At 33.6% G+C, this 72,089-nt stretch overlaps 1 protein-coding gene across 2 annotated transcripts; it reads right to left on the bottom strand.

Moving 5' to 3' along the window:
• Positions 1 to 25,749: 25,749 nt before the first annotated feature.
• LOC149424132 (uncharacterized) lies at positions 25,750 to 62,574 on the bottom strand. Of its 2 annotated transcripts, none has more exons than XM_089631173.1 (6): positions 61,871 to 62,574; positions 55,172 to 55,398; positions 54,076 to 54,204; positions 49,690 to 50,060; positions 36,671 to 36,821; positions 25,750 to 29,741 (listed from the first exon to the last, which is right to left on the bottom strand). In XM_089631173.1, the coding sequence occupies exons 2-6, from the start codon at positions 55,386 to 55,388 to the stop codon at positions 29,443 to 29,445; spliced, it is 1,167 nt and encodes a 388-aa protein (XP_089487299.1). In that variant the 5' UTR covers positions 55,389 to 55,398; positions 61,871 to 62,574; the 3' UTR covers positions 25,750 to 29,442. The 2 variants fall into 2 exon arrangements, with proteins under 2 accessions (XP_089487299.1, XP_089487301.1); XM_089631175.1 differs by having other exon boundaries at positions 54,076 to 54,201.
• Between the last annotated feature and the right edge of the window lie 9,515 nt (positions 62,575 to 72,089).

The following is a 72,089-nucleotide window of genomic DNA, read 5'->3' as shown; positions in this document are numbered from 1 at the left end:
GACTGATTGTCTTGGTTCACGTAAAATAGACAAATCTTTGCGACCCTGGTAGTGGGTATAGTTTGGCCTATAATTTGGAGCAGCAAAAATATAAGTTTAAATTTAGACATAAAAAGAATTTCAACAGCAACAAAAATATACATTTGGATTATGATAAAGATAATTTTTATAATATCATACTATCTAATTCAGTAAAAAAATATTTTATTTTTATGATTAGTTAATGTTAATTTTTGGATATTAAAAAGCCTTTTTGAAAAACAGTATTGAAAAAAAAGTTACTGAGTTTAAATTAATCTAAACGTCATTAAAATTTCATCTATTTCAAAAGTTTTAGCTTTATTTCCGCCTTTCCACACTGGAGGTAACACTGTGCGCTTTCGCTGCCGCTCGAACCGAAACAAAGCCAAGAACAATTAAATATGAAATCACCCACAGACATAGGAATTAATAGACGAGAAGATAATGGCGAGGGGTAAAATCAACTGTTGAAGAACGAAGGGAGTAAGGCTGACTGTGATTCGTCAATAAATCAATCTGATAGTAAATAGGCATCTCGCATTATAATATCACCATTTACTTCTTAAAAATAAAACCTGCTTTTGAATGAATAGACATTTTTACATGGGAGCGCAAATTACTCGCCACGTTATGAACAAATTTGCGAAGTCCAAATTCGGCAAAAAAATTCGGTTGTATTTTCAGAGTCGAATATTTCGTTTAAGTATTTAGTTAAGACACTTTTATAAATGTTCATAATTTACTTCCCAGCAACCAACCAGCTTTGTGTTTCGCGTCCAGACGTTTCTCGATGTGATAGTATATGTTTCTAAAACTGATCTATATTATACGATGTGAATATGCTTAAAATAAAGTAAAATAATGCTTATATATGGAATGTAATACGACAATTGGGTTTATTCTCTTTTTCACATCTATTTTTACAAGTTTTCATAGTACAAGTCAACATTTTGCCGTGTTATTTCGTAAAATGAACCGATGATGCCTCGACCATAGTTCGCACAAGAATGATGACGTCACGTTTTCAAATTTCACTTGAGGCCATACGCGAGCACAGCCGGCTCCAATGGAACCGGTATGGGGAGTGGGGATAATACGCTTTTAATCACTTAGGGCAGGTCTACTAATATTCATATGTCTATGAAATCACCTCAGTCGAAAGTGACAACTTGCGAAAGAGGTGCATAGAAAACGAGTAAAATCTTTCGTCTACATTCATATGAACTATGCTTAACCAGATGCATATTTTTGTGATCAACATTTTTATGCCAGTTTTCCAGTTGGTAGGTATGTAAATTAAAACCATTTCTTAAGAATGTGAAGAACCGAAATCGGTGCAAGGTTTACTGAATAAGATTAAGAGAGGGACACATATGTTGGATGGACATGTAAAGCAAGACAATAGACACAGCATTCAGGTTTTTTTCATTTATTAATCTATCAAGAATAGTAATAGTTTCATGCCGAAAACGTCTCGACGGGGAGAGTTAATCACCCATTCCTCAAAACGCTCGTTGTTTCAATATATTATAAAAAGTATGAAAAGCTGATAAAAATTATGACAAAAAAATATATAAAATTACATTCATTTTTTTAACCTAGAAAGTGTTCTGAGAGAAGTAAGGCTCTCGACTAGCAAGAAAAAATTATTCGATTAATAATCAAGCATTTCAAAATTTACTCTTTTCAAATAATAAAAATGGTACATTTGCAGCATGTTCCAGATTGGGAGGTATTATCAGAATCTCCTTGGTGTAACACCCACATTCAGTATTAAAAAGTTGCTTTAAATGGCTTTTGCCGTGTTAGGTGACCAGATCTGAATGGTCTGGTACTTATCCACCTTCCTCTTACCAATCTTTTTCCCCTCCCCACTACCTTCAGTCTCACATCATACTCAGATGATTGGGAGAAGTTTCACAAAAAAGAGTTTTTTATCTTTTTGTGTGGTGGCCTGTTGTTAATTGCAGGGCGTTGTGTCCGCGACGGAACCAAAAGTAAAAAAAAAATAATGTTAAAGCTCTTGTGTTTGAAGTGAGTAAATCAGTTCAGCAGTTCACCAGCCGGCCGACAGGTGCTCCCGCAGCCGACACCCCACAGGGTGACCGCAAACCAACTGCATAGCCAATTACTAAATTTCACAATTAAAAGTTATTACCAATCATAAATTTAATTATATTCAAACACTTAAGTGTGTCAACTGGACATAGAACATTGATTGTTTGAGAGAAAATACAATCAGTAAGAAGCAATAATAATATGTTTTATTCTGATTTTCTCAAATCTCTTTTATTCTTTATTCATTTTTTTAAATTATTTACAACCGTTCACAATCATCACGTATTTTTTCCGGCGATTTGAATGTATTGTTTTCACTCATGTTTTATAATGCCACAATTAAAATTAAAAAGTTAAAAGTAAAATAAAGATCTCCTTGGCAGATTGTTGTTAACTTTCTTTGGGATAAAAAATATTTATTGTTTATTCCATCCGGTTTAAAAATCATTGGCCTAGCTAGTATGTACCTAGCCATTGTTTTACGTCGATGCTAGACCCCAGTTTGTTTCGCAGAAATTCCTAATAATAATAATATTGGACAATTTGTATAGCGCCGCTTTTGTAAGATATCATCTCCGGGGCGCTTTACAGTTGATGCAGGTATTACAAAATAAATAAATATTACAAAAATAAAGTGAAGTAAAGTTAAGTAAAATGAAGAACAGGAACAGGTGACGTGAAGATAGAAGATGGAGACTCTGCAGCAAGAATCCTAGGTGGTGAAGAAACTGGACCAGCTGCTGCAGTGAAAGAGTCCACCGCGTCCACCAACAATGCCAACACGAGGTTCGTCATCCGTCCAGGTATGTGTCTGCTGCTAATAAAGCGCTGACACAATATCCTCACATAGATAACAGACCTCGGAAACACCGCTGTGACGTTCGACTAAGATAGAAAATGGACACTCTGCAGCAAGAATCCTAGGTGGTGAATAAACTGGACCAGCTGCTGCAGTGAAAGAGTCCACCTCGTCCACCAACAGTACCAGCACGAGGTTTGTCATCCGTCCAGGTATGTGTCTGCTGCTAATAAAACGCTGACACAATATCCTTACATAGATAACAAACCTTGGCAGCACCGCTGTGACGTTCGACGAAGATAGAAAATGAAGACTCGTGTGGCAAAGTCATCAAATAGTCACTCAGCGCCATTTTTTTTACAGTTGTGAGGATCAGCAGAAGAGGACAACTATAATATTGTAAAGCTTACAATTTAATGAAAAAAACGCACCTAGTACGGTTCAAATGTCAAGAAATGAAATGGCGGCGAGAATGCTACATTTAAATTTCTGCGTAACAACTGAGCGTTTGTCAAACGGTACTAAAAATGTGAGTAGTAATAATTATGTTAGCATTATTGTACCGAATGTATTATTTTCGATGCATTTCAGTTTCTGATGTATAGTTCAGATTTAAGAGTTTTGTGTGTAATAATTTGAATCGATCCATGTATCTGCTCGACCCTCTAACTTTTGAAGGAAAATAGCTTTAATTTTTTGTACTGAGTGTGGTGAATTTATGTTTTGACTCGATAATAATAATAATAATAATAACATGGAATTTATATAGCGCAGTTTAGTGTCATTTCACTTCAAGTGCGCTTAACTACTCGTATAACATCGATTGACATTCCATTTGTCTGTAAATTTATTTGTGTGTTTAATTTCCGGTTCAAGGTGGTGACCGTGTTGGACCATTTTATACCGATAATGTTCGCATGAGCGTGGATTCTACTACGAACAACAAATCGGAATAGTCAACATTTAGGTACCTACCTACCCGCCTGAAGAAAGTTTGAAAAAAGAATTGTAATTTAGAAAGTTACGTTTGTATAATTCCTTATTTAAAATTTTAAACGTTACCTAAAATATTTATGGTTTATAATTAAGGACCGGTTGTTTCGGAGAATTTGAACAATTCATCAAATTTCAACGTTAATTTGCTAGTTCTGTGAAAGTCCTATTCAAGTTTTGATATTATATCACTATAGGCTAGTTACTTGACAAAACTGAAATAATAACAGAACTAGAAAATATCTTTCACAGAACTCGCAAATTAACGTTGAAATTTGAAGAATTGTTCAAATTTTCCGAAACAACCCGTCCTTAGTGTACAGGTAATTAAGTCCCTACTTAATAATCTTATGCTTTCAGATGAATGTTTAGTTTTGATTTATTAAGAGATAATGAGAAATATATCATTTTTTGAACGCGAGGTCTACTGTCCACAAAACTAATAGTGTGTAGCCATTGGATTTTGCAAACCCCCTGTATGGAATTCCTGGCAGGACACGGGTCCCGAAGGATTCGCCGTTATAACTATTAAATGTTCCCGCTATAAAAACGGCCGATCTGTTGTCCCTCTCGCTAGAGACGAGATTGTTTTTTTTTCATTGTCGTTTGTTAAAATATATGTATTCAAGGTGTTTTCGATCAATTATATTATCCACCTGTTGGGATCTGTTTTTTTACCTCCGGAGAGCGGCTCGGTCAGAAATACACATGATTTATTTATGACCATCTAAATATTTCTTTGCAACCAATCAGATCATATTTTACATTCAGTTTTACTATTTTGTTCAATAAATTTCTATAGTTAAACAATACTATATCAGAAGTACGCTGGCTTTGAGGTATTATATTTTTTAAAGTAATTTTCACAAAATATATTTTTCTGTGATTAACAAAAATAATTGTAATTCGTATAAATATTACACTTACATTCTCATAGAATAATTTTTTTTTAAAACAATGTATTTTTATTGTAAATAAGGCGGTTTAAAACGGTGACCGGATAAATCATCACAATGATAATTTATCACATCTTTAAATAATGGAATAAATATTAAATTTAATAAATATTTTAAGTCATGGAACGTGATGAAACAAAAACTTTATTAACTGGGTTAAGTAGGTTAGGTTAGGCTAGGTTTAAATTATTTTTTTTCATCTTTCGAATTACTTTATATCACTTTTTAAAGGTGTGTTGAATTGTCACTGTGATGAGTGTCATTGTCACTGTGATATGGAACCGTTTAAAACATATGTATGTGTTTATATAGTTAAGGTTTATAAACTGGTATCTACCTATTTAATTTTTTTATCGCGTGTTTACAGTAGGTACTTTCCTACACATGATTTTAATAAAAAAAATGTTATATTTGTTGAAATTACACATATTTTTATTTGCGATATCATTTCCACAAAATCATACCTTAAAGAAACACAAAGCGGTCGATACACGGAGAAAACTTACTGATATGAAATAATGATAATTTATTAAAAATCTTGACTAATTATTTGTTTTACTGTTAAAAAGGGACTGCAGACCTATAACGAATGGATTAACAGAGCTCCTAACAAAGTATCGGGACGGCGGAACACGTGTTCATACAAATATTGATATTGACATACTTATATTGTGGCATTAATAATAATAATATTTGGCTAATATATATAGCGCCGTTTTCGTGAGAAATCACCTCATGGGCGCTGTACAAATTTATTTCTTAAATAGTTAATACTAGAACTACTGACTTATCTCTAAGACTTATATCTAGTGACTTACGACTAAGGCCTATAACTACTATCTTAATGACATATATACGAGTATTTACATATTTAGCAACTTACAACTAAAATTAATATTAAAAATCTAATCTTACTAACGCCAGAAGAAGAAAGAAGTTCTATTATATTAGGGTGTTTTTATTGTTAGCTGGATATATATGTTAAATGAATGAAATTAATGAATAAAATCAATCGTCAATCTTAAACGCATTTAGATGATTCATCTGCCAACAATTAAACCGATTGACTTGTTATGTTCCCGCTGATATTGTCCATTGTCCATTGGTAGGCAAGTCAATAGCAACATTGAATGAACGGAATCGCTAGATAATGGAACAATTACGATATAAGAAATGAAAAAAAATAAACCGTTATGATAATTATTATTTGGCAAAGAACACATATTCTCTATATATTCTGAACGACAAATATGTTCTCTGCTGTCACTTTTTTAACAGGACCATTTTTCTCCGTGTACTTTCAATATCGCCTTGGTGAGAGAACACAATTTAGATTCTTATTTTTTAAAGTTATTTCTTTATATACTCAATAATACTATTTTTCAATTTAAAAAGAGATAAATTTAAAAGTTAATTTACCAACATGTTCTGCTCTGCGTAGCAGCTGTTTCGCTTCTGAAGGCATTATCAAACTGTTTGAATTTGAGAAGGCGAAATAGCTGTAACCGTCAATTATAATTACATTAATTATAATAAACATATATTATAGTTTATTATAATATAAACTGTAATGTATGTTTATAATTCGTTTGTTTATAATAAATTCCAAACAAAAAAAAGTTTATTATAATAAACTGTAATATTATAAACACATATTACAGTTTATTATAATAAACTTTTTTTGTAATTGGAATAGGTTAAACGCAGCGTAAGTTATAATACCATTCTACGAAATACCAGATTATGAATTCTTTTAAGTTTATCCTTCAAGTCAAACATGTTTGTCGGTTGTCTCTATGAGTGCGTTAGTAAGTTCTTTATGAAATCTGGTTTACATATTTGTTTTGAGTTGAAGTTAAATTATATCAAAATTGGGATCAGTTGTGCGAAGAATTCAGGCAAGCGATCTACCTTTAACATGATATTTTATTATTTAAAATATTGGAATTTTGTAAAGGCTGTTGACGTTTATTTGCACATGCTTTTGATTACCACGGACTTATATAAACGATTTCAATTGATTCAATATACTCAATTCCGTGATTGATAAAAATATCACATCATATGTGTTGTCTCAGATGGTCACGTCTATATTTTATTTTTGAATACCAACGTCAAACAACGCTATGTTCCGTGATGCTACGACGTAATGCACCGTTGCAACGTAGATTATTAACATGTGTAGGTACTTACTTATTATTTGCAAGAAAAAAACCGTTTCCAAATCCCAGAAAAATCTATTTCGCTTAATTTCGTATATTAGTGAAAAAATAATTTATAAAAAAATGCAAAAATATTATTTGAGGTTATTTTTATTGCGTATAAACATATTTTAACATAAATTAAAAATTGAATTATAGACTGCCCTGATTTACTCAGCATAATTCATTACTTTTTATATACCAATAAGAACTAGTCGATCGAAAATTTTATTATTTCAATAACAATATGAGGACTTAATTTTTATATTCGCTTATACTCGAAAATAGAAGGTGTGTTCAATTGCATGGAATATAGTTACAAGAAGGCTATAATAAAATGCCTACCTATGTAGTAATATACAATAATCATAATTAATATTAGCGTAATACTATTCTTCTGCGTGGGTTCTATATAACATAATTTAAAGGGCAAATTTTACTTAAATTTAATTATTATGTTAGTTTAATCATAAATAAATCTCCTTTGGAACACCAGACTCTTTTTAAGAAAATCAAAAATGTTTCAATTGCAAGCGGTTACTTTTTCATGGCATACAGGTTTAAATCACATATAACAAAAATCCAGCTAGGGCGAAATTTTAATGCCAGTAGCGCATGAACGGTTCGTCGGCGGGAAAAAATTCTTGTCACTGGTGCATAAACGGTTTTCCAGAAGTTAAGGCTACGTAGTAAGCGTTCAAAGATGGTTTGAAAGGGAGATATGTAAATACGAGTGTTATCTCTCGACAAATGCTTAAGTTGTATTTACACTGTGAATGTTTCCGTACCTATAAATAACAGAATAAAATGTGTTTTTAATAATGTTCGTTGCTTACTTTGTGATTTTTTTCTATCTAGGGAATTTCATATAATTACAGTTTCGGCTTTACAAATGTATTGAAATTATCTTAAAAAATAACACATATTTTTTTAGAAACTAAAAAACTTAAAGTGTTAAAAAGAATTATGTTATAAATCGATATAAATTCGGAATGCGGGGGGGTTAATCCTGTGAAATTTTACAATTTTTCAGGGAAACTATTCCTTTTCTAACTATCATAGATTCAACATTTTAATAATTCAATTCTATCTGTGGTCTAAATGTTTGGTTTCCTGCGGTGTTTTCAATTCGGTTACCTCATTAGAACAACTTGGCAAATAAACTCAAGGTATAGTAAATTATTGCAGAATATTGCTTAAAATACATTGTTGGAAAAAATGATGTAAATAATTTGAAATATGTTTTTACGGATTAGAATTTTTTGATATTTTTTTAGCGTTTGACGAAATAATTGTAAAAGATGGCGCACAAAACTGGTCCATCTAAGTTAGGCACACAGTGATGAAATTCCTACTGAAGTAGGTACCTGACGCAGGTGAGTAGAGAAAACAAATCAATGTGTGTTCATCAATATCCAAATCATTGAAACACCTTCGATATTCCCACCTGTTCAATTAATTAAACAACGCTTGAAAATCAAACAGGCAAGATTTTTCGTGATTTAAAAAAAGAGAACAAGCGATTATTATTTCAGGTTGTACCGTTTTTGACTTTCTTGTTGATTCAAGATAATGAATTGATAATACATTTTTTGAAGAGGCACCCACAAAATATATTACAATATTCATGTACAAGCAAATTTGTTGAACTATAACACCAACCTATGCAAAAGGCTAAATGTGAATGACAAGTTTACGATAATCTTGAAAAAAAACAGGAGTATTTCAAAAACAATAAACAACAATCAAGAAACTAGAAACCTTATAACGATTTGCACTAGATGTCATTTTATTATGAGAAGTTTCGCAATTAACCTAATACACCAAACGAATGACCTCGAGGTGACCTTCACAATGACAGCACTTTAAAAAGGAATGAATATGTTTTTAAATATTATGAAGCAATATAAAATGTAAAGGTCATGACGACAAAAAATATCCAGACAAGAAGATTTCATGTATTATTTCGGCTGCACGAGTGCTAAAGAGCAACTCGCGGTGGTTATTTCATTAGCACGTTATTACGGCTGCACGAGTGCTTGTAAAGAGCCAATCGCGGTGGTTATTTCATTAGAACCTACATAATTTCGGCTGCACAAGTGCTTGTAAAGAGCCACTCGCGGTGGTCATTTCATCAGCCCATTATTTCGGCTGCACGAGTGCTTGTAAATAGCCACTCGCGATGGTTATTTCATTAGAACATTACTCGAAGAATTACTGAAATGTTCACATGCATAATATTTTTAAAAATATAAATATTTTATTAATTACCAATAATAATAATAATAATACTTGGATGACTACTCTGTTCTTTTGGAAATTATTTTACTCTTATACTGTTTTTGAGCAAGGATCCACTCGTCTCTTGTAGTTACAGAAGAGTTTTTCCTATATGTCCTCTCTAATTTCCGCATAAGTCTCTTCTGGTTTCGACATTCATCGTCAAACCAGCCGTCAGACTTTCGAACTTTCCGTGTTTTTGATGATGTCGGGGCATATTTATTTAACAGACATGAAAGTGTCTCATTATATGTCTTGACAAGTTCGGTAGGGGTCTTTGTTTCCCAAACATTGGGTGTACATAAGAGAGAGGTCTGTAACTCTTCCAGAAAATCACTAAAGCTAAATTTACGCCATTCCCTTGATACAATTGTTGTATATGGTACTTTAGGTGGGTTAAAATCAATATCAGTGCAAACAAGCCGATGGTCTGACAGTCCTATATCACGAATATCTGCTGAAAGCGGTGGATCACTGTTCTTTGAAATTAGTACATCTAATGTACCACCAGCATCATGAGTTGGGACGTCGACCCATTGGCGGCATCCAAAGCTGGCTAATAGATCTAAGAATTTAACAGTGTTTGGTGATGTCGCGCGCTCGTGACGAATATTAATGTCGCCTGTAATAATGAGTGTGTCGGAGAGTCCGACCGAAACTTCCAAAAACTGTGAAAACTCATTATAAAATTCGACAGAGATTGGTTTCGATCCGGTCCTATAAAGGGTGCACAACATGAACGACGTTCCTGAAGAAGAAACCCTGCATCCAATATACTCAAACGTGTTGAATGTACCGAGAGCTACTTTGTTTAGCCGTGATCCTGGTCGGGCTATTATCGCGACACCCCCGTGATTCACGTGTGAGATATTGTTTGATGGTAGGTCCCTACTAGGTCGGACTTCTTCAAGAACCACATACCCTAAAGTTCGAAGTCTCTTAATTGAGTACGAATCACTGTTCTCGTGCCAAGTTTCTGTGACAGTAAGGATATGGAGTTTTTGGTCTCTGAAAATATCGTCCACCTCTAGTTTGTTGTTAAGGGATCGAGCATTCCAGGAACCAATCGCAAGCTGTCTGCTCCTATAGTTGGCATGTCGTTCTATTTTACATAATTTCATTTAAGTTGTTGTGGAATTTATCAGAATCGCGGAGGGCTTTAGACGGTAGGTAATTCTGTTTGTCGATCGGTTCGACTACTTGAAAATCCTGTACTGACGGAGACTTATTATTATTTTCATTACCATTGTTATTATTAATAATTTTTGGAACGTATTGTTCCTACCTGCATAAATATTTTGTTTTTTGTCCACCGCGACACCCCCTGTATCTAAATTTCACATTCGGATCACGGACTGGATTGTATATGGTTGCTTTTGCAGTCACTGAAGGGTTCAACACACTATCACTTTTAAAACTTAGGAGTGTAGCCCGATCACTTACAGCAGGAGTGTTTTCGGCCTGTGCTGCATCACAAAGTATTATGTCATATTGTTCCTTTCTGATGCACAGTGTATGTTTTTTATGATAGCGTCCAGCACGGCAACCACGAAATCTAATTTTACGAGTAGTATTATTATCGCGTCCAAGGTCATATAATGATATTTTTGCGGCTAATTTAGGGTCCGAAAAAACGCTTTCACTTTTGAGATCTAGTAGTGTCGCCCTGTCGTATCGGATATTGTTTACAGTCACCATAGTTCAAAGAATACCCATTATAAATCACTTGACACGGCTGCTCGCTTGTCTTTCACACTGCACATTTGGCCAATTCTTTTGACCGATTTTAACGATGCTGCAGCGTTATTATTCACTTCTAGAACAACGTGGCAGATTTGAACTTAAAATATTTGAAATTTTGTATTAAAACTTGAATTAATCTCGAATCAGCGACACTAAAATTATTTTATTTTTATACATCTAACTTAAAAATTATTGCGGCTTTAGTTCATAGATTATCTCGAATTGGAGACAACATACGTTGAAATGGAAATTCGCGGCAATGCAAGTTTTTTTTAACTCTAATAAATCAATTTTCGAATGTCTTTTAAAATTAAAAAAAAAAGGTTTTACTGAGGATTGAACCCTCCTACCCAGGACGTACTACTACTATGACAAGACTACTCCTACTCCTGTAGTCGACAACTCTACTAACCGATTAAAATCCCGATTGGATAAGCGGAAATTTATTGCGTAAATGTCATCGAATTTCAGAGAAATGCATATTTGTCTCGTGTGTGTGTGTGTGTGGTTTGCACCAAAAGTTTACAGATTGCTTCAACGTCGACAAGAGTCTATATGCCGATTTTCAGCTCGACCATCCGAGCATTAATTCAAATAGATGTATCGCTGGAGTGTAGCATTCTTTGTGAATAACTAATACTCGCTATGAACCATGTTGCTTATTGTAATTATATCAATGTACTGCCGCCATTGTGTTTGGTACGGTTCAAACAATCTCGAGTGTACGATAACATTCTCCGTGACTAAAATCGGAGACCGTCCATATCGAAGGTATCGAATTACTTTGTTATTTAGTTTAGCCGTCTTCAATCACGGCGAATATGGCTCGGCCGTGCAGAATATCATAACAAAGCTCGGCTCGCCTTTATTACTAAACTAAAACAAAACATAGCTCTTTCTGCGGTGAGGCAGGCAATAACATTGAAAATCCTTTGCGGAAACCGCCGGCGTCTGACATAACAATCGCACTGCCCTAGAAGAAATATTCCGCTACCAGCAGCCAGTAGCCAACAATCTCTCATTCTTGGCTCGCCCTACCAAATCGTCTTTGAAGTCGAATTTGCCAAGCTTCCAGCAAGCCGTATGCAAAGGAGCGGGTGGCTTTGAGCTCCTTCAGTTGGAAGTACTGCTTGGTAGTTGAATGCGGAGAATTAAAAGTTTAGATAATGGGACGGCGCCATGATTTCTTATAAATATTTATAAATGTAGATGTGAATACAGATTAGAATTGCATAATGCAACCACACACCTAGATATCAACGACCCTATGTTGTTATTCAAGTTTTTGTGAGACAAATTTTAGTCATTTGGACTGGACCTGCACTTGCAGACATTACGTGTTGGTATTTTAATGAATTGATCAGAATGGGTCTACTATAAAATCAACAGATTCGAGCTACGCCTCTTTATTGAAAGAAGTGCAACGAATTGTTTTGTCAGATAACGCTGTCCGCTACTTATATCACTGTTATATCACCAGGCAAGAATTCTTTCCAGCATATCGGACAGATAAGGTTATCGGCGTGCAGAACGAAGTTACCTCTATAGACAACCTTATCTGGGTATAATACCTATCTATCTTAGACATTCGTGACATAACAAGATTGCGTGTACCATCTTCACTAACTGTTTGCATTGCAAATACTGAAACAAGATAGCCCTAATAAAGCACACAATCAATTAATAATTTTAAAACCTACAATACATTAATTTTTATCTGATAACTTGGGTGGTCACTCTTTTTCTCTTCAAATTTCAAATAAATTAAAATTATGACCGACTCACAAGAGAACTCAAAAAAATATCAGTGCATACCCTTTACCACAGCCTTGAATGTAAAAATGAATAATTTCATGCCCTGCAGATGAACTACGGCAGTCACCATTGTTTTGTATGTTGTGTATTCGAAATCTTACGAAAAGTCTTTGTTTATTTGAAAAATGGAACAATTTAACAAAATAAAATTACGATCAACTTCGGAGATTCTAATTTATTCTTGATGAAATGAATTCCTCTAGAATTTGTATCGCATAAATTTATGGAAGCTTCTGTTGCTGTTTTAACATATCCTGAGTATGACAATTGACATGAAAATCTCAAAAATGTATTCCGTTATCGCGTCCTGCTTCCACTAGCAGGTTTTTTTTATTGCATTCTTTATTGTCATTATATTTTTATTATATGAATACCGCACAAGAGTCCCATCTGCTCCCAACCGTTTGAAGTTGAGATTATGGCATCCCTAATAATTGGGGTATGTCGTGAGGCTGAAGGAGATAGGGAAGATGGAGGTGGGGGAGTACCTGGCTATTCAGATCTGATCATCAAGCACGGTTAAAGTCATTTCAAACAACGTTTCACTTCTGAATGTTGGTCTTTCACCAGGGCGACACGGAGAGTATCTTCCACACTGGAACGTGCCGCATGTATACTATAGATTATTTTAAATGAATATAATGTGAAACGACACAAATCAATTGAACAAATTTTACTTGCGCACGCCGGGCAAGCTGTTTGCATGTCTTCAACCGCGACGCCGACTCTCCAAGGACAGGAGATTGAAAATAGTATTGTCACCAATCTATGAAAAAAATTAGGTATGTTTCCAATATCTCCCCCCCCCCCGTCAGAAAATCTTCCGTTGTTAGTATAGGTAACGTAGCAAGTAGCAAGTGTATCAATATAAATAAAAAAGCTTGTTTTAGAAATAATTGCTTTAACAAAACTATGAACAGTAGGATATTTTTAATATTTTAAAAGATTTTCGAAGTCTTTGACCATAACACAATGAAAGCATTTTATGTTCATTCAATTAGGTACAGTAGGAATTCTTGCAAGTAAAATAGCTTTGGAGTAGAGGGAAATACCTGACACTAATTTGAGCAGCAATTCACCCGTCAGTTAAACTCCCTCTACTGAAAATAAAATGAACGTGGGAGACAACGCGCCGTGCGAATAGTTCCATCGATCTGGCATGGCGGAAATAATTCATCTGTTTGGGACACTTTACAAATAATATAGGTCATGATTCATGGAGTCATGAATCACGGAGTCATGGGTCATGGAGTCATGAGTCGTGTGCTTCATTTCTAACTTGTAACTTGTGAAATTAAGCTGAATCGTGTTGAGTTATTCAATTTTTTTGTATGTATTCAACTTTATTAAAGGCTTTATTAATTATTTTGTATGACCGTGGCGTAGTGTGTTCATTCCTCGGCTGGCTAAGTCCTCCATCACAAACACAAGCAACATTTTCCGCCTACTGTGGTGGTAGTAGGAGATTTTAAAATATTGTCAAGTTATTCGTAACCCGGGAGTTATTCGTGTCTTTCCTTTAAAAAAATAAAAAAGAAAATTAAAATGGTACATTGGTAATATATTGTGCCGTCTCACTAGGAAATCCTGTGTTGAGTCCACGTGTAGTTTATAACACAAGCAGTTTGTAATAAAAATAGTAACTCATTATTACATCTTAAATGTATTACATTAATAAAAAAAGTTAGTTTGTTCAAAATCTTAAATCTCTAAAAGTTTGAAATTTTTGACTAGACGTTGCATTTTATATACCTTCATAATATAGATGAAACACGTGACAGGTAAAACATGCATTTTCCAACCTTCCGATTGAAATAAAGAAATTAAAGGATATTAACATACTTAAACTAAAACTGAAGTTACTCTTTCAGAAATAATTAACTTAATAATTGCCTGTTTTTCCCTTCATTGATATTTATTATCAGTCTATACTCATCTCCACTGTATTTAGATTTTGTCTCTTTATATATTGTTCCTATCATATATATACTTACTTATAGCATAATGATTCTATTTTTCTTATAATTAGTGTAACTCTCTCACCAAGCACAAGAACCAGTTTCTTCATTGGTGAGATTGCGAACATAAATATATTTTGTAATGTAAATATATTTTTTATGTACCCCACAGACATAGGAATTAATAGACGAGAAGATAAAGGCGAGGGGTAAAATCAACTGTTGAAGAACGAAGGGAGTGAAGATGACTGTGATTCGTCAATAAATCAATCTGACAGTAAATAGGCATCTCGCATTATAATATCACCATTTACTTCTTAAAAGTAAAATCTGCTTTGAATGAATAGACATTTTTACATGGGAGCGCAAATTACTCGCCACGTTATGAACAAATTTGCGAAGTCCAAATTCGGCAAAGTAAGGCAGCTTCTATATTCAGAGTCGTAGTTAGTTTCAGAGTATTTAGTTAAGACACTTTTATAAATGTTCATAATTTACTTCCCAGCAACCAACCAGCTTTGTGTTTCGCGTCCAGACGTTTCTCGATGTGATAGTAACAACTGATTCATATTATACGATGTGAATATGCTTAAAATAAAATAAAATAATGCTTATATATGGAATGTAATACGACAATTGGGTTTATTCTCTTTTTTCGCATCTATTTTTACCAGTTTTCATAGTACAAGTAAACATTTTGCCGTGTTATTTCGTAAAATGAACCGATGATGCCTCGACCATAGTTCGCACAAGAATGATGACGTCACGTTTTCAAATATCACTTGAGGCCGTACGCGAGCCCAGCCGGCTCAATGGAACCGGTATGGGGAGTGGGGATAATACGCTTTTAAGGCAGGTCTACTAATATTCATATGTCTGTGATGTACCCATATTATATCCTGTACCCACTTATATATATTAAATAAAAAAAATAAAAAATAAACATGTCAAGTGTGAGAAGGTAAAAAGGTAAGGTTTCTCTATTTTCACAGACAGACTGAGCCACAGCAACGCATGGCCGGGTAGGTCTAATTAAAAATAAAATAAAATCAGTTTCGTATCATTGGAAATACACACTTATAAACAGGTTTTAATAAAATCGTTGTTCTTTGATCAGTATTGGCTTATGATCCTAGATTTCGTGTCTAATTTACATATAGAATAATTTGTGTACTGTCTAATGGCTAGTAGAAGCGCATTGTATTTGTTGGGTACTCTCTAATGACAAGTAGAAGCGCATTGTATTCGTTGTGTACTTGTCTAATGGCCAGTAGAAGCGCATTGTATTTGTTGGGTACTCTTTAATGACCAGTAGAAGCGCATTGTATTCGTTGTGTACTCTTTAATGACCAGTAGAAGCGCATTGTATTTGTTGGGTACTCTCTAATGACAAGTAGAAGCGCATTGTATTCGTTGTGTACTTGTCTAATGGCCAGTAGAAGCGCATTGTATTTGTTGGGTACTCTCTAATGACCAGTAGAAGCGCATTGTATTTGTTGGGTACTCTTTAATGACCAGTATCATCATATTTAATGACCAGCGCATTGTATTTGTTGAAAAGCATCTAAATTTTATTTATCAAAAAGTATATGTATTTTTGTTTCTAGCACCATGAACGGTTTGGTCAAAAACAGTTCTGTGTTTGAAGAGGTATGATAGTATGTTTTTTGAAAAAAGTTGCCTCGCGTTCAAATGCATTCAGGCTATTCATTGAAAAGCAAAATGTAATAGGAATCTATAATGTCGCAAAGAAGAAGTTGCGCAGAACAATGACGATGGTGTAAATATCAGCTTTCTTATTGTTTGTGGGCGGAAAAAGTTTGAGGATACCAACGTTCCTGTGCGATCGTACCAATGAAACAGGAATGGGATTTTTATCTTTGTTATCGTAGTTTGTTAATAAATGCATGACACAAACTCCGTGGTAAAGTTGTCACGACCCTTGACTACCAATCGCGGGTTCACATCCAGGCGTGCACATGTATATTTAGTGTTATTACACTATTTATTAATTAAAAACAATATTTGCTTATAGCACGTTTCAAAGTAGTAGATACTTTCAGTATCACCCTCGTGTAAGACCGATATTCTGAATCGAAACATTCCCAACTACTTTCCTCATATGATGTTTGATATATTCCATTCCGCCATAGTCTCACTGGCTCGAAATGGTTGGGAGAAGTTGGGACTCTGTACCGCATCTACTCACATAAAATATAAAGGTATATAAATAATAAAATATATGTAAGTATTATTTTGTCCCGTTCCGAAACGTTCCCGCGCTTTGAAACCGTAAAAAAGCTCATAAGCACACAACACGGCTATTATTATAAACGGGAAAAAACAATCAAAGTACCGATCGGCGAGCGAAAGTGATCGTTTCCAATTAAATAATTAGCGGTTTGCTTTACGCTAACAAGAAAAATCCTGTTTATTGAATGTTTGGGTCGTTAATTTGGAACAACCGGTTCTCCCTAAACCATAACTACTTCAGTCCACAGTGTCCACACCATCGCTGTGGTACCATCTGCCAATATTATATCGCACTACATACATATAAATTTTCATTACTATGAATGCTTCTGAATTTGTCTGTATTGTCGATAACAAAAGTATTAATTTACAGTAAGAAACTATTTTTTTAAGAAACTATTTATTTGAAGCAAAAATTATTCGCCTGTAATATCCATACAAATTGAAAATATCTTACGGGAATCGAATCCGCACCTTCTGATTTCCGATCAGGTGCTCTGAACCATTAAGCTTCGTTGGCTTATTCCCAGCCCGTTAAATAATTCAATATGTACAAGTATTTAATTCGACAATTATTCAACCTATTATATTTATTCACCTGTAAACAATCAACTTTATTTTTGTAGGAAAGGCTTTGTTAGTGCTGAATTTCCCACTACATGGCGTTGAGACATATCATATCTACATTTTTTGGTGAAATATTTTGACTTGTCAAATATTATATATTTTTTTAATGACAAACCAATGTTTATAAGACAAGATTTATGATGCATGGCACAACGGATCATTATATTTTTTATCCGTTGTGCCATAAACCAAAAAACCTTGTCTTATATACATTACTTTGTCATTTAAATTTTTTTAATATTTATTTATAAACCCCTTAAAAATAAACTTAAATTTTACACAGCTGATAAACTACCATTGACCATACCTTAATGATTGTTTATTAGTGGTATAAAATTTTAAACTTGTAAGCTTTTTGCAGTTGCTTAGAAGGTACATAGTTCCCAAGAGCCATTTATCTCATTGCTTATATATTACTCACAAGACAATTGAATGTGTGTTTAGTGGATATCAAGGTTCCAGGATAAAAATATCTATCTAACACACGGTGTCCGGAAACTCGTAATACAAGTGGGAAACTGGTTGCACGTACATCACACAGTTGGTAGATCGAAAAAAACTATTTTTTTCGATCTACCAACGTCTAATTAAATAGGATCAAAAAACTGGAGCTGTGTCTACGCTTAGATACATTTTAAAAGACATTAAACAGCTAAAAATTTCAACTTTAAGTTTTGTTCTCTTATAAAACATTTTTATTTTTTTTTTGTTTAATTAAAACATAAAAGATCTTTAGGTATTTTTGAAAGCTATGTCGGGATGTGGGGTTGGACGGTTGCTCGGCATTTGAAAGAATTTTTTTTTTTTTTTGAAAGGTTAAATAAGTCTCCGGACACGTTTTTACCCCAAATAATGTAAGTAACCAATGGTTAAAGTAAGTCAAGTAAGTCACTTGACACTTTGTATGAAGAAGAGTGTATGTGGGTTTGTTTTTTTATACAATTTTATTCGGAGATTAATGAAATTTTACACATTTGTCCATAAAAATAAGAGGAAGGTTACTGTTCGATCATGAAATTTAGAAAAATCATTTCCATCCTACTGTTACAATCTTTACAGCAGAATAATGGCCGTTTTACACAATTTTTTTTTTCATCCAGTTTAAGAAGTTCTAAGAATTCGGAATGAAAAAAGGACGTATTCTATTTTGGTACCGATTTTCGTACAGTTTTGGTATATCTATGGTTTAAGACGTTGGCCATTATTATTTGACATTATCTGTGCTATCATTGTTTTACGTAACTATATGAGGAGGAAATATTGCATGTTTATTACGTATTATATTTTTAAAAAAAGACTACAATATTAGTGAACGTGAATCTGAAATATTATCTCGCAAATGACAGTGACAGATGCTTTAATGATTGTGATTTATAGTTGTCATTTTTTGACGATGTAGTAATAATAATATTTGGCTAATTTATATAACGCCGTTTTCGTGAGAAATCACCTCAAGTCCGTCGTAGTACCGTCCTAAAATATTATTTCTTGTCTAATGGTAACTATCTATATTAAATTAAAGACTGAAGACTTGGCTTACTGAAATAATTAATTTGTATTAGCTTATAATGATATATTATTCTAAAGACTTTTAAAATTGTTATTTATGTTTTTTTATAATTTTCTTTTGCTATATTTCTGTAAAATTTTTAATTTTTTGTTTTATACATATAATTGCAAAAATGTAACTGTAAACTCACTATAATAAGATTTAAAGTGTAAAGAACCCGTTAGGCACCTGCTAAAAAGCAGTTTATTTGGACTTTTTTGCTTTATATTTGTAAAGTGTGTAATATATAATAATAATGAAAAAACAAATCGTAGGTATTAAATTAATGATCTATAAAGCGGAGATTTTTCGTTTAGGTCTCGATATGGGGATCAGTATAAAAAAGCATCGTGTAAAACAGGCATAAAGCCCTGACAACGCTGAGTACTTCGGCTATTAATAAAATTAATGAATTCGAGAAATCAATTATAAAGTTGTACTCAATGTAATATTTTTGTTAGATGTACAAGAAACATTGTTTTCTGAAAAGTTTGGAGTCCGCTGGTATTCGAAATTTTGACTATCCGCTACATTCGATGTTACAAGCTTCACGAACGAATCAGTGTTTGTTAGGAACAGTGACGAGAATCCGAATTACATTCCTGAGGATCGTTACGGCCCAAATTTATGACAGGAAAGTAAAAGTTGACTTATCTGCGGAGTGGAAGTGCTGACATAACTGCCAATTTAATAAAATAATCGAGATTGCCCCCTGGCTCCGCCCATCTTTTAGGTTGAATGATTTTCATCTGCCAGCACGTAGGAGGTGGTTTTTTGGGTTTTTAGTGTTGGAGTTTACCCAACGAATGACCCGATCATTGAAACCCGCTCACGAGCTTTCAAAGAGCGAGCGGGTTATTTTTTGTCAGCACCCAGGTTTCGCGACCCATTCTTGCGACCTACTCTCGTCACATGGGAACCAGGTACCGGAGTGGCGAGGCGAACGCACATAGATTGTCAACACCAGGGTGTCGCAACCCACTCTCGCGACCCGGGTGATGGCTGCTGGCTGCCGGTGTGGCGTGGAGAGTTTACCATAAAAAAATAGAATAGTAGATGCGTGAGTGTGAAATTTGTAGACCGGGCAGTGGGAATGGTACATTTATGAAATATAAAATAGGCTATACGTAGAACCGCCTCTTCTTCGAGATACTTTTGGAACCGGTTACCGATGGCGGAAATTTTGATCGGTAATATGTTTTATAAAAAAAGTATAAGTTCATACTGTGAATATGTTACCTACCTACGTCAAACGAAAGTTAAAGTAGCCGGGTTTTGCTAGCTGGGACCCGCTCACAAAGCTAGTGGGTCGTGAACGACCCGGGTCATGAAAATTGATCGATTGATCCAGATTTATGTCGTACACATCAAGATTGTTTTTATTTTTTTTAAGGAAGCTAGATTATGAACGACTCTAGATTCTAAAATGTTTTTGGGGGTGTGTGTTGATCAATTACACAGGCCTGCGACCAAATAATGGGTGATTCTTATGTATTTTAGTGCGCTGAGTTCAGAAATGCACCCAGTTTTTTTTAACGTAAGAATTTTCCGCAAAATGCATTTTTGCGGAATTGCGGGATTTTGCGGAATGCGGGATTGCCTACCTTAAGGTGTATATTTATGAATATGCCGAAAAATGTTGTTTTTCCTATTCGGCTTTATAGTTTTATATCAGAAACAGTTTTATATGAAATATGATAAAAATAGTATATTTAACAGTATTAGTCAGCGTATGAATCATGGAAACCCAGTAGAAAGGTGTCTTGCTTAGTGACTAAGATGGTAAAACCTGGATTTTCCCATTGTCCTATATATACCCCTCGTTGTCCTTCGATTTGTTCATTTCAATTTAAACATTCTTAAAGTGTCTTTCAAAATGTCTTCAAGAGCTTGTGTTAATAATCCTCATAGTTTCTGTTACATTTGTGGCGAACTTGTATTAAAAAAACAAATTCGAAGTATTACGGAGTTTATTAAAAACCTGTACTTTGCCTATGTTGGTGTGAAGATCGGAGATCAAGAAAAATCTTGGGCCCCTCATGGAGTGTTTTCAGGCTGTGTTGAAGGACTTCGCAAGTAGTCTAAAGGAAAGGCGAAATCTTTTCGTTTTGGGGTGCCTATGATTTGGAGAGAGCCGAGAAACCACGGTGATGACTGCTACTTTTGTTCTTGCATCATACAAAGGTATAATTCTAAAAATTAAAAAGTTATATGTTACCCAAACATGCAATCTGCACTTAGACCTGTGCCTCATGGACCCGGTATTCCAGTACCAAGGACGATGGGATGTGAATATTGTTGGATGCTCTATAGAGAACTTCCAGACATCCCACACAAACGGAAAAGCTCAAAACGGAGTTTTGAGGGAAAAAGATGTAGATATTATAAAGAATTATAAATCCTTATTGTATATACATATTATTTTTATCAAATTGTATTTAAAAATGTAAATAAACCACTAGTAATATATATTTATTTTTCATTTCAAAAAGCATTTTTACCTATATGTACTGCGGGTTTTGCATAACTTTCATTTTCATTTTGCGGAAAATCCCTACGTGCTGGAGAAAAACTGAGGGCATATTTGGACTCAGCGCACCAAAATACATACGATTCACCCATTACGGTGAAAAAAACTATCAAAAAGTGTCAATTTGCAGGCCTGTGTTATCATAAATGAATACAAATTTTCTCCTTAATTATTTTTTTAGTTTCTAAATATTTTATATACCTACGTACATTCACAGAAAATATTCCGTGAGTAGGAAAAGTTTTCAATTTTGATATTTACGTACGTGGTTGTTGTCACATTAACATAAGTCCTACGAATTAAACACAATGACTATGACTTCCGTATGTTCGGAAAGAAATTTTACAATCTATCTCCAGAAAAAAAAGATACTAATCTCATCTTATTGAATACTTCCTGGACAGATGATTAGTGATCAGCCAACTGACGAAGTAATTAATGACCACCCGCTACTTGTACAGGTATCAAGTACCGGCGGGCCCAGCGGTCCGAGCGCAACGGGCTATCGAATATCCAAATCGACAATAATTGGCCCGAATTAAGCGTTCGCCGTTTAAACCAAGAAATGGTCACCACGTCATCATCGTGCGCCTGCGTATCGGAAAATTGGCAAAGCCGATGTAAATTAACGATTTATGACCGCCGAAGATAATTGCTAATAAGCTTTTTACCGTGAAGCCTTATTTGGCCAAGTGCCGACGATACTGATAGAGTTAATTGAATAGTTGAAAATCATTACATTGAAAATCTTCCCTTGGAAGTGGGAAATCGATAAAAATTTCTTGGTGTATAGGTAAAATTAAAGTAGTTGCAATCAAATAGCAACCTAGAATATTAATAATCCAACTAAAAGTTCAGTAAAATATTTATTTATTTATTTAACGCCATTAGTTCTATATAACTATATAGAAAGAAAAGAAAATTATATTGTATCATTACGTGGACATACTTCTATGTGAGAACCAGTTACTTCTGGCGTGCCACAGGGATCAAACCTGGGTCCGCTGTTATTTATACTTTTTATTAATAACATTAATAAATGCTTCATACACTGTTTGTTTCTTTTGTAACAATTGTTAATATAACTTAATTTGTGATATTATATTTGTAAATGCTTATTATTATTATTTTTAAAGGTTGCCATGTTAATCTGTGAGAAATATTTATGATACAGGTGAATTCCCCAATTAATGTTTTTTTTTTACTTTCATGTTTATTACTTAACTGTATGTATCTGTGTTTTCTCGAATAAAAAAAGTTAACAAGAAGAACACACATTAGTAAAAAGTTATTAATAGAGATAAAGAAGAAACAAAAACCTGTTATGTAGTGATGTCATCGATATTTATCATCAGATTTATATTTCAATAGAGGCATATTCGAAATATCAGCTAACATTGCGTAAGAGTTACCAGTGGAGTTTAATTTATTTGTAACAGAATTGTATCCTGAAACCGTAAAATGATTGTAATAATCATGTATAATAGGGAACCTTGATCTGATGGTTACCACCATGAAAGTGATCAATATCAATATATCAGGGGTATCCAACCCAAAAATTGCACATAAACGTTACACATTTACTAAAGTAAAATACAAATAACAAATCTAGTAATAGTAATAATTAAATTAAAGTGTCAAAAGTCTCATTGTATCAATTTGTTTGACATATTAACATTTCGTATCAAAACTAACTATCGTAGGCTACGAAACACTAGTTAACTATTTATGTTTTTGAAAATATTTGCTTTCTTCTCGGGAATTCTATAATAATTCGTATTTATAAATAAAGAATTAAATTAAATGCTCCAAACTCTGGTAAACTTAGTTAGCTCTAGCAAAGTTTGGTCAAACGTTACTATTGAGCGTGTGGGCGCAACGTTTTGCTACGGGTATCAAATGTGCAAGTTCCATTATCGTGAACCCATATATATATCTCATCATCTCATGCACCCCAAATTTTAATTTTTCGTTGACATGGACCCACTTTAAGAATGACTGAGGTAGAGCACATTTATTTTCACCAATTTAAATAAGTCATCTCTTGTTACATCACGCTCGCTGTTGATGATGATGATTTGATTAATTGTATAGCACAGTTTTCGTGGGAATATTTGGTAGATGGGACCGATGTATACAGGAGTGGCAGATGTATAAATACAATCTTCCCATTGCGGTGCAGGCGATGAGTCGAGAGAACCTGTCTGGAGAGATCAACAGGTCTCCCTCAACAGGGCTGTCTCGATCCGGTCTGCCACGCAGTTGGTGGGCCGCATTCACCACCAAGACCTAGACAAAACCCATGAACCAGGGCGCCCCTGTTAAATCACCGAATTTAGCGAATCGAATGAATAATCAATAACTGAAAAGTTACAGCCTACCCTTGGACAAGGCGCAATGCACGCATCTGGTATTCGTAGAACTACAACTGCCAGCTTTTCGATTTATCGTGGACCATTTTGACGCAAATTACCATATTGTATTATAGGTTCGCCAGTTATCTTGTTCCGTACTGCATGGAGAAAAATGAATCTTGCTGATTTATTAAAATACTGTTAAAAAACGGGTCAAGAAGCCGATTCCTAATAAAATGTCAGTACTTTCCGAATATATAAGAATACGTGTTAATGCACCTGCGTTTGCCCATATATTAATATAATGTCGAAATGATTTTTATGAACACAAGTTTTGACGTCGCGTTAATACATTCTTTTTTTTACTAAGTTTATTTTATTTATTTATTTATTGGATAATTTGTATAGCGCCGCTTTTGTGAGATATCACCTCAGGGGCGCTTTACAGTTGATGCAGGTATTACAAAAAATATAAATATTACAAAAATAGAGTGAAGTTAAGTTAAGTAAAATGAAGTATAGGAACAGGTGACACGAAGATAGAAGATGGAGACTCTGCAGCAAGAATCCTAGGTGGTGAAGAAACTGGGCCAGCTGCTGAAGCGAAAGAGTCCACCGCGTCCACCAACAGTGCCAGCACAAGGTTCGTCATCCGTCCAGGTATGTGTCTGCTGCTAATAAAGCGCTGATACACTATCCTCTCACAGATACCAGACCTTGGCAGCACCGCTGTGACGTTCTACGAAGATAGAAGATGGAGACTCTGCAGCAAGAATCCTAGGTGGTGAAGGAACTGGACCAGCTGCTGCATCAAGAGAGTCCACCGCGTCCAACAACAGCGTCCAGGTATATATCTGCTGCTAATAATAAAGCGCTGACACCTCACATAGATAAAAGACCCTGGCAGCACCGCTATGACGTTCGGCAAGTCCATCATTTATCTGCATGTAATCCTGTTCCTGGTAATTGTTGAAGTGGTGCATTCTGCCCGCAATAAAAATCGACAATTAATAATAATAAATTACCCTGGATAAATTACCCGATAGTAAATTACCCTGGGCTTAGTAAAAAAACTTGCCAGGGTCCAAACTTCCCCAGTTTCCGAGAATTACGTTGAAAACATCTGGAGTGCATTTACCGATCGCCGTTCGTTTCGAATGTCCAATATTTTTGAGCAAATTTCCGATTATTCACTTTTAAAACACTGCACTCAAATCACATATTATAAAGTTTATTTTTATTTATGTTCGAATGTTGATTGATTGATTTTAAAAATAATTTCAAAGGGATGTTGCCTCATTGAAAATACTAAAAAAACACAAAGCCGTTGTAGGACGCGTTAGGACGCGTCCTGCTGCCACGAAGGGCGCTAATATCATTAAACATATCACTTGATTCGTTCACGGCTTGCAGTTCCGTGTTTAACAGGATTACGAATAATTTGACGAAATTTTTAATAAATTAGCTTTAGTTTTTTATCTTTAGTTTTATTTGGTTTATCTTTAGTTTTCTACATGTGTTCTTTCTTTAAAAAATAATTAAGTTATGGGTTGTTGTAATAAAATAAACATGTGTCAAATATTTAACTTTATTTTCACATTTGAGACTGCATTCTATACAACGAACAAGGATTGGTTAAAATTACGACACGCATTGTTACACAATTCTTACATAATAGGTATTTGATACAAAAAAACACCAGAAGATTAGTTAAATCTAGACTGTTTTTATTTTTTTAACTAATCACTGATTTTTCCAAATCTTATAACTAATGAAATATTAAACAACTGTTTTACATTATTCTTTGGTGTGCTAGCCGTTTGGGACATTTTGAACTCGCGAAACATTTTTTCGGCAAAGCTTCCAAAGTCGGATTTTGAATAAACTCGTAAGCAACCCAGTTACATAGAAGGGCATTTGTGTGCTTTGTACAAGAAAGTGCAGATAATGAAATCATTTACAAATGAATATAATATGTACTACAAAATTTTACTATCATACAATCATTATAATAATTTGACTTCTTTAAAAAATAGATTTTGGGCGCAGAAACCAGTGGTATAAAAAATTGTGTTTAATCATTGCAAATTCACTTCGTGGCATCATTTTTATTTAATAAAAATATATATAACCACTATTAAGTTCCTTCATCAGTACGCAAAGTATAGGTACCTACTTAAAAGTATTGAATTTTATTGAGAAAGTAAAAAAATTGCGATTCGAGCTTTTTTATAAAGATAATGTCAAATTATGATAAGGTAAAACAATCGGTTTAGATTTACAAACAATGTTGCATAACAATTTGAAGTGCACTTTTTACAATATAATTTTGGTATTTACACAGCTGAATCATTTTATTCTTGAACTAAATTAAGCGATTTTCATTAACAAACGGCGTAGATGTATTCAAACATAATTATTATCATTAGTGGGATCAAAAAGTCTTCTAATGTAATTTAAAGATTGATTTGAAATAGGGTAATAATTACAAGCCTGCAATTACTGATACACGGAGAAAAATGAGAATTGATATTTTATTAAAAAAACTCTTAAAATTTTTTGGTAATCCGGTTAAAATTATCATATCGTAATACATATTCTGATTTTTATGAACACGTGTTCCGATATAACGATAATACGTTCGTATTTTACTAAAAGCTTCTTAGGAAACCTATCAACTCATTCGTTAAGGGCCTGATTTTTTGTTTTTAACCGGATCACGAATAATTTAAAGAGATTCTAAATAAATTAGCACAATTCAATATCAGTAACTTTAAACTCAATCAACGATGAGAGACTCGATATTTATTTCCATGAAAATTTAGTTGTTTTTGAAGTACGTTTAATTTAAAATGGATTTTCGGTAACATAACCATCTGGCGACTAGAGTGCACAAGGATCATTTGCTAACAAATACACTTATATATATATTGTATTACAATTAATCGGTGCCGATACACCGCCATTAGCATAAATAAATGAGATAAAGAATGATTAAATAATATTAAATAAAATAATCTAAGGGAACTCTTTAGTACATAATATAAATTTGGCGTTTGAAAGTACAGATGATTTCCAAAATAAGCGTCAAACATTCGTTAAATAGTACAAAAAAACTTTGGTTTGAAACTAAATTAACAATCATTAATAATTAAAAAACATTTATTGAATGTACAACACATTTTTTTTAAAGATGACAAGAATAACTATAATTCTATATGCACACAGTTTTAGTACTATTCAATCCTTATAAATATCTTACAATACATAATTTTTTTGAGAAAACCTCGGACGGAAATAATTGTTTTTAAAAACAAGGCATAAATGGCACTTAAAAAGGCAACTGTTTCAAAATGGCACCTATTAAAGAGGAATTTAAACGTATTACTTCAAAATATTTTCCCTATTGACAAACTTTGTAAATGAAAAAAACATAAACGAAGGTGTTGGGACTGATATTTCCAAACATCAATATTCGTTTAAATGCCAAATCGAACTGATTAAAGTGCACAATTTACGTTATCACTACATCTAAGTTTCGGTACATATTAGCGCTTCACAGAAAAAAAACGTTATTTTAACATAAAGAATATGTACATGTAATTATCTAGATTTTTCAATGATACATTGATCATCGCACGAAAAAAGCATGTTATGACTAATACTTCTATGTACAAATACAACTAAGGGACTTAATAAATATTAATCCTTAATGAAAGGTAGTTCTGGAAACTCATTATGTTCTTTATAATAATGTGGACTTGCATAATTATTAATAACTGAACCTTATTTTTTCATCACAATGCATTAGTCAAATCACCTAAATGAAAGTGATATTTGATGTGATAATTTTAAATGCAATACTGTTTTTAATATGCTGTTAAAACGACATAATTTTCTAATGAGACATCTGAGATTCACCTCGATAATAACTATGTAGATATACATGAGACGCACCTCTGTTGTCACTATTTCACTAGTGGTGTGAATTGGTACGATTTCTAATTTGAGATAATCCAAGTGCTTTGATTTCTTTGAGCTTTCCCATCGTAGTGACGCTTGTTTCTCGTGTGCATAGCTTCATTTATCCAACAAGTAAAATGTTAACGATACCTGATTTTCAATCGAAGATATGATTATGAACTGGGCTGAAATCGCTAAATATCTGCTAGGAAAATGTCGAGCGAGTGAGATCCAAATCTATCACGTGAAATGTATCGGGCTTCAAATTCAGCAATTGATTATCACCGTCATTGGCATTCGAAAGCTTTTACCTCCATTATCAGCATGTGAGTGTATTTGATAGAGCAGTAAGTACCATCAAACATAGTCCGTGATCTGATTCAATGAACACAAATTTGCTTTGAATTTAAGGTTATCATTTTCAAAATTGAAATTGATTGTGTGATGAATTCAGACAAGCGATAAAATACCTACGGGTATTAACATAATAATTTCTTAACGGAATATTATTTTTGTAATTTTCAAAATATGAACTGATTTGCAAAGAATTCAGAGTATCATGTGAGCTAGTATACAGGGTGTATCGGCACGTACCCGACAAACTTTAACCAGCTATTCCTTAGCACATTTGGAGTAAAAAATGTTATGGGCACTTTGCTGTCCGGTAACATTTTTTTTAATAAAAAAATTATTATTCATATTTTCACCACATGTCACCAATGTTTTATCCTTTGTCAAAGTTTGAAAACCCGTCTGGCAATATTTTGTTCGAGTTTCGTTGAATAATGCACGTACGTACCTACGTTGGCGCGCTTTTACAATCACAACGAAATGGCACGGCACCATTCGTCTCATTTTTAACTATTATTATTTAGTGTGTACGAAAGAGCGAAGACACTTTTTGACACACTTGCTAATAACAGCTGTTGAACACGAAAAAACAATTCAAATGACAGTGACGGAGTGTGGATTTTTTTTATTTATTTTTTGTTTTTAATGGAAAAAAAATGTTACCGGACAGCAGAGCGCCCATAACATTTTTTACTCCAAATGTGCTGAGGAATAGCTGGTTAAAGTTTGTCGGGTACGTGCCGATACACCCTGTATATTGATTTCAGTTGTCTGTGCGCCCTGCGTAACTGTGGTGCAATGAACTCTTTGAATTTATGTGTAATTTAAAAAATTGGAACTTATTGAAAATAACTTCAAATAATGAAATATTATTAACAGAAAATTATTTTGTGACGATTTGATCAAAATTGGGAACGATTTGTTAAGAATTCAGACTATCACGTGATTTTTCTAGAACTTGATAATGATGTTAGGTTAGGTTAGGTTTGGTTCAGCAACTGCTGGTGACGTGCGTAAGTTCCCCCGCCATCCTGGGTAAGGCCTTGACGGTGACGCTATCGCCGCCGTAGAAGTGGTGGTACTGGCGGGAGGCGTGTATGATGGAGGACGGAGCGGCGTCGGGATGCTGCGACTCGCGGTGCCGACGCAGGTCCACTTTGCGCTGGAAGGCCTTCTCGCACAGGCCGCACGTGAAAGGCTTGTAGCCGGTGTGCTTCCTCATGTGCGTGATCAGGTTGGAGCTTTGACTGAAAGCCTTTGAGCACACCACGCACTTGTGGGGTTTCTCGCCTGGGAACAAAACAAAACATCATAAGTATATTTATGTATTAACATACTACTGTCTATTAATATAATACATATAACGCGAGATGAAAAAAAAACATTTTTTTTACTATAATTTAATTTTCGACCTAGTTGCGCTTTCTCTTGGGCAGGCTAGTAGCCAATTTCAAAGAAAAAATACTCAGGATTGAATAATCCTACCCAGAAACTCGAGTCAGCAACTCAACCAAGCTCGCCGAATGCCAATCGGGTAGGACCGACATTTATTTCATATGTTAACTTCTGTAATTTTTTTTTTACAAGGTAATACATTACAAAATGATAACAAAGTAATAATGTATTATTCCCAGTGAGTTTATAAAACTCATTTCGGGAAAGACAAAATTAGAAAAGACAAGACAAATAAATAAAATACATTAAAATAAATAAATGCAGATGTTATTAAGGTGTTCCAGAGAAAGATGGTGTTAGTCATTAATGAAACTGCTAAGGAAATAGCTTTTAAAAGCTTTTGCCAATGTTTTTTTGTTCGTTGCCGGAAATTTTAAATTACCAGGTAATGCGTTATATTGTTTGTGTGCAATGTATTGTAAGGAGTTAATTCCAAATTTGGTCGTGTAAGTAGATGACGATAAATCTATTTGACTGTAAAACGAAGTATTTGTGTCTGTGAGTATATATCTTTGACATGTGTATCCCATGGAAGATTATATTTATTACGTACGGCTCTATTTTGAATTACTTGTATTTCGGAACTTTTTTTTTGGTAATGGTGCCCCAGATACTAACTAGATAACTCAGGTGGGAGTGAATCATAGCATAATATGTTGAACGCAGTAAAGATGTGGGGAGCACACCTTGGAGTCGATAGAGTACACCGGTTATCGGGGAAATTTTGGATTTTACATTCTCAACATGGGAGTTCCACGAGAGGTTAGAGTCTATGATTAACCCCAAATATTTCGTTACTTGAACATGTTGTAGCTTTTCATTTCCAAGAATGATATTCATACCCATGTTATCTTTTTTTCCGAAAGTAAGGTAATGGGTTTTTTTAACATTGAGGCTTAATTTGTTTAATCGAAGCCATTTAGCTAGCTTTGCGAGATCTTTATTCATTAGAGCTTCAAGTTCCTTTAGATTTTTACAATGGTAGTAAATCACAGTATCATCAGCGTAAAATTAAAGTTTTCCCGAGATGCCACATTTATTATATCATTGATGTATACTAAGAAAAGTAGAGGTCCAAGAATGTTATCCCATTCTAGAGAAATGTCAGATGTTCAGAGATTTGCCCCGTGTGTGTGTGTGTGATTGCCACTAATGCATTGTCTTACATATCGAGTCTATCTACCGAGTTCCAGCTCGATCGGATGTCGGGAAGTGTGTTAATTTCCGCTTCCAAGATTTGCATTCATTACCGAACCAAAGTGAAATTGAAATAATTGGATTAACAAACAATTGGACATAATAAATCATAGAATAACGAATCCTTCCATACAAATATGAATGGAAACAAATGTCTCCACTGTCCCTCTTACACTCGTATGACATCGCATATCTCCACCTCATTAGAGTTTCATAATCAAGATGAAACCCAGTTTTATATTGGAAATTTAAGGCCTGATTGGCCAAATATTTTGATAACGAAACCCGTCCACATGGCGTTTCTTGTGTTCTTTTTAAATTATATGTATAAGAGACATAAATTTACGATAAGATTGAAACCACCCACAGTCTGAAAAATGTTCACATTAAATTCCCTTATAGGTAGATGTAATTTGAGGAATCATAATACGTTAGGTCTTGAACTATTTAATAACAATATTGCCTACTTCAACCCACTTTCTCGAATGCGTCGTTTGTACAATACTATTCAATGTGACTACATAGACATCCGTACAAAAAGCAAATCCTAAGCAGTCATTATATTAACATGGTGGGTTGGATAAGATATGTTTTTAGTAATTACTTTAAACTACCAAAAAAATCACAAAGTTTTCCCTCAAATCACGAGTAATCGCATTTAATAACCGACATTTTAAAATAAACAAAATAAACAACAAGTAAAATAAGTGATGTACATAATAAATTGTAGATTGGGTATTTTGGCAGAAAATCCGAATTTACATTTCGTATGAAAGGGCTGCACAAACGTTCCTCTTAAATGTGTAGATATCAAATTGAAAAAGAATAATGTCATGGTAAGATTATAGGTTTATGTACATATGTATATGTAAAAATGATGCCGCCTGCTTCTTTTAACCTTTATCGATATACTATACTATGCGATGGTATACGCATTTGAGTTAGGAGGTCATGGGTTATTCGTCGCGTTTGTTTTGGCGATGTTTCGTGTATAATGTGATACGTGGGCGCTGACAAGTCTGCTGTAATGTTGGTCAATTTTGAAAATACCTTTAGTCCTAACAAAATGGCTCTTTTGAAGGAACGTTTAAAAAATATATATTTATTAGATGAAAATTAAAATCTTATTAATAATGTTCGAAATATAACCCTCGACAATCTTTCCTTGGGTTTTTATTCAACAGAAAGATAAATAAATATCTGACAGTAGTTCGATGTTTACTGATAAGTGATTGTTGTGTTGAAGCCATTATATTATTGACAGAGAACTTTCAGTAAATTGTCGGTCTTAAATTCTCGATCGCCGATACTGATTTTTCAAAATAAGGTATAAATTATACCAACTCAACAGATAATATGTTCATATATTTATGAGAATATTATATAATATTTCCCCAGAATCGCGAGTTATGTTCAGATTATTGAATTTTTGACGAGATGTTTAATGATATTTTGGCACACGAGGGGTTAAACAAGTGTTTTATTAGTGACATTTATACTGTAAAATAATTTTAAATTGCTGTTTTTCCATGCTTTTTTTCAAAATTAAACCTTTAAATCCAAATGTTTGAAATTGTCCAACCCCTAGCAAGTACGGCAGTAGGTATGAAAAGTGAAACTTTTCAGTCACGAAAGGCTTACGTAAGTGGGAAATTTTTTAGTACAAGTTTTAGAATATTTAAGTCACGGTGTTTTATGAGGAAATTCTTTATTCCTACTGATTTAGCAATGACACCCCGCGAGAGGCAGAGAAAGGAAAAAGCACAATATTTATTTGCGAAACCGTTTGCATTATTTGCAGTATTGCTAAGTTATAAAGAATCTCTTCTAATTATTATTGGTAATTCGGTTAAAATGGGATTGCAGGCCTTAAATAGTGAATTAATAGGTTTCCTGGTAAACTTTTTGAAGATTGTGTTCATGAAAATACGATTTTTTTTGCATTTCGTCATGCAAATGCACATGCACAAAATGCGAAAATATTCTGATTTTCATGAACTCGTGTTCTGAAATCGTGATAATATATTCTGGATTACCAATAGTTTGATGAGATTCTTAATAGATTAGCAATACTCATTTTTCTCCGTGTTTAAATACTCTTTAACACACTATGAAATGTTGATTGTTTATAATTTTTTATTAAAAAACTCCACCTAATTCGTCTTATTTCCTCTTGGAACCTTTGTTCTTCATTGATTGAATATTGATGGTATTAATCGATATAATAAGAAAAACACACAATTTTTCAATTGTTCGGAAGGTTTCCGATTTGATATGTGATTACGACAGTTCCCACACAAAAACACTGAAATAAGCTCGTATGTTTGTGTAATCCATGAAAAATAAATAATTTGATTAGTCAAAACGCATTAATTTGATGGGTTCGCGATCAATCCATCACGCATTAAATTGGAACCGGAAGTGATGCAACGAGCATTTCAGTGTTGCCACGTGATCGCCACGTGACGCGAAAAGCGCGCCAAACCCAGCCGGAAATGTCCGGTTCTAATTATGAAAGATAAAACTAACTCATTTTTGACGTTTCCGGTCGTGTGAGCAAAGTAGATCCAAAAGGGTAAATTTACTTTAAAAGTTTTGCAGCCGTAACTGTAGCTTTTCAAAGAAGTAACGTATGTACTTTTATATTATATAATTCAAATATGCCAAGATAATCAAACACACCAATTTCGGTTATCTATGATGTGCGTTATTCCCGCGTGAAATTATTCACGTTCAATGAACGTGAATAATTTCACGCGGTTTGAAAACTAACGTCATTTTCAAAATTGGAACTGCTGGTTTAATCGTTTTAAGGTAGTTTTCAATTACAAAAGTTGAATTGTTTACATGGATAAAATTCTTTGTATGGGAATAAAATGTATTTTCGAAATAAAATTATTTATCTTTTTTACTTCTATAACTGAACTCCTGAAGCTCTTTAACTTTGAGCACCTTACCCCCGGGCCCTCTTTAGATATTTTTAAAGTATTTTGATGAATATCTCCAATATATGTTATAGACGCCTATACAACAGGTACAGAAGATGCAATTTAATATTTAACTTATTCCATTTGGGTTCAATCTGTTGACAAAGAAATTAAATTCAACGATAAAATTTTTTCTTAAAGTGGGGTAAATTATATCCTCTGTACACAAGATAGTTTCAGTTTATACCCTTTTCAAATTAATAATATTACAGGATTGCTTTTAATTCTCCAAACACGTCATGATTCCAATTAATTTCCTCATTTTTCCATATCATGTTCGCACTCCCCACTTCCGTGCTTTCAACCAGTGACACCACATAACGCCATCTCAATTAAGCCTTTGTACAAATAAAGAAAGGTGTGTTGATAATGATTAGAAAACACACCGAATTAAAACAAGTTACGAATGTTAACGATAATGTTTGCTTCTAGCAATCACTCAAAATTGTCATTTAAAAAATCCATTTAGAAATGACGTGATAGAATAATAAGCCTTATAATATGTTTGCCCACTTTATCTAATATCTTGTAGCAGTGAATAGTGATGATTTTTTTAATAGGGCGCCTTTGCTATTTGAGCACGAACATTGGAATAATAACCCTGTTCAAATACTGAAGGTGCGAGTTGTAATAAAAAAATAATTCAATTTAATATGGATTTAGGAAAAAGTTTTCAGAACAGACAAATTGCTTGCGTGAATATATAGTGTTTTATTGAAATTTAGTCAGTGCAATATTATGAAAAGTTTATCTGTTAGTAAGAACGCCCATGATAAATAATGCCAAAACAAGGGATCGAATTCTATACGATCTCTCGACCACATTCAAGTTTGTTGTGATGGCAATGTAGCATAGATTCACAATCATGCCTGTGGAAGCTTACTCTTAGGTAGGCGACATACACCACCAATGGGATTGAAATAGGCCAAGCCACGAAAATATAGCGTTCTTATGGCGTGGTCTGTCACAGACTTAATGATAAGAAAAAAATATAATATGTACGTGGTACAGGGGGGAAACTGCTTAATCTAGACCACATTTGGAGTCGATTTTGTGGTAAAACTTTTTTTGATTTGAGTTTTCGTTTTCGAGTAAATCAAGTGCGAAGTTAGATTTTTTTGATCATATTTGAAAAAAATCGGTCACTAGGGAGTTACTATCAGTTGTGTATCTGTTTTGAAATGCGTCCAAGCAAAAAGTAAAAAAAAAATTGATTCATTTGTTACAAAGTGTATTTTTAAAAATAAATAATCCAGCTTCAGCAAGCTTCGAATTTTTTTATTAAACCTCTATTAACCTCCTTTGTCATGATATTTATAATAATTAAGTAATCCTTTTGGCGGACACCCCAGGCACCCGAACACAGCGGGTGTATTCATTAAGTTAAATACTGCTATGTTCTAGTTTTTATTACGGTCTTGTGCGTTAGTTATTGGAGTGATAAGAACAGCTCTGAATGACTTGCTAAATATCCAATTACATACGCTTACATTTAAAAACAAAAACCTTTTTAAATTGCAAAATGATCCTAACAATCATTAAAAAAGAATCTTTTACCATGAGAATTATTAGGTAATACAGATACAAGTGGCACAGATTTCAGTAGCCATATTGAATAACAAATCCCCGATTACCTAAATGTCAGTAGGTAAATGTATATTGGTGGTTATCCTACTTATGTAAAAGAGCTCAGCTGCGATTTTAAGCAGCTTAAAGCAAAACCAGTACAGATTTTCAAAACAAAATAATAGCCTTTATTTTTTACTGAAATTTCGAATTCATTATTATGTTTTTGAATTTACTAACTTTGTGACGGAAATTTTTACATTTAACTACGTACATCTTATGTTAAATGTAACCAGTGTCATTTTTAGTGCACTATTACTAGTTAATTCCAATTTTATAAAAAAACATCTCAGCACTCCGACTGGCAACATTATATAAACCCGTGTAATGCCGACTTCCTGAGAAAAACGTCTTCATCTGTCTTATGTATTTTCCCTGGGGTTTTTCCCAGGAAAGAAATTCGAAAATATTCTTAGGTTTTATTATATTTTCCATAAAGCTAAATAAGTAATCTTCACAATAAAACAAATTATATGAGTCTCTCCTCTAAATAAATACAGTACAGTGCCTTGAAAATCGTAAATATTTTTCACTTTTACAACATGACAGTTCAAAGTTAAAATGAATACCTATAATAGTACGAATAAAAAATATTTAAATATGTCGATACGTTACAAAATTCAATAAAACCTGGGAAAATATGATGAACTACAACCAAACCACGATAGATTCGTTGGCACACTACGGGTACAAACGTCAGAAATCCACAGTGGATTTATCAGCACATTAAGAGTTAATGAACAATTCCATATGAGTATATTATTGAGCTGCGTATCAAATGCGTGAACCACTATTCGAAGGGGACCGCTATTATTATTTTAAAGAAAAGTTCAGCCTTGTTAGTGGTAAACGTCTGGAATAGAAAAATCTTTAGCAGTGTTTCATGACCTAGGTGTAAGAATGAAAAATAGAATATTTCGTGAAGTTTGACAATACATTAGAAAAAAAGCTTACCGGTATGAATGTAGGTGTGTTTCTTCATGTCGGACTTCTGGTGAAACCTCTTTCCGCAATACTGGCACGGGTAGGGCCGGGTGTCGGAGTGGATCAGCAGGTGAGTGGACAGGGTGCTGGACCTCTTGAAGGCTTTGCCACATTGCTTGCACTGGGGACAATACAAAAACATATTATACTTTCAACATATTAATCGTTTTCATTAAGATTATAAATAAATTAACAACAATAGAATAAACATAAAAAAGTTTAAAGAATAAACTGGAATCCTTGAAATATATATATTTCTTGAAAAAATAGTAAATAGTTAAGCTGCATTGATTATGATAACTCAAATGCAACTTGTTATTTAAATTCACTAAAAAATGTTGAATTATTTTGGCTCTAAATGTATCAAAATTTAAATCGAAAATATCAGCAACAAATATTAATTCATTGTCAAGTTTATGAATCCTCTCCACGACATAATTGAACACAAAATTACCACGCATTATTCATTATAATGCATGTATTGTTTCAGTAATTCTTTTAAATAGACCAACAACGAGAATCAAAGCCACCTACGTAAAATCCCTTCACTCTTGGCGACAATCAAAATCAATGTCTACTAAAAAACTCCGGAACTTTCTGTATTCCTTTTCAAAGGACCTACGTAACATTCTCCCAACCTCTTGTGCGAATGTGCCGACTATAAATACATCCACTTTAGTGGCTAGATAGAGGACATATTTACCGATAACTTCCAGAACTTTACATAATTTCTCGAATCTCTCGTTTTAACTTGGCTTCACTTTACCCAAACTTTATTGTCTCTTGTTTTTTTGGTGTAGTCTTATCAACCAAACTTTGTTTCACATACTTATTTGATTTATTCTTACACATTGTTGTATACACCCTTATTTTAATGTCGATATTTATTTCTTTATAAAAAAATTAAAATATAACATAAAGAAGTCAACAAATGCGTGGTGACAGATGCATAAATACGAAGATTCTGCAGGCAGATAAATTGATGCAGTAACTGGATTATTAACTTAAAATCAACTAAAGATTTTATTAAAATGATTTACCTAATATTAGATAGGTTTATTTTATTTTGGTTTTTATTCCAATAATCTTTAACTATTCCCGATATATAATAATGATAACTATAATATAACAATAGCGAAAAGATTTGAAATGGAACTTCTCATTATTACCAATTCACTGAAAAAATCCGTCGCTTAAAATGATTGTCTTAAGTTTCAAGCTGTCACGAACACCTGAATTCTCATTGCAGTCCGGCGGCTATCAAGTATTAATAAGTAGAAAGTTAGAAATGATTGGAAAAATCCAATAAAATGATAGCCAGCTATAATAACAAGTGGTAGATATCGGAGGACGGGTATATTTCACGCCGCCGTAACAGGGGGTGTAATGGTCGGTTTGCATGGCCGGGCACGGCAAGGGTTGGATCACCCGCTCATAAAGAAATCATTCCTAATAGCTGGGAAGGATTTTACTCGCAGTTGGTTGGAATCAGAGTTTTTAGAACCTTTATTCGGGGGAGTAAGGGTTGGGGGTAGGTACTGGAGACAGACACGACACTTTTATTATTCTCTCATTAAAACTTCTAATTATAAGGCAGTACGATATCCTTCACTTTGAAAATGATTGATTCTTCTTGCGAGTGATATTATTTATTTTGTATTAGGGTTAAAAATAATCATTTTCTCATAATGGGACACAAAAACTTATATTATTAATTATTGTAATCATGTAAAAGTCTTCATGGCGTAAAACTAACTAACTAACTAATTAACCATCACGCCGTTTCCCCGCAGGGGTAGGCAGATAGGACGGACCGCCAAACAACTCGGTCTTGGCACACACTCCTTGCCTCATTCACATTCATACATCGTCTCAATACATACTATTCTATTATTCTGACTCTTGATATGGCCCGACTCGAGTATCTGATTCACTTGATCGTGCCATGTCTTCCTCGGGCGTCCCCGACTTTTGCTACCATTCGCATTTGCATCATATATCCTCCTTACACTCCTATCTTCGCTCATTCGCTCTATATGCCCAAACCATCTAAGCGTCCCTTTCTTAATCTTATTGATTACGCTTACATCAGCCTTGCACTCTTTGCGGATCTCCACATTCCTCACACGATCAAACATGGTTTTATCACACATACGCCTCAGGGATCTCATTTCAACAGCATTTAATCTACTTTCATCCTTTCTTTGCCAGTTCCATGCCTCACTTCCATACATCAAGGTAGGTACCAGCACTTCGTTGTGGACTGCTAACTTCGCTTCTTTCGCGTAAATAAATAAATAATAAAAATGTAAGAGTTGCTTTGTTCTAAATTTTAAATCTACGAAAGTTTTTCGAAAAATCTATGGGTACAGCTAGTAAATAAATAAATATTCATGTACAAGCCATTGAAAGAATAAAAAATAAATTCTTTCATTTTTAAAGTTTTTAATCACCTAAGTATGAATCACCTATGTATTATTAATTTTCTTAGTCCAACTATGTATATTATTTCAAATATGGAATGTATTGCATTGCACTACTCCTGCATACATTCTGGAATAAATTCTCATTCTTATGATTATTATTAAAATAGGTATTCCTGCAATTTTGTCTGACAGAAAGATTTTTACTGATTTAGTATGTCTAAATGTCTTAGTATATTTTAAAAGATGAATTTCATAGTCCAGAATTGCTTCCATTGATAAGCTTTCGGATCTACTACTCGGAATACTAGAAGTCGGGATTTATTTCAGTGCAGAAATTCTGGGACTAACTACCATATGTATTTCTCATTGGCCAGAATTCTTATGGAGTGAAATAATTACACCGAGTCAGTGGACATCTTCAATGTATCACTTAACAAATACGAAAGATTGTTACTGAGGGAGTTAGTTATGTATAATAAATACTGTATAATTTTTACTATTTATATGTAAAAGCACCAAAAAAGAGCGTAAATAAATAAATGTGATTAGTGGCTCTTAGAAAAAGGCACCGATTTGAAGATACGACCACACAATATGAAGGCATTTAAAAATGTTGTGAAATATGAACAAATTTACCATTTTTTATTTCTTTCTAATCTCTTTTTGTTGGGATACGGATTACGTAGGTACTAAAAATTAAAAAAAAAATTAACCACACTCATTATATTTTAATGGCGAATCTCATGCCAATTATTTTTAAATTATTTAATATATTGATTTTGTTTTAACTGTGCTCTTTAAAACTGTTTGTGGAATTTTAAACTTTAAGTAAAATAACTACATTTTAACAACTTTAAGACGTACATTATTCACAAGCAAATAAAATTTCCATTAATGGGATTTATTTCGAAGTTTTGGATATTGACGTCAAAACGTCTGAAACTACAACTACATATTGTTAATATATTCATAAAACTTTTGTTTCTTGTCAGCCTTCAGTGAAGTTAATCGATATTCAAAATAATGTCAGTTCAAAGGTCAAATTAAATATTCGAAATGATCTATTACATACGCCGTCTTTACAGCACAAATAAATTTTAGAGGTGATGTTTGATTTTTAGTATTAAGTACCTACCTATCTGACTCGCATTCAAAAAGATTGTTCCAAATTCTGACACATTACTCAATGCCATTTATATGTTATAAGTAGCGCAGACATAGTCTTAATTCTAACAAATCAACAAGACAAAAGTTCCAATTTTGAAAATGTGCTACATATATTACATTATAGGTAGGTACCTACTTTAACGCGTGCCTGAATTCTTCACAAAATCTATTCCAATTTTGAAAATCTCATTTAAATTCCAAACAAATTTGAGTTGATTAAACCAGATTTCACGCAGAGACAACTGATATTATTATGTTTGATTAGCAGGTACTTTATCTCGCTTGTCTGAAGTCTTCACATAATCAGTTTCAATTTTTCATTGCAAATGATACTTAAATTCAAAATAAATTCGAGTTCATTGAATCTGAGTTATACAGAACAGAAATTAGTATTTTTAATTATTATTTAGTGAAACAAAAAAGCGCTGATTCGATTTCAAAAAGTTATTTCTTCATCTTGATCTAATTGACACAAGGAAATGGTTGAACTATGGATTGGCTATGATTGAAAATCGAAGACTAGATCTATAGAGCCACATTTCTTAATCTGTATGCTCAGCTGTACTGGATACAGTCTACAGTAGACCATTCCAAATAGATGATTTTGCCTGTTTCATTTCAATATCAGACATTTTTCCATCAGAATCACCTGTTTGTTTGGACAGGTGTAAATTACGCAATACAGTACAAGTATCAAGCAACTCTGTGGGACCAATAACTTTTGTATGATGAAAAACCAATAACTCTCTTTAGTGTCTTGTTTTAAGAAAACATGACGTGATCATCACCAATTAGCCAACGTGGAAACCCTGGTGGGCTGCACTTTTAAGATTTTAGTACTACCTCACAGCTTGATGTTAGGTATAACCGCGAAACTAGAAACATAGAATAAAACTGAAAACAAAACTCCTATAAAAGCGTGCGTGTCAGTTTGACCAAAGTAAGCTAAAATTTTCCTTAGTTCTGGTTAAATGTATGAAATGTTTTCAAATGTCGAAATTTTTTATTTAGTAAACAATCAATTTTATGGCTTATTAAGCCTAGGCTCTAGACTAGGGGACTCTACTTTAACTTTATTTTGGGAATTATTTGTACAAGTCCAAATTCGAACATTATCTCATAACTAAACAGTAGAAAATCTACATAGTGTAACAGTAAAAACTCCAAACGGAGAGCGTTTTTAAAATTATCGTTATTTAGAATGAGGGATTCCAGTCCATTTTTTATCAATTAACTTAATAACCACTCTAGTGATTTTTGGCATATTATGCAAAACGTCTTGAGTGATCGTCATTATATGACATATCATCCATGATATGTCATTTTTGACTCGCAGAGTTTGCGCATTTATGATTTGTTATTTTTTTTATAAATTATTTAAGTATGGGATAAACGGTAAAATATAGGTGAATTAATTAGATAAATAATCGTTCACATTTCTCCGTATTAAAATTTAAAAGTATGATTTTTGTAAAATTTTTATTTAAATTACCAATTCGAACGCCAAACACAAAACTTATATTCCAGTTATTGACGCGAGCACTCGAGTGGTTAAATAACAGTATATTTTTTCATTGTTATAGTTAGTTTTAGTAATTAAAATTATTATTTTTTATTTTTCTAGTCTCTCGAAAACGCGTCAAATCTTTAAGACGTTATTTCTTTAAGATTACTCGCTTTTTACATTGAAGAACACTAGGTAAAATGTTAACTTCTCATCAGTAATGTTATTGTATTTATTTATTTATACATACGCCTAAAAAGGCTTTTACATAGAAGTGAAACATGATGCAGTGTACATAGGAGAATATGTATTATACAGGAGATATTGACAGTAAATAGATGTAATCCATTTTAAAGAAGGTAAAAAATACACACTTGTAAAATTGTGATTACAAGTATAGTGAGAAAATATTAAAAAATATGAAGCAATATTAGTAAAACGTAAGAGTAACATAAAGTAAAAAAGAAATTACAACAACACTACATATAAGACAAATCATTAAAACTAATTTACCAAAGCCACTCTAATTTGTAGGAATCAACAAAGTGTTGGTGTAGATTATGCTTAATTCTATATATGGAGTCAATAAATAAATCAATAGCACCCCCATACTTGTTGCCCAGATCATGCATCCTATTGGTCAGTGAGTGTGTCTGATAGTTGGTCGAGTATGTATTACAGAAGAATGTTATATTTTGTCTTGTATTCCTAGTCGGCACATGTAGTTTAATAGTGGCAAGGATGGCAGGACTATCAATTAAGTTGTAAATGACTCTGTGTAACACAACCAGGTCTGAAATAATTCTCCTGTCAGACAGTGTTATTAGATGCAATTGATTCATCAAACTGACATAATTAATGTAATCAATAGGAATTCCGAGCTTAAAATTTACGTACTTAAGAAATTTGTGCAGAACTCTTTCTATATTATTGGAGTGAACTTTATATAAAGGGGACCAAATAGGTGAATTATACTCCAATTGACTTCTGACTAATGAAATATAGAGGGTTCTCATACAATCTATGGACTTAAAATCAGTTAAAGTTCTGCAAAGGAAGCCAAGCATCTTTAAAGCCTTATTAGTTACATAGTTGATGTGTTCAATGAATGACAAGTTTTCATCGAATATTACACCCAAGTCACGAATATGTGATACTGGTATTATTTTAATATTATTTAATGTATATTCATGTAATATATTATAACGAGTTTTGGAAAATCGTATTACTTGACATTTCTGAATGTTCAAAAATAAAGCATTGAACCAAAGTGCAAAAAAGCATCCATGACCGCATCTGATAAACGATTTACCGGTGTTTAAAAACCTGCATTTTCACATGTTCAAAGGCAAATGGGGACCGGAGTTGCCATATGTTCTAAAATACCCAAAAGAGTTGAAGAAATATTCTAACTCCCCATAAAATTCCCACAAATTTGTTTACCTCCAAATGAAACAATTTTGGATTTTTTCTTTCGTTCAAGCTTTAAAAATAGTCTTTTTTTTTAATTTGCCGCGAACGAAAACGAAAAATAAGGCGTTCTCACAATTATTGAAAATATTGTTTTTTCAATATGATTCGATAATTATGAAATACCCGTAATCCCCAAATTTTCCCCACAAATTTTTACCCGCAAAAAACCCAATTCTTGAAAAATCTTAGAAATTCCCCTCAATTTGGGGAATCCTTCACGAATTCTAGCAGAGACGGCTTTTATCTATTTTTGTACAAATTCAAGACCTGGACACTCTGAACAGTGTATTTGGGCAGTTTATCTTTCAACCAATTCCCATTCATTAACCATTGACACACTAAATATTCTAAAGTAGAAAATCCTTCGCAATCAGAATATTGAATGCCTAGAATTAGAATAAAATGGTTAATTGCACCATTTAAGGTTTTGATGAGACCGGTTGTTAATTAGACGTGGCGTGTCGGTTATTAGTTCGCCAATTAGTCGATATGCGTTCATACTTCTAGGACACGAAATGTTTAATTGTAATTAGCGGTGGAGACGGACAGATTTAACTTCATCACGGAATGAAGATTTTAACTTTGAACTGCGTCTAATTAATAGTTTCAAATGAATTATTATCTACCAGCAAGATTAAAACATAAAACGCTCGCAATGAAGAAGTATCCTAAACCAGATTTAATTAGTCGTGTTTTTATCGACAGTTTGTTGAACTCAATATAATATATTGTTTTCTTTAAATAATTTGATATGTACTCTATTGCAGATAAGGATTGTAAATGCGAACGAGAATAATAAGCATGCCATTTTATCTGAGATAATTTATAACTGGAATAATTCGAAGATACTCTTAGTATCTCCTTGCTGAAAGACCATTTCAAGCGAGGTAAATTCAGTATTGAAGCGTTGCTTGAAATGGCTTTCGCCGTGTTGGTGACCAGACCTGAATAGCCAGGTACTTTCACACATTACTCTTCACCATCTCCTTCTACTCACCACGAATGCCATAGTATCGCTGGCTTCAGATGATGGTGAGGAGCAGTTGGGATACTTGTGCGGTATTAAAAAAAAGTTGTAGGATTTGTGAAACTTATTGCCTTTCAAAAACAAATATTGTCAGTCTTTAACAATTATATTTTTGTTGATAAATAGAGAGATTTAATAAATTTATTATAATCAATAGTTATAAGTGTTTTCTGCGTGCAAAGTCGTACATTCTCCAAGCTTAAGCTTTCTAATAAAACCGTGTTTGATGAATTGACCCGTCAGGTAAATCTGCCAAATTTTTAAACAAAAGAAATACACACTTCAAATAAAGTATGATTAATTAATAAAATAATGTTGGTACGTACTTAATCGTTTGTCTGATATGATTGTCACTTATTGTTTCCAATTTTGAAGACTAAACGTTTATTAAACTCATATGAACTTATACGCTATTACTAGGGTATTAATAAAACTTTTTTTAAATAAAGACAAACTTCTACAATCATGATATAGATATTACAAGCATGATATAGATATTACAAGCATGATATAGATATTACAAGTATGATATAGATATTACAATCATGATATACATATTACAAGCATGATATAGATATTACAAGCATGATATAGATATTACAAGCATGATATAGATATTACAAGAATGATATAGATATTACAAGCATGATATAGATATTACAAGCATGATATAGATATTACAAGCATGACATAGATATTACAAGCATGATATAGATATTACAAACATGATATAGATATTACAATCATGATATAGATATTACAATCATGATATAGATATTACAAGCGTGATATAGATATTACAATCATGATATAGATATTACAAGCATGATATAGATATTACAAGCATGATATAGATATTACAAGCATGATATAGATATTACAAGCATGATATAGATATTACAATCATGATATGGATATTACAATCATGATATAGATATTACAAGCATGATATAGATATTACAATCATGATATAGATATTACAAGCATGATATAGATATTACAAGCATGATATAGATATTACAAGCATGATATAGATATTACAAGCATGATATAGATATTACAATCATGATATGGATATTACAATCATGATATAGATATTACAAGCATGATATAGATATTACAAGCATGATATAGATATTACAAGCGAAAAATAAGTGCAATACTGGAGGGCTTAGCTAGCAGACGATTGAACCCACGACGTTTGGGAAGAAACCGACGCATTTGTCCAATCATCCATAAACCGGTGTATTGAAATTTTATGTAACTTTCTGACAGGATTATTCAGGCTATATAAACAAGTGATACGTATGCTGTTGTTATGATGTGTGTAATAAGCCATTTGTTTAATCGATTTGCATTTTCATATGTTCATAGATGGGATATAAATCGTTCATAAGACAATAATTCTTAGAAAATCTCCATATAAGTTATTCACAGCAAACTCAGGTGCTCGTGGCTTACATATGCTCGTTGATTTTTAACATTTGAGACGCAGTTCATGTCATTGAAGATTTTTTCTGAAATATTTACATGTCCTTCAGAACTCTACATAATTTGGAACTAATATAATCATTAAGGCGATGCACTACGTAGTAATTTAAAATCATGTGTTTTTGGTTTGAAAATTTGGTAGCCTAGAAATGTTTAGGATGCTTTAATTAAAAACTGCAAGTAGAATACATCCTGGCTTTTGAAATATTCGAGTATTTTTTATATAAGTCTTTTTATAAGCTCAGAAAAAAATAATGTATAGGCCTATGAAAACTGCTTTAAAGTTCAAAATCTCCTACTTACGAACCCGTTTTTGGTTATGGTTTTATTGTATAATTTGGAAAATTAAGTTATTTATAAAATGATCAAAAAACATTAAAATATTTGTGCCTGAACATCTACAAAATAAAATAAAAGGCACTTTTTGGCCTTGTTTTTTTCTTGCATAAATTAAAACAGGTGGATTGTGTGAAGCTGGAATTTAAGCCTTAACGCCATCTACGTAAGGTGTGTTATTGATAGCGGCTCGATTCAAAATATTACACGACGTAGTGCATCCCCTTAAAATAGGCAAGTTATAAAAGGCTCAAGGTTTGGATTGCACGTGTGAATTTGTACAAATATTTTTTTTATTGTAAATCATTATAATCAACTCATAAACCTTCAGTGTCAAGTTGATTTAGAACACCCAGACAATATAAAGTATGCACTAGTGACACACTTAGTAATTAATTCCACTCAATATCAATTAGCCGGAATAAAAAAAATACGAAAACAAAATAAAATGCATAAAATTCATTAAAATTATGGTAATTAATTATTACAGACATATGCACGAAGAAAGAGGGTGATATTTATTCTAACATTTGGCACACATTTGTACCGGAAAGTGCATACGTTATTTGTTTATGAAAATCTTCATCAAATGCATCCATTTTCATTGCCATAAATTAACAATAAATCCATTTGTCTGCTGTTGTAAATACTCTCTTATGTTGACAAATGGCAGCTTCAAAACTGAATTAAACCGAGGCTGATTCAATAAGGTGCATAATAATTATTCCAGAATAACATAATAGAAACTGCAATTGATTTTATACAGTCGAGATAACCTTACAAATATTCATGAGGCCAACCAATAAAAAATATGGAATGAATTCTTTTATCTTTTAAAATTAAACGGAAATTATAATTTTTTTACGTGCATGAAAAAACGGACGACATTTTTTAGTATAATTGTACCTTTACGCAGACAAACCTAGACGTACTGAATTATTGTAAAATGCATAATAGAAATATCTTTCACGTTGATTAAATTGTTGATGAACATGTTACATATAAGATTTGTAACAAGGTGTGTGTGCATCACTTTACTTACATCGCATCTATGTGGGACCTTTAAGTACCTAGACATTGTAATTTTGCTATTGGTCAAATTGACAGCCCTGGAATTTTGACTTGGAGAGTTGCCATACCTGAGGGAGCAAGGATCTGTGATTTGTATTGGAAGCAGTCGCCAGTCGCCATTCTTTGATCACCAGCCCAGAGCGGCGGGCATTTCTATTGGCTGAGGTTCGACGAACACATTCGCCACTCCTGAGTGAGCATCAGCTTTGCATATGGAGCATTGACCATTGGATTGATGGAATCGGATGGCGTCTGCCGATCCTCATTGGTTAAGAGGGACCCTTTCGAAGACCAGCAGCGTCAGGCTGTTTTGCATTGGACTATAACATTATTTTTTGGATAAATTATAAACTGGGAAGAACCGGAATCTATTACTTCGTATCAAGAACGAACTGGTATCACATCTTCATTTTACCTATGCAAGCCCTTTACCAGACATTTTTAATAGTAGGATGCTAATTAATTTATTTTTTATTATGTCTTTTTTGTGGTAATACATTTTGGTATTCTTAATTTTTTTTTATTCGTAAATAATAAACCCATCCTTATTTTTATTTGTTGCCACTTAATACCACGGTAACAAACATTAAATTCACAGAGAAATCACTAAGTAAAATGTTTTCCCTCAGGGCCTATGCTATATTTGAGGATACTGTGTGTGGAGTCATTTTAAGGAAAGGAGAGATAAATCGTTCTGGGAAAGAAATGGGTATGAGTTGTTAGTAGGGATCCGGGGTCAGTTTGTGTAGGAGTGACGGACGCATAAATCATCATTGGCACTCCAGCCGGCTGGAGAAGTCAAAGGGTCTCTATCAATTAGCCTCTCTCCCGATCCGGCCCGCCATGCAAATGAACCCATTAAACCGGGAACCACTGCTAAGTCACCAAATCAAAAATTCGAATGCAAACCTATTTAGCCCATTTAACACGCTCTTTGTCTCTCTTACCCTTGCTTGACATTTTTTTTATATTAAAGGGAAATACGTATTACGTGTGATTATAAACTATTATATAACTATAAAACAATATGTTAATGTCTTTCGCTTATCACATAACGCAGGGCTTCCCTAACTGTGAGTCGCGACGCCCCGGGGCGCCGCGGGATCATCCCAGGGGCGTCGTGAGGCAATCTTTATAGCGAGAATATCGTTCCATCAGCACTGCAGCGTTAAGGGTTTTATTACCGTTTGCGACATCATACTCGTGTGAGACAGGTTTCTCTGCAGTTGCAGTAATTAAGAATAAGTACAGATCAAAAATAAATTTAGAGGCAGAGACAAGAGTGGCGATTTCGAAACTTCAACCTCGTTTTGAGAAACTATGCTCAGAAAAGCAAGCACATCCTTCTCATTAATACCAAAGAAAAAAATGTTTTTTTATCTTTTTTGTTTGCTTCCATTTTTGTGTTTATGTTGTGTTCTTTATTTTCTAATAAAAAATTTAGATACTATTTGGAGTTTTTCTGACAAATTGTTATTAGGTAACATACCCATACTACGTGACCCGTTCAGGGGGGGCTTCAAAATACTACGCTTGGTACAAATGAGCGGCGGGGGCTAAGATTTTTTTAAGGCAACTTCCCAAGGGCGTCACAGTTGAAAAAAGTTTGGGAAGCCCTGACATAACGTGTTTTGATTCCATTACACAATCATTTTACTAACACAAGTACACTAACCAATATAGTGAACGTGTGTTGTATTCAATCATTTGCACGGGTATAATAACAGAGCAATAAATTATTTATCGTTTCTCATATTTATTAATAATACTAGCGCAGATCCGTGAAAATCTCGGGAAATTATTATTGAAGGATTTTTGAAGCTAACAGTATATATAAAATTATATATTTACCTCAGGATCATTGATTTTCACAATCAATTGTCAATTTTCTTAATAGTGTAATTATATTTTTGTTGACAAATTAGAGCGATCGAAAACTATACTAATTAATTAATTTTCACCTTCTTTACCCACAGGGGTAGGCAGAAATTAAGAACAGCCATAAAATGGTTCTTGGCATACACTCCTTGCCTCATTCACATTCATGCATCGTCTCATACATTACATAATTCAGAATTGAAACGTTGCTAGAAAAGGATTTAGCAGTATTTGGTGACCAAGTGAATAGCCAAGTATTTCTCCATCTTCCTCTCCCTCATCTCCCTCCCCTTCCCTAACCTTCAGCTACACAACATACCCCATATAATGCCATAGTCTCACTGGATCCAGACGGTTTGGAGCAGTTGTAATCAGTACCAATTTTGAAATTTTCAGAGTAATCTTGACTTCAATGAACGTGAATAATGCCTTGCAGGAATATTTCACGTCACGCAACGATAACCGACATTAGAATTTTTGATCGCCAAAATCTTAAGCAATGACTATGTGAGTTGGAAGATATTATAACGTATCACGTTTGCTAGCATGATCATCAAAAAACCTAAAGCTACAGAAAAATTAAATCATAATTTAGGTAAATGATGGATAATCCTACCTGAAAGCTCCTTTCTCCTGAAGCTGTACTCCTCCCATTGCTAATTTTCTCCACGAAGAGATCTCCCTTTCCATTGGAGATAGTTGTAGATATACTTCCATTCTCTGGCTCCGTGTCCCAACTACCCGACGACGAGCACCTTCTCCCGAAGCTGTTGGCCAGTTCCCGGGGCGAAGGGTGGTTGTCCAGCGCGGTCCCGGTGGAGTCGGGCCGACTGAAGTTGTCGGGGCTCGAGGTGTGCCTGCCGTGGAACTTGTAGTCCGAATATTTGGTGTCTTCTTGTTCGCACAGACTGCCCGGGGACCAAATGCCACTAGGACGGGTTGAACTGCCGCGGTTTTTTGTGCTGAGATTTAAAGGCAGGTCGTCATCTGAGAAAAACAAATGAAATCATTCAAATTTTTTTAATGGAAAAACTTCACAGACTCCACAAACTTTACATAATTACCGTTAAATGGGGTGACTTTTCTAAACGGTTCAACATATAACATATGTTTTGATGAAAATTATTTTCCTCAGGGCCTCCTGTGTGGAGTTAATGTTAAAAAAAATCGTGTCTGTGTAACATGTTAAAGTAAAAAGATTTGATATAAGTTGAAATGGTAATTTACGATCTTTTTACTTCGGAAAACGTCAGTTTTAATGACTACGTGGGATGACTTTGAAATATTATTTTTATAAGCTTTCTACGCCAATCCCCCCAAAAAGTAATAATAGAAGTAAATAAGAAAAAGGAATAAGTAGTTAGGTATATAGGTAGAAATTGAAATACTATTCAATTTCAGGCCTTATAAGTATCCAAAATATTGATTCTAAATACTGATATATAAGAGGAAAGTGGAACATGAAAACAATACTAGGTTTACAAAGAATGAAGGCATTTTTATACCAAACTATACAATAACTACGGACAGCCAAACATAGAATATACCGTACCTAAAATATTCAACATGTTACCAAGTAACATAAAAAAATTGTGAATTATTAACAACTATATTCAATAATGTGTTGAAAACATGACTCCTAAGTAGATATACTTTATACTGAGCGATTTTATCTTTCTGTTGTTTTTTTTATTCAATGTAGCATGTGGAATATAACACTATTAGTATTCATTTCACAATCTGCATATTTGTAATTATTGCAACCGACAATAAATATGTTTGAAGGTAACTAGAAACTAACTAATTTCAAACTTATTTTCGAAGCGTCGGCGTCGTTGTATCCACGTTGCTTCAAAGAATCACAAAAAGCTAGAGTGGTAGCAAGAATTGTGCAGATATATGTCGCCCTCCAATTCAAAAGTCACCCCATTTTAAGGTACTAGTAATAGGTATATTACTCACTGGTGGAAGAGAGACTTATGTTCTATCTTACTTGTTACGGTAGATTCATATAAGTATTGTTTTTGTTTGAATCATTCAGTAATCACGACTGGCAAAATCTCTGATTATTCTAGTACCTACGTACATTATTATGTTACGCCTACTTAACGGTTTCTAGCATTACGAAGTTCCGACAGTAGTGATAACAAATCATGTTAGTTAAGGGCGTGCATCTAATTATGTTCAGCCATTATCATTTGCACCTAGTTATATAATTCCGTTACTGAAAGCAGTTCCTAATCATGACAAATGCGTCCTATTTTCCACATAAAAAAATCGAAACAGGCCGAGAATACAAACGACATTCTTCAGCCATATCGCCGAGACTTGCATATATTACGAGGGCTGTTCGGAAAGTAACCACCGTTTGGCTATAAGTAAACAAAAACACTAATAAACAATAGATGGAACTCAGATTGAGCTAAGCTCGGGCTGTACGGAGGACGGGGGATAATTTCCGTACGTTCACTCACATGAAGGGCACATATTCAAAATGCTGTGACAGGCTGTCTTTATTTCCAAGCGGACGAGTTTTACGCAATAAGAATTTGCAAATTCGTGAAACGCTATAAAAAATGCTTGAAAAAAAACAATACATCTATTTATACCAATTTTTTGTATTAAAAAAACATATTTTTTAATTGACTGAGGTTGAACTTTCCTCACCATGTATTAGCTCGTAAAAGTTGTGCACTGTTAAAATATCAGTTAAAGCTTTAAAAAAAATGTTGGACTAAGGAATGAACCTTTCTCCCCAGGGACTGGATTCAACCGCGCTAACAACTGAGCAAAATCCCAATTGGGATTGTATACGCATATTACCACCAAAAGTTGATAGAACGCATTGTCATTGAAAACGCGTCTATTTGCTGTATTTCAGCTCGATAGGATTCCGGGAAGTGGGTTCATTTTCCCTTCCAAGATTTGCATTCATTCACTCGAGAAAACAAAATTAAAATTTAAATTGATGTATTTAAAAATAGTAGAAACCTGTAGTTTTAAAAGGCGCATAATAAAATAGTTTTATTTATTTGTATCGGTTTTATTTAAGGTGGTTACTTTCCGAATAACCCTCGTATTATTACGAAGCTGCCGCGAGCACTGAATTGGAAAACCTTCACGGAATATGTTTGTCTTATCACAATTGACTTGTCAAATTGTAGAGCTTGACTTGTTAGGTTTTCTCAAAGGAAGTTGCAATCGTTAAATGCGATAAAAATGGAATATTTACGAGGTAAGTGACACCACATGAAGCGATTTTTTCAATTATTAGAAGTAATATTAGATACCTTACCTTTTACTTTGTTGAACATTATTATGTAAATAAAATTTTGAAAGTAAACTTCAAAGGTAGTTAAATATTCAGTATACGGCATTATGCAACATGATAATCGAAAAGTTTCAAGGATTCACTATTCTTTGATGACTCGATTAGAACCAAAGTCACATATTCAATTTTTGAATCGATTTCAATCAAAAAAATAATTGATTGCCGATTGTTCTCGTTTACCACGATGTGATTCGATCATACAATGCTGATCTTGGTGACAAAAAATTCTATATAAATAGTGTATAATACACATTTGTTGAGTACCGGTTGAAATAAAAAATGTCTATACATTCAAATTAATTAATAGATTCCTTCAGGACGAATCAAAGAATACTATAATCACACGCACACCTTTAACGTACGTGTGCATGTATGTATTTTTGGATGGGTAAACAAATAATAAGTATTAAAGTTCATCGCCTCCTATAAATGATTCCAATTTGACTTATCAGCTGCTGACTTCCGTCTCTGCATGATACTGATAACAAGTCAAATAGTGCATTATCCGGTAACACTTTAAATTGTTTGGTTTCTGTGCTGATTTAATTACAGCTAATTTGTGTTCAAAATTGTTGATTTTTACAGAAAATGCAAATTGAAAACGAGTACTTATGTTTTCGACATCATGATCACACAAAAGATGTATTTTTTTCGTCTCAGTCTCACAAGAAGACAATACGAGACCGTCTTCTTGTCACAAGAAGACACTTAAGACAAGACCGCTTTGATTTTCACAGACTAATGGAAATAAAAACTAATTGACCATTTTCACGCAGGAGTGGGTAGAAATAATGGAAAGCTACAAAAATCTGCCCAACACACATTACTTCAAGCAATAAATTCATACTCTCTTATGTGTTTTAGATTCTAAGCATGACGCGATTGACAAAGTATTTGTTTAACTTATTCGTGCCATGTGTTTTTGGGATATCTTTCAACCTCTTCTTCAATCCTTTCTTCTAAATGTTGAAGAATCCAGTGAACATTTTTATGATTTATTAATTTTAAATTAAATATCCCCATAGAACAAATTAACTAAACTTTTTTTTAAATAAATACCCTTTAAATACAGACAGGATCGGCGTAGGATAAGTGACCTATGCTTCTTTAGCTTGTAAGTAGGTATCTTGAAAAAATAATTAAATTATACATTAGGTTAATACATTTTTTCTACACATTACCAAACCATTGATTGACATTTAACTGCTCGTTGAATGTATCAATTTAATATGACACTACTGTAGTACGAATAACACCTAAATAAACTATTGCACTAGAGCACGAATTTTAAAAGCTAAGAATATGTATTTTTTAAATATTCAGGGTGTTAAGAGACGTATCTGTCCAAGTTTAACCAGTGATTCCTGGGTTTTTTCGAATAAAAAAGGTAAAAGTCTCCGGTGTTTTTTTTTTTAACAAAAGACATGTATTGGACAATCAGGGTCAAGGTGGGGATCAATTTGATGAGTGATCAGTGACGATATGTGAAAGAATTAAAAAAAAAAAAAAAACCAACGAAATATTGCCTGAGATCAAAATTTCATTAATATTTTTTACTCAATAATGCCAGGAATCACTGCTTAAAGTAAGTCAGGTACGTCTCTTAAAACCCTATAAAATGTTAAGACCAGATTTGGTTTGGTTTGCACACATGATAGAAAATGATCTTACCTTCATAGTAGCTTTTCTCTGGAGTTCTTGGAGGCGATGCTGGGGGCGGTGGGGGCCTCAGCAGTAGTGGGGGCCAGGCACAGGATGCGTAGCCAAGTGGGGCGCAGTACATCAGGGCGCCGAGCTCTGCTAGGGTAGTAAGGATCATGTTATTTGTTGTTCATCTACTTTTAAAAATACATCAATAATTTTAATAATATGTATTCTATGTAAAATCATTACAGTGACTTGAGATGGATGCCCCTAACAAAAAGATCCAATCTCGGCCCGATGGAGAGGAAATAAAAAATAAGCTCCTTGAAAACAGTTTCTGAAAGGTATTGTTATTCGTGAGAACTGTATACAATCAAAGGCGACGTGTGGATAACTGTTTAAGAAAATATTTATTTGTTGTGTATTAGTATTATTTAACGAAGGGAAAACATTGTATATGGATAGAAGGAAAATCGTGAAAGAGGGATAACAAATGTTATGTTGTTTTTGAAAATTGACTAAATGTTTTTCAATTTTAAAAAATCTGTAACCGCACAAGAGTTCTCACTGCTCATAACCACGTGAAGCCAGTGAGAATGTGGCATCCCCAATTGGGGTATATTGTGAGGATAATGGTAATGGGAGGGGAAGGATGTGGGGAAGAGGTAGGTGGGGAAGTGCTGAAAATATTCAGATCTGGTCATTAAACACGGCCAAAGCCATTTCAATTCTGGTCGTAAGCTAAGACAACACTGATATCTTCCACTATGGAAAATATACTATGCGAGTATTATTTTCATTGAGTAAATTGTGAAATAAGACAAATCAATCAAATAAAATTTACTTGCCGGGATTTGAACCCGCGAACTCCAGCTTTCTAGTCCTACCCCTTGAGCACAGAAGCGATGTAGATTCACCAGTTTCCCGCTTGTACTACGAGCTTCCGGACACCGTGTATTTATTAATAATTATTATTGAATGAATGTTGCAAGTAATATTCGTCAAGTGAAAATATGACATCTTAATCTACTCAAAAAATAAATACATTTTAAATTCCACTCGTGCCTACCTTCAATCAAAATGTTCTCTTTATTTGATATAAAAATGAAATAATTGTGCTAACCTCTCGCTCTAGCATATTCTTTCAGTCCTTCAACTCCGAAGGTAAAGTCTCTGGCGGTGGGCACGAAGGAAAAGGCGCTGAGGCGTTCCCTCTCGCGCTCGCAATAGGCGCCCAGTGTGAGGCCGTCCCTTTCCCAGGGCGCGTCCGGTCCTGCGCCCCCGGGGGAAGTAGGGGTGGGTGGCGTCAGGGGGGAGGAAGATAGCCCTTGTCGCGGCATTATGCTGCTCCTGAAACAATTATAAAAAGTCAGTTTACTTTTTATTTGGCATACTGCACAGGAATATTGCTCGGAGCCAGACTATGACATATCCAATCGTGGAAAGTTGTGAATGTGAAGGGAGAAGAGGGAAAAAGCCCAATTAATGTGTTTTTGACTCGACCTTTTGGCATTATAACTGTCTGTACATTTGTTTGTACGTTCCGTTTCCGGCTTAGAAAATCTGCTGTGTCCACTGTATATTCAAGCAAGCCCAAGTTTGACTAGATGGCTAACTTTCAGTAGGGTACTCAATTTTATGGTACTTGTTTGTTTGAAAAATAATTGTCATTAATATGATGGCTTTTATTTGGAAAAATTGTGGTATCATTCCTAATATAAAATAAAAAAAAATATTACACAAAAATGATATGCTTTGTAATTAAGTACACAGTTACAAATCTTATGATTTAAGAGGAATTTTTGGTTTTGATTTATGAATTAAGAACAAAATAGAAACATACATTTTCGGATAGTTCTAGGTACTGATAACAGTACTAAAAACATAATTGGAATACGTGTACACTACTCGTATTTCTCTCCGTAAGAATTGTATTTTCAGTTTTTTTAAATAATCTTTGTAGATTTGGTTATTCATTACTTTCTCGACCGGATTTAATTAATGAACTCAGCAGCAGTCGTCGACACAATCATGTCTCCTCTGTGAACCTGTATCTTCAAGAGACTCGCCTTTTAGGAAGTAGTTTCAGTAAATTATTCAGGTTTCGTTCGTTTCAGAGTCGGCCGGTACAAGAACATATCGTAGAAACGTCTCCTTTATTGTGATTTGGCGGACAAAAAAAAATCAACAGTGTCCGAATGCTGGGCACGCGTTTTACATTCTGGTTCTTGTCTTTAAAACTTTTTTTTCGAAATATCTACAAAAGTGGTTATTTTTCTTGAAAATTCAAGGCATTTATAATATTGTTACAACGTTTGAGACAAATTAAATACTTTATTTTCTCCTACGTTTCCTTACATATTTTTTGCACTATATTTAATTCCACTTTTTTGAAGCGTCACTAGATTTGAACAATCAATATTCCATCTTATAATCATCAACTTACAGTATTACTGAGTATTGCTAATTTGTTAAAAATATCTTCAAATTATTGGTAATCCGGTTCAAAGCAGGATTGCAAGCCGCTTCCAGATACACTTTAGTAAATTCGTAAGAACTTCGGAACACGTGTTCATGCACCTGCGTTTGCTTTGATAATATATAATGACGAAGTGCAAAAACTATGATCATGATTAGAACAAGTGTTCCGACATGGCAATAAAACATTCCTCTTTTTATTCGCCTGCAGTTCCGTTTTTAAGAATAATTTTAAGAGATTCAAATAAATTAGCAACATTTAAAATCTGTTTTCTTCGTGCTTTTCTAACATTATAACAACATTTATGACATTAAAATGAACATATATGAGTCTACGTTTCATTATATTTTGTTTGAATTATACAGGATGTCCGGGGTAAGGTGCAATAATTTCTATATGATGGTATAAGTAAAAAAAAATAATCCAACTTTTTTTCCAATATTAAAATTTTTTTCCATAGAATATTTATTTTCCCATACAAACAATTCAACTTTTTTTACCTAAAAACTACCTTAAAACATGGGAATTTCGGAAAAGTTATTAATCTTTTCTACTTCTAAAATCATGTAGAATCAACCTCCGAAGTTAGTGCACTTTACCCCCGGACACCCTGTATTTAATTATACTGATTTCAACAATTAATATTATAACATTACTAAAGTACCTAATGCTATCAACATACTGAGAGTGTATTAGCATATTATTTAAAAGTTGTGTTTATAATGCTGTTTTAAAAAGTAATTTCTTTAAAATTGTGAAACAAGGGTAAACATCAAAATGATAACGTTTTTCAATTTGACGTTCTCACTCGATAATATTATATCGACTCTGAATATCCACCATATTTATTGTACTACCCTTCCATGAGAGATATTATTTGTATGAAGTTAAGGCTCTACTTCTAGGGAACTACTTATAATACAGCCATTACCTGTACTTATGCGCTACTAAGCCGGACTGCCTGTGATTATCTAAGCACCGCTTATTGTTGCAGCACTTTGGAAAATAACTACCCCAGGCAACATTACGTAAATATCTAAGATATCGGATTTACGCAAACGAATGACGATTCTATTTCTTTCGCTGCAAGGGCTGGGAAACTAGTTTAAACAGAAGCGATTAGGGCGAAAAAGTAATATTTATTTCATTTGAAAAAGGGTGTATCGGAACGTTCTGCAACCTTCACGCAAGTAAATATTTCTATTGCGTTTTCCCTTAAAAGACTGCTCAAATATCCGGGGTTGGCCTGAATGCAAATTTAAAAAAATATGGTATGTTGAAAGTTTTATTTATGTATTTTAATCATATTCACAATGTGCTTGATTTATACATGTGCTATTTACTGAACTGAGAAATCAATTATAGTTTTATTCATTATACTAATACATTATCCCGCTTACTTATAAATGCGGTGTAAATATTATGCGGCGCGTAAGGTCAGAAGAGTGAAAAATTTGACTCATTACCCTAGCGTTTGTTTGGAAAACCCAAATTGTGTGTTGCGGAAGAAAATGGTATGAGGGAAAGAAAAAAACTTATTTATATTGAATTTAAGGCTAAATTTAAATTTTGGGGTGTACAGTTTATAGCTGCGCTGTGCAAGCGGTTCCCTACAGAGAATCGGACCATCCCAATTTTTAATATAAAACATCAAAAAGTAATTAGAGTAGGGAAAATATTGCTAATTCAACTCACAGGGAGAAAAAATAGTATTTCTGATTTATTAAAATTCGGTTAAAATCAGAATTGCAGGCCATTTTCTAATAAAACTTTAGCACATTCCTAAATATATCTGAACATTTGTCCATGCATCTGCATTTTTACAGATAATATATAATGATAAAATGCGAAAATATTATTTTTTTATGTTCACGTGTTCTGACATCGCGATAACACATTCGTGTTTAACTGAAAGTTTATTAGGTTAAAAGAGTCATATCGCGTTTTTAACCGGATTACGAATAATTTAAAGATATTCTTAATGAATTAGCAATATTTTAAATCAGCAAGTTTTTCAGTGCAGGTTAATTAATTCGATATACCACAAAGCTTGCCAAAACATATTCTCTTGGTGTACAAGACGCTATGGAAAATACTTAGAATTAAAAGAAAATAGTTCTGTTATTGAACTGAGCTGACCACACCTGATGGTAGCTTCATATTAATGGAAAAACCAAGTAAACGTAACATGATCGTAACACATGACGTTTGATTTTAGCCTATAATCATCCGAATGGGGTGGTTAGAAGGTTCCGCAGAGCGGGTGAAGAAATCCGTTTGAGTCGTAGATTTACGGGAATATCAAAGGATAGAAAATGCCATACTTATTGAATTATTTATCAGAAAATAGCGGAGCCTTGGTTATGATTAAATATAAATATATGTGTGAGAGAATATGTACTTTAAGTTTTCTATTTTATACATATTCATAAACAGCTGTATATAATATATTTTTGCATATACTTGGTACGTTTGTCTCAAGATTAAAAAAAAATCTTTCAACAACCTCACGATTAAATGAGTATATTATAATGCTATATGAAGGTATATAGGTTACTCATTGTTATTCGTTACAAGTTGTTATGTTAAAAGTATACCCTTAGCAAAAATGTTTTCTTGTAATTAATAAATTCAATCAAAACTTTTCTCTGAAATCGCAAGATTTTATTTTAAATCACGTATTTTATATATTGTTTTTTATTTATTTCTTTTTATTTCAAATAAGGAATTATACAAATTTTTCAAGCAAATGTCACTATCTTAATGAAAATTCTTTTTTCAAACTTTCACATAAACACGAAGATTTCATATTTGAAAAGAGAATATTTACCAAATCATATTATATTCATTTTCATTCTTTATTCGAGGTATTTACCTTTCATTAAATTTATCTACTTGCTGTTCTAGGTTGCCTCGTGTTGTAGAAAGAATATTCGTGGCTATAGCTGTTAATACATTTTTGAAACGTTTTTCAATTACAACAATCAGTGGAGTGTCAAATCTCTAAATATTATAAAACAAAGTCACTATCCGTGTGACGGTTTGTGCGCTTAGTTCTTCTAAGCTATTCAACGGAATTCAGTAGGGTTTTCACTATCATTTAGAGAATTTATTCCGAAAGATTTATTTATATAATACATGAATAAGCAACGCCGGGTATACGTCAGCTAATATGTAAATATGTGAGGAATCCATCTTATCAATAGGTAAGTAAGTATTTAAGCTGTTATTAAAGAAGCAGATAATACTAATAAATCTAAACAATCAGAACAAGAACACAGAATAATAAAAAAAAGTTAACGGTCTCAACTGGGAATAGAACCCAGAATCCCGTCTTACTCTATTACAAATAAATTCTTCGTAATCATTCGAAAATAAATTCAAAGCCAAAAATATGAAAGAAAATAGTGTAAGATATTTCAGAATTTGAAATATTAGATCGACAAAAATTACGTAAAATAATTGTCACATTATGTAAGACAGAGATCATGGGTTCGATTACCAAGTTGAGAACGTAATATTTTTTATTCTGTGTTTTGTTTTGTTTCACGCTTCGCTTAGAATTATCTTCTTTTTCAATGTTACATTGATATGTACCTACAACCTTAAAAAAATATCAAAAAAGTTTTTTTAAATAAAATTGAATTATTTAAGTGGTCATAAGATTTCAAATGCAAAATGTCTGCAGGAGTAGGTAATGCGTGCTTGGTTATACTTTTTTAATATTTGGAGTCGCAATATTTTGCTATTTTCAGACTTTATTCGATCATTAAGTTAATATTAACATATTTCAAATAATCAGTGAATTAATTAAATCACTCTACAAACACAAAGCATTTACCTAAATCCAGCATTGAACCCGCGTATTTGCTTAGCAAAGCACAGCTGCGCATTTGGGAGGCTTGTGTAAACGAGTGATACTATTTTTTTTTGTTTAAAAGGCCATATTTGCATGTCAGAATGTCAATCGAAGTAATTAATTCACGCCTAAATAATCACAGATGTCATGTTTTCATTTTTATGGATTCGATTTTGGATTTCATCTGATGGTTAACAAATAATTCGTCATGAATATTATTGTTACCTGTTTCTCGATACTTCTTTTGTGTTTTAAATAACTGTTCGTTGATGCATAATAAACTACTATAGTATGTTAGGTATCAAAATTATTACTTTAAAAGTTTCTCAGGCCTGCATAGCAAGATGGTTTGGACCAAAGGTTTGGACATTGCAGTTTTTATATTTAGGCGCTGCCGTTCTAGGTGATTTGAATTTTCTTCAATGGGAGTCCATTTCATGGTAAAACTTTTTATTTGATTTGAGCTTTTGTTTTCAAGTGAATCGAGTACGATTATTTAAGTCAAATTTAAAAAAAAAACTTGTGGCTATGGAGGTAATATGAGCTGTTCAATAAATAAATGCATCGAAGCGTAGACCTGTCTACAACTTTTTTTTAATCCTTTAGTTGCCGAAAAAAAAAATATTTTGGGTGTTCTATGCGATGTAGATTAACCACTTTTCCGTTTGTACCACGAGTTTCCAGACACCGTATATAGTTTAAAGGACCTTTCAAATATCGATTTACAACTGTAGTAGGTATGGAATATTGATAAAAAAAATACTTGACTTGCTCTCAGATCGAAGATAAGCTAAACGACTAGTTTTATCAATACGGTATTCATTAATAGAAGGGATATATAATAGCGTACGGAGGTAAGACTTACAATAACTCTTTTATTTGCGTAAAATATTTATAAAATGTTAGAAGAGTAATAAAGTCGGTAATAACAGGAATAAAGAGAATTTGATTTTCATTTCAAAGTTGGGCATCATGAAAAATCTTCAACAGAAATTAAACAATTTTTTTTTCTTATTATAAAGGTGTCCGGGGGGTAAGGTGCGCTAGGGATGATTCGACGTGATTTTAGAAGTAAAAAATAAAAATACCTTTTTCCGAAATTCTCACGTTTTAAGGAAGTTTTTTAGGAAAAGTTGTTTGTGTTTAAAAAAATTATTTCAATGGGAAAATAAATGTTTTTTAAAGGAAATAATTTATGTATGGAAAAAAAACATTATAATTTCGAAAAAAGTTATTATGTTTTTTTACTTCTACCATCATGTAGAATCACCTCCAGAAGTTTTCCCTCCGCACTTTTCCCCCGAACACCCTGTATATGCATAATAATATTTTATATTCTCTTCTACAAAGGTGCTCTACTCATAATATTTCATATTCTCTTCTCTGTCAATCAAAAAATAAAAAAAAATAATTGCATGATGATCGTACGAGATTGTATGCAATTATTTGTAAGTTAACCGAAATAAGTATGCAATTTAACTTACTCTATATTATGAGATCTGCTTTGTGTAGAAAATCTCAGCTTTCAGCTTCCATTTTCCGCTTCTCGAGCTTAGATCGAATAGTCCAAATGAAACAAGGTTTATCGGCTACAATAATTCAACTGTTTACCCAGGCGGGGATATATCATTGAATTCGGACGTTTATGATTTCAAGACACATATGATTATTATTTATTTGCTCATGTCACTTAATTTATATGCTATTGTCCGATTGACGTTGATACGAAACTGTTTGTTATTACAAGATCGAGCGATAACATTGATGGTCAGCTAATGTGATTGCTCCGCGGGCGATGATTGTCTAAAGCTTTTATAAGCTTTCATGCGAATGATTTTATTCTGATTGTGAACGTGGACTAATCTCTAGCCATTAGCGTTAATTTGTGAAAGGGCTTTATTTAATAATCGAGTAATCTATACAACAATCAACGCTTCAAATAGATGAAGAGTATTCAATACTATTTTTATTGTCTTTGGTTCAATTAAATTGTACACACACGAATTTGAATCGATTACATAACTGGCCGTACACTATTTAAAGTAATTCAGCACAAATCTGTGAGAGGTGTTTGTAATTTTTATAATTTAGCATGAGTTCGATCTCGCGTTGGTTGATTTGATATCGCGAAGTATCCGGAGCACACGTTTGGCAGGAGATCGGCGATACAGGCGTGTTACCGGCGCGAGTTGTCGCACCTGACTGTCTTTCACGGCTCTCGCGGGCTTTGTATTGCCTTTAGCGGGATCACCTGAGTCGGGAAGAGATCGGCCCGCGTGGTCCCCGCCGCGCTGGGGGTGGGGGAGGGTGGATGAAAACAAGAGTGGTGGGGATGGCCCAGGGGCGCCTTATTAAATAAAGGTAGGCAACTCTGAGTTTCAGCTTTCGTTTTTTTTGTTGTTAAATTAATTGACTTTTTATGTCTATTGTGCTTTTGCCTTCCGTGCGGCGCAGGAGAATTTCGCGTAAAATAGCTTTACAAAAAGTTGTAAATAAATGACATGTGTAGTGTGTACGTCGCTCAATTCGTAGCAATTTCGATCATTTTAATTGGTGTCTTTCAAGTCACAAGGTGGGTAAAAATTTATTCAACATTGACATGAAAGATGAAGTCTATATATGGATGACAAATCGACTGCTGAAATTCAATACATTTCTGTCATTAGGATTATTCATTCTTTGATCATCTAAGAATGCATAGATTTGTGTGACTTGTGAAATGTAAACATTTTCTTACTAATTTTTAATATTTTAATACCTACGTAGGTAGGTACCTATTTTAGATTTTTGTAGGTAGGTAGTTACATAAAATAATAATTCTAAAATCAGTTATTGCTTACAATTTTTTTATTTATTTATTTATAATAATATGAAACTATTGGGTCTTCAATAACGGTGAAATTCCTTAGAATTAGTATTAGAATTAGAATAGGTAATGGGGAAGGGAAGGAGATGGGAAGGAGGAAGGTGACGAAATTCTTAACTATTCAGATCTGATCACCAAATACGGCTAAAGCCATTCCATTGGAATGCTTACAGAATACCTACACTACTTTTTAAATGTGAAATCACACAAGAGTCCCAATTGCTCCCAACCAATCAGCCAGTGATACTATGGTATCCCGAATCCGGGTATGTTATGAGCATGACGGTAATGAGGAAGGGAAGGAGATGAGAAGGAGGAAGGTGACAAAGTTCCTAATTATTGAGATCTGATCACCAAATACGGCTAAAGCCATTTCAAACAAGGTTTCAATTCTGAATGGTGGTCTTACACCAGGGAGATACTGAGAGTGCCTTCGTCCCGAAAATATACTATATACTGTATAATTATAAATGAGTAATTTGTGAAACACAAATAAATCAAATAAAATTGACTATTTACCTACCTTTAATACCAGCTAACACACCCCTCGAACAAACAAAACACTATTTTATAATAAAATTCCTGTTTACAAAATGAATATTTTTTTTGTAAATTTTTCTAAAAGTTTTAAAACAATTTTTTTTCAATAAGCTTCCCTTTCAATCTAATCCGCGCTCTCTCGCCCCTCCCCCCATCTCAATCAGAGCTCCCATTGGTCAGTTCTCCCGAGGGGCGGGGCGATGCTTAGATTACCCTTTGGTATCTAAACAGGCGCAAGTCACATCAAAGGTTTACCTGCCTTTGGATGAAGTGACTGCCTGCGCTACGGGCTACAAGCAGGCAGGCAGTTGGCATTTGGCCAAGTAATCGGTAAGATTCCCATCATTGATTACAGAATGGTAGCATTGATTGTTAGGTCACGTTACATTGATTGTTGCTATTTATAAATGAGAACGAAAATCATAATAGAAACATACAATACAATTACAATTACAGGTACAATTATTCACACTTTTACGATCCAAAGTTCTCCGAATGTCTCCATTATTTTTCTTACCATTTGTATATAGACTGTGAATTAAATAAAAAAAATAATTTAATGGAATTCTGTAAAATTGTTTTTATTTTTGTCGTTGATACCTACCATGGAGTGTTGGTACCTACCCTGATATATGGAAGTGAGGCATATAAATAGCAAAGAAAGTATGAAAGTAGACCGAACGCTGTTGAAATGAGATCCCTGAGGCGTATGTATAAAATGTGGAGATCCGCAAAGAGTGCAAGGCTGATGTAAGCGTAATTAGTAAGATTAAGAAATGGGCGCTTAGATGGTTTGGGCGTGTAGAGCGAATGAGCGAAGAATCAGATGTTTGTGGCACGTTCCAGAGTGGAAGTTACCCTCAGTATCGCACTGGTGTAAGACCACCATTCAGAATTGAAGCGTTGCTATAAATGGCTTTAGACGTGTTTGGCGACCAGTTCTGAATATTAAATTACTCCCAACCTTACTCTTCCCCATCTCCTTCCTCTCCCCACAACCTTCAGCCTCACAACATACCCCGATTGGAGATGCCACAGTCTCACTATCTTCAGACGCTTGGGAGCAGTTGGGACTCTTGTGTGGTAACCACATAAAAAAGCCTTTTGAAAATTAAAATCATTTCTTAAAATCATATACTTGAGAATACCTATAAAGTATGAATATACATTCTAATGATTTATCGACTACCTATTTGATAACAGACCTATTAAAAATAATGTATTGATTTAAAAACGAAGGTATGTACTTGATATTAATTTTCGAATAAAACACGTCTATATATTATCGTGTTAGCACAGATGTAGTGGATATTTTTTTATAAGAATTATAAAAAAAAGAATATTTGTATGGAGCCAATAGAGATTAATACATATTTTCGAAGGGCTCTTGCGCTGTTTTAGAATTCAAATCGGTATGAGAAAATCAGTGCATGGGTTGGCTGAGATTTTCTGCTCTGATTTAGTGATTGTAACGCGCTGGTAGAAACGTAACTGTTAACCTTTACTGAGATTTTTTTGTAAATTTTGGTAGGTGGGCTTGGGTACCGCCGCCCGCTAAGCAATTATTGAATAAACCAACACCTCTGCCATAGGTCACCATAAGTGGTTTACTACGTTTGGTGACTTAGCAGGGGTGCCCGGGTTCATCGGGTGAGGTGTGTTCAGGATACGCCTGACCACCAGCTGCGTGGGGTGCCAGATCGGAGGAGGCTGGTTTCGGGAGACACTTTTACCTCTCCAACTCCGCAGTGGGAGGGATATATTCAAATGTCCATTATTCCTGGATACACTGATCCCTAGATTTCCACTCAACCGTCACACCTTCCCAGAACTTCGTCTCCTTCCTTTCCTTAAAAAAAACCGTTCACACAGCATCCCAAATATGACATAAGCACGGAAGAAAATTATTATCAAGACGGTGTCTGAACAGGTGTTGATAAAAAACATTATGCCATTTCATCATTATATACAGGGTTTTCCAATAAGAGGTGTTATTTTGATATTCAATCGTAAAACATCAATGGTTTCGTTGTTTGTGTGGCACGTAGCGCCGTCTTGTTGAAAATAAACGTTGTTCAGATCAATACCATCCAATTCTGGCCATAAAAAATCATTAATCATTGTATATTTTTCTGGTTTATAGACTTTACTGGAAAACACTTAAGCGTATTTTAACTTTTTTATTTGAATCACAAAACATGCTTTTTATAATATCTACGTTGACAATAACAATATATTGATAACGGGCCCGACCCTTGTACAGCTAAACACTGTTTACTGTAATAAATTTCTGAAGGAAAGAACACTTTTAGACTGGGAACAGGCCCTTTATAGATTAAAAATACTAATCCAATCATCTCTCGATAGCGCAATCCATTCACCATAACTGTTGCTCCAGCCTGATTTTCGAAAAAGTAAGGTCCAATGACTCCGCTGGATCATAAACCGCACCAAACAGTCACACGTTGAAGATGGAGAGGCTTTTCAACAATAACTCTTGGGTTTTCCGAGCCCCAGATGCGACAATTTTGCTTGTTGACGAAGCCACCGAGGTAAAATTGGCCTCATCACTCAAGATGATTTGCATTTGATTCAATTAAGTGGATTTTAATAATTTCAATGCGTTGTTGAAGCGTGTATCGTTCCATTTTTATTAATGGCGTAGTTTTTACTTGTCAAATATCAACTTGTGACAGCTTTAAAAGTAACATCTACCGAAATAGCGGGCTATTCAAAATAACACCTCTTATTGGAAAACTCTGTATTATCAAAAGAAACGCAGGTGCATGAACACGTGTTCCGATATTATTCAGAATGTATTAAAAGTTTATTAGAAAACGGCCTGCCGTCCCGTTTTTAATAGGATATAAGTGCATATATATTATGTTTAGAAAGTGATAACCTTGACATTGCTCATGCATAACATGATTAGTACAATATGAATATAATTTATTGTAATTTCCACTTAGATCAATCATGTACAAACTTAACATAAATATAACTTATTGTAATTATCACTTAGATCAATCATGTACAAACTTAACATAAATATAACTTATTGTAATTCCCACTTAGATCAACCATGTATAAACTTAACATAAATATAACTTAATGTAATTACCATTTAGATCAATCATGTACAAACTTAACATAAAAATAACTTATTGTAATTACCACTTAGATCAATCATGTACAAACTTAACATAAATATAAGTTATTGTAATTCCCACATAAATCAACCGTGTATAAACTTAACATAAATATAACTTAATGTAATTACCATTTAGATCAATCATGTACAAATTTTACATAAATATAACTTATTAATATAATGTACAAGCTATTGACAGTCATTAAAAGTGTGTTCTTTGAATATGGCATAAATCTGATTCAAACTATTCGGTATAATACCGAATTCCAAACATGGAACACCTCAATCGACTGCTGTCGCATCACTTGAGATAACGATTTTGAGCACGCGACTAAACAACTGTGCGACCACTTAAAAACGGTAAAAAAATGTTTACACAGGAGTCGAATAACGGAAAAAAGCTGGGTTCGTAATAAAATGGTTATATCGAAGTCGACGTAAGTAAGTAAGTAGTTTGTAAGTAAAAATAATAGTAAAAAACAACTGACGTTTTCTGTAATGTTTTGGAGAAAAATGACCAGCGAAAATAATCCATTTAAATTGTATAGAGTCTAATTTGTCTGAAAGTTTTTATGATAATAATTAAATAATTTTTATAGTACTGTTTTTTGTGAAAAACCACCTCAAGGACGGTGTACATAGATAAATTCCTATGCTCTATCCAAGGGTGTGGCAATAGCATTAACTTGGGGGGTAGATTTTGGGACGGGGGCAAGGTTTTGTAACCTCCACTTATTATTTAGATTACATGGATAAAAGAGATGGTGCAAATAAGATTCTTGCATTTTCCAGGAATGTAATCTATTTTTTTTCCTACGCAATACCGTTGTCGATGGGGGAGGAAGAGGGGGGAGAGTCGACCTTCTAAACCCCCTTTGCAAACGCCTTTGGCTCTATCTAATTATGTACAAACAGATACAGAAAACATTTTTCCCTCGCAGGGCATTTCAGATACAGTTTCGTTAGACAGTGTAAGCCTTGAGAAGATACAACTTTGCACGCAGAGTACACCATATTAAAAATACTGCTCGTTGTACGATTGTACAGTTGCCATGTTAACCCCTTTGCTATCTATGACATTTATTTTTAAATTAATGGCAAAAGTAGATTTGAAAAAATTGCATTTTTATTGTTCAATTTAAGGACTGGAGATTTTTTTAAAATGATACTCAGGTTTTAATACGAACAATTTAATTTATTTGAACACATTTAGTTCTTAATAATGTTACAATAGTCGCACGTCAAATTGTTATATCATGCACTTGTGGGTAATTACTTTGATATATTATGTTTGATAGTTCCATCCTCGTTGGCTACTTTTTCATTAAACTTCGTTGTAGTAGTAAATATATAGTTGAATTAGTATAGATACCGTGCAATATTGATCGAATATACGTAACAATGTCCTTATGACCTTTACAACTTGACAAAAAATCGATAACGCTTCAGAAATCATACCAGGAGAACATGCATACCAGAAGTAGGTATCTCCATACAATGTCGAGGGAATGACGTGTTGTGAAGTGTGTGGGGCGCGTGTAATTAGTGCTGAGGATGTGCTCGCAGGGGTTAATTCGGGGTGGCTCTGCCGTCGCCAGAGCATGACCTGCCAGCTGCCCTTATTATTGCTGGCCGATTTGGTCAGGATTTTCATTAGCATTTACTTACCCCACACCTTTTGGGGAACAGACAAATTATGCTTTTTGAATGGCTTATATACGTAATTGTGATTCCAACCTTTTTTAAATAGGTTTTACCTACTCGCTATTTTTTTGCGTTCATCGTCATCAAATTTCTACTGTTTATTGAAATAATTTAGACCGGTCGGTGGCCGAGTTGACATCGCGCTTGGGTCCCACTCAGGCGTAGTGTGTTCAATTCCTCGGCTGGTTAAGTCCTCCATCACAACACAAGCAACATTTTTAGCTTACTGTGGTGGTAGTAGAAGATTTTCAAATATTGTCAGGTTATTCGTAACCCGGGAATGTTTGTCTTTCTTTTAAAAAAAAAAAAATATTATTTTTTTCCAGTCGACATGGTTAAATATAGTTAACAACATGTTTTAAATGAAAAATACCTAAAACTACTACACTTTGAAAAATAATTAATGCTAATTTATTAAGAATCTCTTCAAATTATTGGTGATTCGGTTAAAAACGGGATTGCAAACCTTTTCCTGATAAACTTTCAGTAAATTCCTGGTATATGTACAGTTGTACACGTGTTCATGCACCTGCATTTGCCTATATAATAATATATAATGACGAAACGCGAACATATTAGGATTTTTAAGAACACATGTTCCGACATCATGATAATACATTCGTAATTTACTAAAAGTTTATCAGGAAACATGTCAATTCATTTGTTAAGGGCCTACAATCCTATTTTCAACGATAACATTAACGACAAATTTGAAGAGATACTCAAATACTCATTTTTGTGTATGAGAGTCTTCACATGTTTTTTTTCCAATTGTTTCTGGGTTTCACCCTTCAAGGATGTTTTAGGACATCATTTCAAATTTAGGTATGGATAGAGGGAAGGTCAATGCATATATCTATTGTCGAATTCAGTCTTAGAAGAGATGATATGTTGAATGGAGGTTAGTCAATTTTAGATAAGGCTGGATAGAAGAGAGGATATTTGTTTAGATAGGGACACCCAACAAATATATGACATAAAGTTCCCACTTCTAGACCACAGAATGTACAATTTGTCAAGCACGTGAATTTTGAAAAGATGATAAAGAACGGAAAAATGTCCAATCTCTCGATTAAGCGAAGAAAATTATTATTTTGGGAAATGTGGGAATTGTTGGAACCATGGTTTTGATGGGGTAATCCTATGTATTGAGGAATAGCAGGCTCCCTTAGATTAACTAGCAATGTCATTATTTAAAAATTAAAACTTTTTTTTTGCTTTTGAGGCTGAAGGGTAGTGGACAGAGGAAGGAGATGGGGAAGAGGAAGAAGATGGTGGGGGAGTACCTGGCTGTTCAGATCTGGTCACCAAACACGGCTGAAGCCATTTCAAGCAATGTTTAAATTCTGAATGGTAGTCTTACACCAGGGCGATACTGAGAGTATCTTTCTCTCTGGACGGACACCTAAAAAAAAAAAAAACAATAAATGTATTCCGCTTACTATGTAAAATACTAAAATTTTGAATAAACACATAAAACACTTTTAAAAATGGTTAACCTTATGTTTTATCTTCCAAACACTGAACTAAAATGAATAAACAAAAAAAACATCTTTTATTAGAAAAATGTACCTACTATAAACATTACAGCGACTTCACTTTTTGTCGTTTCGTATAAAAAATAATTAGCATTTTTTTGTCTAATTGCGGTCGGAAACTTTGATTTCATAGAGGTTTAAAAATTTAATTATCAGTGGTTAGGTTTTACATTTGAATATAAAGCTTGGTGTTTTCTCTTTCTAACATCATTTAGTTCATATTTATAACGATGGCGGTAAGGGAGACAACGAATTCCATGTGACCATATGGGTTAACGAAACGAAAAGTGAACAAATTAGCTGGAGGAGTTAATTGAACCACAATTTAAAAATGGTTTCATTATACTCATCACAATGGCATTCCACCAAGTAGCAAACACCTAAAATTGAAACTATCACCAAGTTATAGTTTAAATTTTAATATGCTTTTAAATTATCACGTCTGATTTTAGAAAATTGGTCTCTTTACTGACTAACCTTCACGTTGTTTCTCCGGAGAGGGATGCAGGGAGGAGTGACCACCACACAATTCTGTCTTTGCACACATTCCTTGCTTCTTTCACTTTCACGCATCATCTCAAACATACAAAATCACAATAAACAACATAAAATTTGTAAGTCGTGGTCATTTCATATAAAAATATCCAGTCCTGAAAAGTCTTAAATTCTCCAGTCGTTTAAAATACATATCGAATTTATTTCATACATTAATCTTCTAATAAATATAATTTCAATAGAAATGAAGGGTAAAATAGAAAATGTTAAATCAATATCCACCGTCGTAAACTTTTTAATAAAATTGTGTTTATTTTACAACTAACATTTTGTCAAGTCACCTGCCAGGCCAGGTTAGTTTGTGTGTCTGTATCTGTTTGTAAATAATGCAATCAAATTGAGCGTAGCAATTCATAATAAATTTTACATCGCCCTTGAGGTGATTTTTCACAAAAACGGCGCTAATTAATGTTTATCTTTACGTACCTACCTATATGTTAATAATCCTCGTAGATTACGACTCGTGGTTGAACGTTTAATATTTTCAATTCATAAAATATTAAATCAATTAAATATTTTCCCGTTTTTTATTGTGACTCTCGCATCATCGTTGTACACAAAATTTAGGAAATGGAATCCATATTTGTAACTGGCCACTTGACTGCGTGCTACGTTCTGAGTTCTGAGGGGTGCTCCAACCTATAAGTATAAAGATGCGTTGTATAATGACAATGAAGAGGCGACCCTCGAGTCCCGGGGTCAATCCCCGTGACGGCGCGCGCCCGACAGGTGGCGGAGGATTTTGTAAAAAACAACCTTAAAAACAGTCGGGTAATCCTTGGCCCGAAGGGTGTATATTATCTACCCCTAACAGAACACCATATACTATAAATACACCCTCAAACCAAAACATGCACGACGCACGTCTACGTTCTTTAAAAATATATATTTTGTATTCTATTCGTTGTCGGAGATATGAAAGAGCTGGAATGTGAACCTGCCCCAATAAAATAGCAATATATTATGCACTTCAAATCATTTAGATAGCAGATTCCACATTGCGCCCCTTTTTAAAGATTTATTTAAAATCCTTAGCTTAAAACCAGAGCACATAGAATTTTATTTTACATTATGTGTTTTTAAACTAATTTTGACAAACATGTAGGTTGAAACTATATAAATAGGTGGGTTGTAACTAATTAAATATATTATTTTGTCAATTAATAACTTGACGTATTTAGAAATCTTTAAAGTAACTTTAACCTATGGTTACAATTATCTTAACGTAATAAATTACGCATACTTAAACTGATATGGTATTATCAAATGTCGCGAACCGTAAAATGTTTCAAAATAAAGAAAAAAGTCTATCCTAATTAACACAATGCTATTTTTCTGTTTTTTTTTTT

Source organism: Hesperophylax consimilis, chromosome 4, assembly GCF_061612785.1.
Source record: "Hesperophylax consimilis isolate HC1 chromosome 4, BYU_Hcon_1.0, whole genome shotgun sequence".
In the NCBI taxonomy this organism is placed as follows: domain Eukaryota; kingdom Metazoa; phylum Arthropoda; class Insecta; order Trichoptera; family Limnephilidae; genus Hesperophylax; species Hesperophylax consimilis.
This window is presented reverse-complemented; position numbering and strand designations above follow the sequence as displayed.

Excerpts from the sequence above, each read along its gene's own strand:
- LOC149424132 (XM_089631173.1), bottom strand. The coding sequence starts at position 55,388 with ATGCCGCGACAAGGGCTATCTTCCTCCCCCCTGACGCCACCCACCCCT. Across the intron at positions 50,061-54,075 it reads AGAGAAAAGCTACTATGAAG|ATGACGACCTGCCTTTAAAT; the intron begins GTAAGATCATTT and ends TGTTTTTCTCAG. Across the intron at positions 36,822-49,689 it reads CAGGAGAAAGGAGCTTTCAG|TGCAAGCAATGTGGCAAAGC; the intron begins GTAGGATTATCC and ends TATTGTCCCCAG.